This window comes from Ornithodoros turicata, chromosome 1, assembly GCF_037126465.1.
Source record: "Ornithodoros turicata isolate Travis chromosome 1, ASM3712646v1, whole genome shotgun sequence".
In the NCBI taxonomy this organism is placed as follows: Eukaryota; Metazoa; Arthropoda; class Arachnida; order Ixodida; family Argasidae; genus Ornithodoros; species Ornithodoros turicata.
Genome location: NC_088201.1, coordinates 228,597,049 through 228,669,137, shown reverse-complemented (window position 1 = coordinate 228,669,137; position 72,089 = coordinate 228,597,049). Strand labels below are relative to the sequence as shown.

Below are 72,089 nucleotides of genomic sequence, written 5' to 3'. Positions count from 1 at the left end.
CTTCTTACCGGACGCCTTGTGACACTCCTTGCTTCCCGCCAATGGACAACCGACATTCTCTCCCCCCCGTCTATGTTGAGCAGAGTAGATCCAACACTCGCTTTGCGCATGCCACGGAAAACCTCTCGTCAAGATGCTGCATTAATCCACCTAATGCGCCTCGATGTGGCCTTTACAGCTCAGTGGCGTAACCGATTGAGACAAGTTGATTCTCCCACCTGCTGTCACTGTGGTGCTCTTGAGGATCTGGAGCACATTCTTCTTCATTGCCCCCACTACCAACCTTCCCGAACCGCACTCTTCGAGTCTCCTCGTGAGGTGGACTCTCGCAACTTCTCCCCATCGAAATTGCTCGGTCCCTGGCCCAATCCAGCCCCGCAACGATCTGCGCTCAAAGCTCCTTTGACATTTCTGGACACCATCGGACATCGATCGTTATTGTGAAGGGGCTCATTATTTCATTCCCCACATCCCCACCAGCAATGGGGTAGAGTATAGCCTCTGGCAGTTGTTGTTCTTACCGGACCATGCGGTGCAGTTAAAACAAACAAACAAAAAAAACGGAACTTCAAGACAAAATGTCTTATACTCATATAGCTTCTGGAGCAGGAGAATAACACTCTTCTACCTCTTTCCAGGTCTGACATGGGAGGGCGGAATATGCAATAGCGGCAAAAAAGTCGTTATAGTTCATGACATTGTGGATCATTTCTATGCTTTGCCGAATGCCGGGTTTCAGCTGGCACGCCTGTGAGTAAACACTTACAACATAGCATACATGTGAAGCTCTAAAGCCCGAATCCCATAACAAGCGACACGCGACAGATACACTCGAGAAGCGACAAAGTCGACATCACTGCCGCCACACGAGCGTCAAAAAAGCTTTGTCGCGGCTCAATATTTCTGCATCTACTTCCAGTAGATATTTGTAGCATGTCGCTGAATTCGTTGCCTGTTTTTTGACAAAAGCAGCTAGATTTGGCGGCGTGAAACAAGAACTGAACGCGTGGGCAAGGGAAAGGGTTAGAGGGCAACCAACAAAAGTAGCACACGAAGAAGTGGGCGGGGCGTTGGGAACTTCAACCGCGTTACGGCGAATATTACGTAGGACCTTCATTACAAGCTCTCCTCGTTTTGACGTATGAAATACTATTGATGGCAATTTACAACTTAGCTCGAAAAAAATAAGCATTGCTTCTCCAAAAACGTCATTTCTCGGCGACGAAATGTCGCTTCGCAAAAGGACCAGGAAGTCGCACCATGACCAGACGCGACAGCGACAAATTCTGCAACGCGTCGCGTGTCGCTTGTTATGGGATGCGCGTAATGAATACGGATACTTTGGTACACATAGGTCTACGATAACATGTCGCATGCAGCTAAGACCACTGTTGCCTCGAATAATCCGTGATCTCTCACTCCGCTATTTCCACAGTTATATATATTTTTTAAATTCCGTGTTAGCGCCGCGAGGCGACTGTGGCTATGAGCGGCGTACAGAGCTCAACCACAGTCTGTGTTTCAGCTCCTTTCCGCCATATGGCGAAGCTGTCGAGTGCGACGTTGCAGACGACATCGAACATGTAGAACTGAATGCAGAATAGTTCTCCGCGACGCCGCATTCGACCGTGTCGCTATCTGAGGAAAGTAGCTGGAACACAGGTATAGCCGATTAGGCAGCGGCGGTTTTTTTAATTTTCACGATTTATCCGCAGAGTAACAGACTAGGTGGCATTATGGACATAAAATTTGGGGGCATAATACGTCCTCTAACGTCAACTTTAGCCTTCCGACACGGTTCTTATTTGTTTAATCGTCGTTACAAACCCCGAAGTTTATCTTGGCGAACCCTGTATTATCGCAACTATTACTACTTTGATCTACTGATCACTCTTGATCTATGATTACTGATGATAGCGTTTCATATGTCTTGACCGGAAGCCCGCGGCCAGCTAAGAAGTCGTTCGCCGAAACCTACGCTAGGTCTGCAGGGATCGTAGTAGATCTCGATTTGGGGCGCAGTCTGGGCTTCGTCCGTTGAGCATTTATGAAGAAGAGCATGCAGTCCCCCAAAGGGGGTGCGGATGTGTTCCAAGCTTTAGCGGCGTTCCCCGACGAGTCAGACTGAGGGGAAGAGGGATATCAGCTAGGAAAGTTTGTCCCTGAACACTTTAAAACTGCTCAAGGAACACTGGTTTATGCGATGATATCAGCTTGTTGCGTTCTATGAAATTGTGCAACTGACATTCGTGTCCCTTGGGCAGAACACTTGCAGCAATGTGTGTGTGGGAGGGGGGGGCATATGTTTATTATGGAAAAGGAGGGAAAAGGTTAGCCTGCGCTGCTGCAGCTTGGTATTCCCAGCTCAAAAAATAAGAAAGGAATGAAAGAGAGAAGAGGAAAAAAGAAACACGGAATTCGTCACAGTTCACCCAGAAGGCCACATACCTGCAGGTACCGGAGAAGGCCACATACCTGCAGGTACCTGAAGTACCTTGCTCACCTCACGATACTGTGTGGGGCATAAAGCAGCGTAGCTAGGGAAAAGTGTTAGATCCTGAGGCGAGCGATACGCGACCGCTGGAGAAGACGGTGTTGACGGTAACGGGTGCAGTGGAGCAGCAGGTGCGGAATGTTTCTTTCAACATGAAAGGTTGGGCAGTTGGGAGATGAAAGGTAGCCCATCATGAAGAAGGACATAGAGTCCACGCCACGTTCACTCGGCACCTGTGGAGCAAGGACTCGTCCTCCATGGGGCAGCGACGTACCAGAGTGTAGGCCATCTTCCCGTCAATTCGAGCGCAAAAAATAGTTCGTCCTGACGGTGTCTTGGAAAAAGGCCATAAAAAAACTATTCGGAGTATCTGCAAATGGCTAGCCAGTAGACAGACGGGGTACGCGGGACGGAAGTGACAGACACAGTTGCACGGGCACACGTGACCGTAGAATCCGTGAGGGCATTCACCGAGATACCAACGTGGCCCGGAATTCACTGGAACCACACACTGTGGCCGTGGGACGAGAGCATGGTGTGCAGGCAAAGGATATCCGTGCAGATGTCGTTGATTACTTTGGGCCAACACGATTCCAGGGCCTCGAAGTCTGACTTACTGTCCCAAAGAACAGACCACGCTCTTGGTGTCAACGAAGACGTGTACCGCAGAACAGATAGTATATCAAAGGCTTCTGTTTCTGTAGGTGACGGCGCGGGCAGGAGTTTGAAACCGCGCTCATATGCCTCCTTAGGAACATAAGAAGCCAATGATGATCCATCGGAGGACAGCGAGCCGTCAGTGAAGCTTCAGTTCGATTCGACTACAGGGAGTAGAGATGTTACAGCGGAAGTTCGCACGCCGCGACAGCTGGGACGTTCCTCTTTGAACACGAGAGAACTGATGTTCCGAGGCTGGAACAACACAGAAGGGACAATCACATACAAGGCCTGTCCAAGGATTGTCCCTTCTATGTTGTTTCCAGCCTCAGAACATCAGTTCTCTCATGTTCAACATTGGCCGCTTGCGTCGACCCCTGTCGTATGAATGTGTGTATCAGTGTGCAAAAATGTAAGAGTGAGAGGAGGATGAATGAGACAGAGAGTGACTGGTTTGTCCCTTCAGATGACGCACCCTTGGAAGTCGCTGCGAGAAGGCGTGTTAACGTAGCTCAATTGGTAGAGCCCTGGATCGGTAATCCAGAAGACGTGGGTTCTAGTCCTACAGCTGGCTAACCTTTTCAGTGACGTTCATATTTCAACGTTCCTCTTTGTAGACCACGAACGGATGTGTGCACGGGGGGCAGACATAAGGTCCACATTGGCTCCGTATAGGAGACCAACGTTATGCGATGGTGGGATGTGGCCCTGTAGGCGCAGAACAGCTTGGCCGTACGCAGAAGCAGGGCAACGCCCCGTAACATCACGACAGTGGTGACATGGGTGCCGTACAAGACAGCGTGTGTTAGTTTGGAGGGTTGCCGTGTCCCGGAGGTCAAGCACGGAAGGAACTCGCGCTTCGGTGATAGCAGAGAAGGTTCCCGTGCAGGCTACGAGCTTGAACGTTAAGCAGGTGCCGCTCCTTGGAGGGGCAAATACCGCGCAACACAGGCAAGCAACGTGGCAGCGCAGTGCATGTGTCCTGCGTCGCTTCTTCTAGAGTTTTGTATGAATTGTCAACAGAAGAACAGAACTCAAACAGCATTGTTGGCGGTCCAATCATCGAGGTTGCTTTTTTGCCAGTGAGGCGGTGAAAACGGCGGGAGGGAGAGAACGTCTGAGGTGTTGCTGATCTTCACCAGGTTGTTCAGTCACACTATCAGGTCAGTGACTGGAAGCCCATAGGTGGCATCAACCTCTTGGACACAACCCACCAATTCAGTCCAGGTGGGTGTAACGCTGACAGCGAACAGGGGCCCATTCGCGAGAAGTGTCCAGTTGCGATAATTGAGATAGGTTTTCGACGGGTTAAGGAGAACGTTGGTGCTTTCTGGGTGACCATTTGTACTCCGTTTTGTGGGGAAGACTACACCGCAGGAAGGAGGATCTGAGGTACCACCAGTTAAGGCGGGATCCCATAACAAGCGACAAGCGGCGGCGACACGCTACAAGCGACAAAATCGACGTGTGCGCCCCCTGTCCAGCGGCAAGAAAGCTCTGTCGCGGCTTCAAAATTTTGCATCTACTTCCAGTAGATGTTTGTCCCGTGTCGCCAGAATCTGTTGCCCGTCTTTTGCTGAAATCCGCCAGATCTGACGGCAGATGGAAAGGGCGTGGGCGGAGGGGAGGAGGACCGCGAGGGGGAACTATTTACGCGGGAGAACTGAAATTGAAGTTGCTTTCTTCTCAAAAGCATTATCTGCCGGATAATGCATTAATATAAATATATATATATATATATATAAATATAAATGGATAAAGCATTATCTGTGGAACCGTTTCACGGACAACGCGCGCACTTTCGCCATTGCGGAGCAGACGACAGGAGAACCGCGCAAACTGCAGCGCCACCATCTGTGAGAAATCGGTGAAACATGAAATTATACAGATGCGTTTATATGAGTATGGGAGCCGTAATTCGTTCCCATTTACTTTTGTGATGTTCATAAACAAAAACTTCTCGACTTTTGCATGTTTTATACTTGAGAATATATATTTGTATTCCGAAACAATCTTTCGGCGCACGTCCCTGTCACCTCTCAAATGAGTCGGGGGAATAGCAGACCCAGCATCCGCGACAGCGGCAAAATCTGTAGCTTGTCGCTTGTTATGGGGCCCCGCCTTTATTCTTGAAAGATGCAGAGACCAAACTGAACCAACAGGAGAAGAGGGGAGTGTGTTTATGGTCATCTTCATACGCCAAGGACCAGATCTTGTTGATGAGACGTACAATATATTGACGTTGCAGCAGGCAGGTGTTTCCGGTAGCTCGCACAGCTCTTTGCAGGACACGGTAAGAAAGGCTGGAAAAGCGGGCCAAATAACACAGTGTCAGCGAGCCTGTTGTTACGAAATTGTTGAGAGCGAGGTGGGCGTCAAGATGTGCCAAAATTTGTGCTAGGTAACACAGGCCAGACAGATCTTGTTGATGAAGGTACGTGGAAGACAAGTTGAGGGATGGAACACCGGTTGCTGAAGGATATAACGATGAACAGATTAGAAGGGAGCAAGCAAGCCGGTGGAAGTTAGGCAAGGGTAGTGTTTGCTTGAGCCTGAGGAGAACACAGAACAACATAACGGACCAGACAGCACGAAACTCAAGCCAGCAAATGAGCTAGATTCCAGGTCTCTACAAAAACGTTCAACAAAGGTAGGACAAGGACAGAAGGGGTCTGTTCTGTGTTGTTCTGTGTTCTTCTTAGGCTCAGGGAAATCCTACTCTTCTCAGCGTAATCTGATAGAAATAAACAATCCAGTCCTGGTTGTTGATTTATTAGAAGAAGGCTGACACGGCACCAAGATCTATTGCTAATCACATCCTGCTTGCAGACGATTTATTTATTTTACGATTTATTTTCTTAGTAGTGTCACTGACTACATCCTGAATACTTTCAAAAGGTAGGGCCATTATCTCTCATCAGCGAAAACAGTGCGTGATGGCCAGACGGCGTCCCAGACGAGCAACGGGGACTGTAATTTTATTCGTTATCAGCGGCATGTGCTTCACACACATGCACACATACGAAATGTATCTAGCACACGGCACTCTGTAAAGCGTACACGCTTTACTCTATGGGCCTCAGGGCATAACCCAAGGAATTGGATCTACACCTATCGTTGATGCTGTGCATAAGCTTCTTCCAGACTTCTTCCAGAGCAGCCACAATGGTGAAGGAGAGGTGCAGGGATCAGCGTTCATCCATATACGTTGTGCCCCGTGTGTTCGGCGTTTGTGCAATGCACGCTCGCGCTGGACAAGCATCACTCCTGAAAGCGATTTAATTTTCGAATAAAGGTATTTGTTCGTGATATTTATCCACAGCGTAGCTTCCTGCGGTTGTTAACATATCGTAGAGGAGGGGAACCACCCCGACGAGTAGGCCGAAAGCCCGAATCCCATAACAAGCGACACGCGGCAGATACACGCTAGAAGCGACAAAATCGATGTCACTGCCGCCACACGAGCGTCAAAAAAGCTTTGTCGCGGCTGAATATTTCTGCATCTACTCCCTATAGATATTTGTAGCATGTCGCTGAGTTCGTTGCCTGTTGTTTGACAAAACCAGCTAGATTTGGCGGCGTGAAACAAGAACTGAACGCGTGGGCAAGGGAAAGGGTGTGGAGAGCAACCAACAAAAGTAGCAGACGAAGAAGTGGGCGGGGCGTTGGGAACTTCAACCGCAGCGCCACTGCGTTACGGCGAATATTACATGGCACCTTCATTACAAGTTCTCCTCATTTTGACGAATAAAATACTATTTTTGGTATATTTATGGCAATTTACAACTTAGCTCGAATAAAATAAGCATTGCTTCTTCAAAAACATCATTTCTCGGTGACGAAATGTCGCTGCTCAAATGGACCAGGAAGTCGCGCCATGACCAGAAGCGACAGCGACAAATTCTGCAGCGCGTCGCGTGTCGCTTGTTATGGTGTCCGCGCTTTAATATGCTTTGCATGTACCGCATGTGAGGACGCATGTATACCTCTTAAACTTAAGAGGTAATCTTTTTCTTAAAGAAATGTACCTCTTGGCCAAGCGGTACTTCACCGTTACATATGCGTTATCTGGTTTAGAGTGTAGGTTCGAATCCTATACCTCTGGCTGTGCTGTCCGAGGTTTTCCCTGAGCTTTCCGGATGACTCTCCAGACGAGTGTCGGCACAGGTTCGTCTAAAGTACGCCCAGGAAGCACCCCCCCCCCCTCCGTGTGCCTCAACTTTCACCTGTCCTCTCGAGATCTGTCCACGCCCGTACGTCGTTCATAGTCACAGCTGCTTCGCGGCGAGGAAAACGTTCGCTTGCAGGACGTTGAACTTCGGCTGTGTGTTCAGTAACATCTGTCCTGTTGAGCAAAAACACGAAGAAAATTGCTCCACGGCCCCTTTAGGTCAAATTACATCTGGCTAATCGGAAACGGGTAGCATGTGTAATCGGTTCATGGTACAGAGGTTGAGCTTTCCCAAAGTATTCATTCTTCATGAACAAGGCAGAATAAAAGCGCTAAAAAGACGAGGACAACGGACACACAGTTAGCGCTCCTGTGTGTCCGTTGTCCGTAGTCCGTTGTCCTCGTCTTTTTAGCGCTTTTATTCTGCCATGCCTTACCAACAGGCCCAGTCTGAAGTTTTAAGTACCTTCATGAACAACCTTTTAGGGTGTAACGCTAAATTTGAATGTGTTTGACTGCATTTCAGGCTCGGTGCACCAACATCGTGCACACCAAGTTTTTCCGCACTGGAAGGTCACACTACCCTCTTCCACCTATCAGATTGTGCTATGAATAGCATCAGAACGTTTCTCAAGTGAGTACGACATTGGTTTTTGTACATACGAGTGTAAAATTTGATCTCAGTGGATTCTACATAATTGTAGTGGTTCCCTGGTCTTATGACAGCTAGTATAGGAGTAGCTGTCACTTTCATGACATATGTAGCTACGAGGGACCTCAACAAGTACTGCATCACTTTTTCCCCTTTGTCAGTTGCTGTTGCAATTGCAGACAATTGCAATATGCAATTGCTGTTGCAATTGCGTGAATCCCGCACTATTCGTGCGCCACCATCGTCGTCTGCTTGGCGGCAACGATGATCTTTTAAAATGACTGTTGCGGTCATTCCCAAAGTATAGGGAAACTTCGGCACTCATCCAGCCGGTAACTGTAGTACAGGGACCATCCAACAAAGGACACTCAGGAGTACTCACATCTTTTCCGTGGCGACTAGTTCTCGTGGACTTCCTAAGTCCCAGAGCAGGAGGGACTTCACGCAACTTCCTCTCCTCTGCCGTCATCACCTCTTCCCTCCCTCTTTTCCCCTTCCCTCTTCTTCCTCTTGGGTGCACCGAACCGCCACCCCCCAAGCAGGCTCCCCACACTGTAGCAGGCCGTGGACAACGATGAAGATGCCCACGCGCCTGGAGCATCGCCCTCAGTTCCACCGGCGTGGCCGTGGAGATAGGCCACCGTCATCGCCTCTCCGTGGCATATACCATCATCGCCGGTCGGGACTCATGTAGGGGAACACCACCCCCTCTACATTTGGTGACCCGAACGATGCCTGCCGGTTTCGGCAGTCGCGGCAGCCGACGCCACGGCACGCATCAGCCGGCGTCTCGACAGTCCTCATGGCTACGCAGCCTCACTTCATGGGATCCTACGAGCTCTCGCTCCCGTGCCGGTTGCAGCACCTCAGACCACGACTCCAACGCCCGACCACGACTTCGACGACGTCAACGTTCATCTCTGTGAAACCTCATCTCGGCAGCTCCCGCCCCACTCATCGACCTCGGCCTAAAACGTGTGCTGTGCCGCCCATGGATATGTCCAGCAGTGCGCGTCATCCACGGTTACTCTTGCTCTCTCCCTCCGGTATAGACGTGGCTCATCGTTCTTCTTTCTCGCCGCTCCGCGTCTGAGGGGGGAGCACTGTAGCAGGCCATGGACAACGATGAAGATGGCCACGCGCCTGGAGCACCGGCCTCAGTTCCACCGGCGCGGCCATGGAGATAGGCCACCGTCATCGCCTCTTCGTGGCATATACCATCACCGCCGGTCGGTACTTATGTAGGGGAACACCCCACTTTCTCTACAACACCTTTCCCCAACATCCCTCCATTTCCACAGCTGTAGTTTGCTACCACCTGGTGTTCGCCCATCGCGTAGTCGTACAGGCCCCGTCTCAGTAGTCGTACAGTCGTCTTCAGTAGTCGTACAGGTCCCGACAACAGTTTACGGAACAGTGGAGTGGTGTATGTAGTCACCTGAGCGACACGGTTGCTGCAAACAGGAGCAGGTAGACTTACAAACAGGCGAGCGGGTAGTAGACGCACCTCTGAGTAAGTGTGTCCACTCCCGTTCGCCGCTAGTGTGTCGCTGAGATCAAGAAATACGTCGCTCTGGTGTTCCGTAAACTTTTGTCGGGATATCTGTACTAACGGGGCACCGCGTTAGAAAACTTTGTTTCATATCATGGAGACATAGCTTGAGTCTGTCATTGAAACTTTGGTGAAATATTTGCGTGACTAAAGACACCTGCTAGACATCACAGGAATGCCCAGAAGACTGATATCATTTCATGCAATGGAAGTTGGTATTGCATTATTCAGCCATGAAGAGCACGCAGACATGAGCATACATCGCGAAGGAAGGGAGTTGCCTCAGGACAGAAGCCGCCGATATTTCGAACAGAGAGTGTTCTTCTTCTGGGAAGAAGAAGAACAGTCTCTGTTCGAAATATCGGCGGGTTCTGTCCTGAGGCAACTCCCTTTCTACATCTCTACCGGTTCGCTGGATTTCAACCCATCAGTAGAAGAAGCCTTGTTGTGCTTGATCCTCCGGAGTCCCCGACGATGTTGACGCTCGTCCGAGTTGGTCGTCCCTTTCGTCGTTCCCGGGCCCGGATATGTTGTTCCTGCTGCCTGTCACTGACTGGGGCCCAGACTAGGTTGCCGTGATATGCGAGGGTTCATTTACAAGTTATCATACACACTGTTATTTACATGTTGGTCAAAACTCGGCTGGGGAAAAATGGAGATGTGGACTGATAGAGTCCCCGCTGCCCGAGTCTCCCTCTCTCTTGCTGCCGTATCCTTATAAAGGCCGCGCCCAACGTCGCGGTTCCTTTACTGGGTTAACAATACCGTTGTTGTGACTCGAGCGTCCTTGGCTGAAGTGGGATTAGCGCTCGGCCGCGGGCGGACGGGGAATGTCCCGATTGTCTGTCCGCTACGGCGTGCAAACCGTGACTGATTGCACGGCGAGACCCGTAGCTTTGGCAGCGCTAAACCATGGCGCCGTCGTCGTCTGGACTTTGCACTGGGGTTCCTTGTTTTTCCCCCGGGTCACGTTTCCCTCGTGTTTCCCCTCTGTTCAGTAACCCTTTTCCGAGGATGCACTCAGAAATGTCCTTGCAGTGTCGGCCGCGTCATTCGGCCATTAGCTACGACCTTCACACCATCTACGTGAGTAGTATAGAGATAGACTGTATAATTTTGGAGCGGCATAAGAACCGAGCGGCATAAGAACCGAGCGGCACAAGAACCGAGCGCTATAACGGCCTCTTTTTCTAATCCAAGATGGCCGATTCTAAGCCAACACAATCCAGTTCTAAGCCAACACAAGCCAAATCCAAAGCCATCTGATTGGCCGCCATTAGCTCCGCCCACTTCACACGTTGATTGGCTCATGCTAAGCCTACTGATCTTTGATTGGTTGACCGTAGCTCCTTCATGCTAATTAATTGGCTCCGCCCCCACTTCACACGCTGATTGGCTCATGCTAAGCCTTGACTGAGCATTGATTGGTTTACCGTAGCTCCACCCCTTCATGCTAATTACTTGGCTCCGCGCGCGCGCGCCACCGCTACTGATCGCGCGTTGATTGGTTCACCATAGCTCCGCCCCCCGCCCGTTTATGTTCATTACTTGACTCCACCCCGCCCCCCGGCTTCACGCTGATTGGTGCAGGCGCGGCGACAGCGACCCCAGCTGCGGCTTTATCTCAGATGTCCAAACTTACCCATCTGATTGGTCCATTCTAAGCCGGTCCGCGCACTCTCCCAGCCCCCCCCCATCTGATTGGCCGCCGCCACTGCCTTCACCGGCACCCACCAGACGGCCCGTTGCGGCCCTATCTCAGATGTTCAAACTTATACCGATTGGCCCGCCACCAGACGGTGCGCGGCGGCGGCGGCGGCTTCAGATGGTTCTAACCCAATGTCTCTATCTCATACAACCAAACTTACCTCGTGCCACCAGATGGCGCGACTCAGGTGCATCAACTCCACGCGGTTCCACTTTGAGGCGTCACACGAGCGAGAGAACTTCGTCGAGATGTGCTGCCACATATTGCGCTCCCGTATCACCGCAAGCAAGTTGCGGGAAATCATACGCGAAATCTTGGACGAGTACCTGTCGGCTTACAGGGAGCAATCACTGCGCGAGCTTCAGGAACTATGTCAGGAAGAAATAAGAGTCCTGGAGACGATCATCAATCGCTCTAGGAGCTATGGATGAAAATAAAGATGCATCACACCTCGGTACACAGTCTGCTCGAGTTATTCCACGATGCGCATGCAGTTCCAGCACCCTGCTCGAATTCTCATCTCCGGCGCGTCCATGTGTGGCAAGACGGTGCTCACGCAGAATATAATGAGACACCCCGAATTATTTAGCGTTCCACCGCAGAAGATACTCTACGTGCGAAAGTATGCAGCCGGCTGGGAAAAGGATTTCGACGGTGTGGAGTTTATGGACAGGATACCCGCAGATTGGGATGAGCGATATCCCACTCTCATAGTTATTGACGATCAAATCACGGAAAAGGGGGTTCTATCGGAGGTAGAGTCGTTGTTTGTACGTGGTAGCCATCATAAGAATGCGTCCGTGATCCTGATCACACAAGCCTTGTTCTATCACAATGCCGCTTTTCGAACGATATCGCTGAACGCCAGTTATATCGTATTGTTCCGGAACGCTCGGTCCGTACAACAGATCGAAACCTTCGGACGTCAGGTATTCGGGAAACAGGGGCTCTCCTATTTTCTCGACGCATATAACCAGGCGACGGAGAAGGCGCACGGTTATTTAGTTGTGGATCTGCACGCGCAAACACCTCCCTCTCGTAGCCTGCGAACGGGTATTTTACCGCACGACCGGCAGTTCCTGTTTACGCCCGCGAAATGACGGCCGATCTTAGAAGACATCTCACGCTCCTCAAAGTATTGGCCGCCAGCAAACCGACGCACCGCGCAGAGTTACTTAAAGAGCTCAGCTGCGACGACATTCGAATCCTTTCGGAAATCTGTCTGAATATTCTACGCGGAAATATCCCACTTTCGACGGAACTTCATAAAAACCTGAAGAAACACAAAAAAATCCTCCGCTTCCTCGCCTACAAGTCACTTCATAAGTGCCCTCGGCAGTTGAAGAAATATATTAGGGGACAACGAGGTGGTCTCATTCCCATACTTCCACTGCTCCTCTCAGGGCTATCAAGTCTCGTGGCGGGAGTCGCCGGGCGAGCGATATCCAAAGCCATCGGTCATGGCTCATAGAATAGAAATAGGTGAAGTTCTGAAATCTAACGATTCGGACGATGTAAAAGTGGGCAAAATACTGGAAGCCCTCTATTACTTGCTGAAGCGAGCTCACTATCATCCTCCTCCTCCTCCTCCTCCTCCTCCTCCTCTGGAACCTGTCCATTCGGAGCCCGAACCAGAACCCAATCCATTCGATTTTAATCTTCTACCCTCCGGCGTTGATAAAGCACGCGCGAAATCTGTGCTAAAAGAATTGAAGAAAGTATTCACCTGGCAGGCAGATAATGTGCTAGTATATAGAGGGAAGCGAATCAATCGCTCAAACATTGTGGCTCTCGTGAGCTACTTAGCACGTCGTAGCGCGCTCATCAAGAAACCCCGCTGGTACAAAAAAGTATCGAAAATTATAAGCGCTCTGAAAATACACCGCATTGCTCGCTGGAGCAAATATGGGGCCCTATAGAAAGATCAAGGAGAAAGGGTTAGGTGGAGTGGATCGGTACCGACGTTATCACAAGCTCACGCGCGCAGAAGCCGTGGAACAGCTGAAAAAAGAAGATGCTTACACCCTTCACAAGCCAGTGAAGAAAAAATTTAAGCGGCGCTCCATCATCGCAACTCACGTGCGGGATTTATATCAGGCAGACCTTCTGGATATGCGTAAATATCAGAAATTTAACAAGGGCTTCAGGTACATCCTAACGGTCATAGATACGCTATCGAGGTACCTGTACATGGTCCCCATTCGCACAAAGCGCCCGCAAGACGTAAAGAAAGCCTTCCAACGAGTTTTCCGTCACGGAATTCCGAAGAATTTGCTCACGGATCGCGGGAGCGAATTTTGGGGTTCCCCCGTTCGTCAGTACTTTCAGTCGCTGCTAAATCACTATAGCACACAAAGCGGAATGAAAGCGGCCTCCTGTGAACGCGTGCAGAGAACAATTAGGGAAAGAATAGCCAGGCATTTCACTAGTACGGGGAAGTTTAATTATATCAACGCGCTGCCGAAGATAGTGGCCGACTATAACGACTCGGTACACTCTGTCACGGGCGAAAAGCCGAAAAACGTGAACGCCGGAAATGAAGTAGCTCTGTTCAACAGATTGAATCGTAAGACGACCCCGCGCGAGAGCAAGTATAAATCAGGGGACCAGGTGAGGCTCGCGTTAGATCGCGGCGTGTTCGCCAAAGGCTACGATCAAAGGTGGACGGCCGAAGTGTTCGAGGTGTCGCGAACGAGAAAGACCGATCCGCCCGTAGTGTACGTGAAAGATTCGACGGGAAAAGAAATACTGGGATCATTCTACGAGCAGGAGCTGCAGCCCGTCCACCATCTTTCCTCGTACGATAAGCGACTCATATCCGCGGTGATTAGAAAGAAGAAAATTAACGGAGTATTGCACTACTTGGTTCGTTGGTTCGGATACGCCAAAGATCACGATTCTTGGGTGCCCGCCAGCGATGTCAGAAAATGAATTTTACGTGTATCTGCTCTCGAACGCTAGCATGGACCTGTACCCGTCCAACACGCTGAATGACTTCACGATCGCGTTAGATAAGCCGCTACACCTGGATGATTCGTACGTCGTCGGTCTAGAGGGATTTTCCATTCCCAACAGCTTCCTGAACGTGAACCAAGCGCCTGATAACCTGATAACGCTATCAACGGAGACGTGGCAAACAAAACAGCTCACGTTCGAAGACACGGACACGCTATTGAATAAAATATTCCCCGAATATGGGATAGAGTGGACTTACGAGGAAGATCACTACGTGTTTAAGCTACCGTCGCGCGTGCGCTCGACGAAACTAATCGACAGACCGCTGCATCTCGCCTTTGGAATCGTCGACATCGATGGAGATCACCGGGAGGGCGGTAAAGTACGCGCCGTCCCAAACGTGTTACCGCTCGCGGAGGAAAGAGCCGTTATGATGCGAGTTCGCCGGGTGATAGTGATCAATAACGATCTAATTTTAGAACCCCGATCGCTCATTACCGACACATTCAACGAATTCTTCAGAGCGACGAACGATACAGAATCGCGGGTGGAATACAAAGACAACACTTACTCGCTTTCTCTCCCGACGAATTTCAACTTGTCGACCGAGTTCCTGGACCTCATTCAGGTGAAGCACATCCATGTTGAAGGATCCCGAAAGCACATCACGTGTAATCCCATAGTGAAGACGTACCGCATCCACATAAACACTCGAGAGACGGAAAGTCGGCGCATTTCACTTCCACCGAATTACTACGAAACACCCGAAGCTCTCGTGAGCGCCATCCATGAGCGTCTGCAGCCGGAGGCTTCCCTCACGTACGATGCATGGGCAAGGAAGTGTTCGTTGAGCTTGCGGGGAAAACGTGTCGCTTACATTATCCGATTACTTTGCGTACCTACTGGGTTTCGGCGCGAAAACCGTATTTACGGAAAACGATACGGGCGTCGACGAAGTGACCATAGATCTTCCCATTAACTGTATTATGATATACACGGATCTCGTCACGCCCTCCGTAGTGGGAAACGGGCGGCATCCGATACTGAAATTAATTCCATTCGTATACGATAGAACGAAAGAACAACTGAGTTTCAGCTTTCTACCCGTTCAGTATTTTAAGTTAGTGCAGCGCGAAATTTCCTCAATCACCGTCTCTATACGCGACGACACGGGTCGCAAGCTACCGCTACAAAATCGCGGTAGATCGACGCTGACGCTGCACTTTAAGCATGTACACTAAAGCGGTACCAATCTACGGATTTGGCGTTCCGACGGTATACAGGTCGCACCTGTACCAGAGGGGAGGCAATTTCTTTTCTCAGCTCGGGCGTTTCGCTATTCCACTCTTTAAACGCGTATCGCCATACTTAAAAAAGACGGCTGTTGCGGCCGCTAAGCGCGTGGCCAAAAATCTGTCGGAGGGAGACTCTTTCCGAAGTGCGCTTAAAGATCGGCGAAAGATACGGGCCGTGAAATTCTCCGCGACCTCGGAGGGGCTGGCGGGCAAAGAAAGAGGAGAAAACCGGACGTCTTCGACGGCATAAATCACGCTGGTTGCGCGGCCACAATTTAGTTGCGAGATGGACACGATTAACGTCGTACATCCCGACACTCCTCTGTTGGATAAGTCGGAAACACAGTTATTTTCCGTGCCGGGAACGCAGTGGCATATACTGAAGGGGGAATATGAGGTATTCTACCCGGTCGCTGACATATCCTCCGTCATAGAGTTCCAGCTTTCGAATTTGGGGCACCACTATCTCGATTTGAACTCCGCGTACATAGTGACGAAAGTCCGCATCGTACGTGACGATGGTTCGCTACCGGAAACACAGGCTGGCGATCGGACGACCTACGACGAGGTCTACCCCGTCAACGCGTTCGCCAGCTCGCTTTTCAAGAACGTAGCCGTCTTCTTGAATCAGACCATGATTACGAATAATGATTTGTATAGCTATAGAAGCTACTTGGATATTTTGCTTCACGCCAGCACCACGGAGCAAAATACCGTGCATAAAGCAGGTCTGTACACGCAAGAAGAAGCGCGTCAAACGGAAAACAACATTCGCGCTCGTGACCGGCCGAACGATACAACCTCACACGTGGCGGCAAGACCATCGACCTGGTTTCCAAGATCAACTCGGACATTTTCCTGCAGCCTAAGCTACTCATATCGGGAGTGGAAATTAGGCTTGTTTTTTATCAAGGCTCCGACGCGTTCCGCATTATGAAGACCGACCAGGAGCAGCACACGCATAGAGTGGAAATCATGAGTGCCACTTTGTACATAAAGAAAATCACCGTGTCTCCCAGCCTATTCCTCGGACACGAAACGGAATTGCAGAAGCGCAAGGCTCTCTACACACTGGCCGGAAGTGAATCGCGTATTCGTTCGCTACCAGTTGGCAACCTGGATGCATGCCTGGAAGATTTATTTCCTGAGAAGATACCGTCTAAGGTGGTGGTCGCATTCGTGCCCACCCTAGCCTACCAGGGAGCATTCAATCGGGACCCGTACCGATTCGTGAACTGCGACATTGAGTCGGCGACGCTCACCGTGAACGGGACGCAGCGAATAGACACGTTCGACTTCAACAATAACCTGAACCACCGAAGCTACTTCAACCTCCTGGAGCAGCTGTGTGAGAAGCACGTCTCCTACGAATACGACCACTACGTTGGAAACAAGTTCCTACTGTACTACGACCTGGATCCCGATCAATCCTCCGTCCACCTGTCACCGATCAGGCGTGGAAACGTTCGTCTGCAACTCAAGTTCCGACGTGCCTTGGCCGAACCCACGACCGTATTGATACTGTCCGAGAGTGTGCGAATTATGTCCATCGATAAGAACAGGAACGTCACACTGGATTAGCGATGTTCGAGCAAGATATCGAGAGACTCCTGAAGTACAACGATTACACTTCGGCACTCTTCCGCGGTGTATACGCTCGAGACGATCGTCTGCCCGCACTGGATAGACCGGGTATGATCGTGGTGAACACCGATCGGCGACAGCAAGCTGGGGAGCACTGGATTTTGTACGCGAAAATGAAGGATGACCTCATCTACTTTGATTCCTTCGGATTGCCGCCCATCGAACCCGAGCTGAAACGCCTCACCGTCGACGAATATAATGATGTCTGTATCCAAAGCCTGTATTCTCCAATGTGTGGTGTGTACTGTTGTATTGTGGCGACATTGTTGGCGAAAGGGAAATCACTGAAGAGCATTGTATCCCTGTTTTCCGATAATCTCGCCGCTAATGACCTAAAATCAATAAAGCTGCTAGAAAAGTTGTTTGTCGCTTAAAAACGCTGGTGTCCTTTATTCTCCCCCACGCGAACGCATAGAACACACTGTTTTTACCGTCGTGTTTTATTAACTTTTTGTTTACATGGCGCGTCGCTGGCCTCGACCAGCGACGGCAAATGGTTGCTGTTGGTCGTTCGTTTGCGGCGTGATAGACAGCAACCCACGTCCGCGACCCCCTTCCGCGCTGCTCTTCAAAATAGCTAGGTGGAGGCGGTTGTGGTTCACTATAGGGAGGTGGTAATGGAGCCTCCTGGCCTCCCACCACAAGAACGCGGATATGCGACCCTTCCGGCAAACGGTGACCACAGGTTGGGCATTGCATCTGAAATATGCACGCAAGTCTATAGCTATTGGAGTGAAAATAAGTTGGTACTCACTGTTGCTCTTTCAGTGGTGAGACTGCGGCGGGTAACGCGAACCACCCCCACCGAGTATAAAGGTTTACAACTTCGCGAGGGGAATTTTCTTTTTTCTTCTTTTTCTTCCGGATAAAGCGCGTCGTTTCACTTAGCGTGAACCCCTCCTCAACAGACAACTACGATTTATAGGCATTGGCTGGAAGCGTTTATTAAGCGGTAGATGATAGCGCGACAGAAAAAAAAAAAAAACATACATGGCTTCGAAGCGGTGCTCCTCATATGCGGCGTGAGCAAAGCTGTTGGCTGTGATGGCACTCAGTAGAACAAAGAGGAAGGCGTAGAAGCGATGTTATGACCGGTCTATAGTCCAGCTATGGTTGAGCACTGAAGAAGAAGGTAGCACGTGCACTTGATGGCTCAGCTGTCAGGCGGTGTTGGTGGCAGCATCGGCGAGAGCGCATTCAAATCAATGCATATATATTCCGGCTCCGGCGAGGGCTGCAGTGGTGGCTGTGGTGGTGGTGATGTTGCGTCCCGTACCTTATGTCCGATGACCAAAACGCGGAAGTGCGATCCTTCCGGTAAAGGCCGAGAGCAGGTTGACAGTTCATCTGAAACACGTGAAAAAAAGCTATACCCATTGAATGACGTGTAATCTATTCAGTACTTACGATTTCAGTCTGGGGTGGTTGCAATCGGGTGAGCAGTGGATGAGGTCTGGGCTCACGAGATCGTTTTTGTAGGCAACCCCTCCTTTCCACGCTCGCGCAACCTTGTTTCGTCTGAATGCGCAAACTTGTTTGAACACGCTGAACGCACAAAGTTCGTGATGGTTGTTTATGTGGTTGCCGTGATATAAAAATGTGGATCGTCTGCCGGCCTTCTAGGTTTTGAAACCGAAATCTGTTTACACCGTCTTGACAACATTTTCTGCAACTGAGCTCGCCACGGAGTTTGGTCGTGAAGTTCGTTTTGATATTGGACAGGTGGCCCCATGGCGACCCAGTTCCTCGGAGAAACCTAAACATTTTTTTTTTTCGCTTGGGTCCGATGCGCGCGCGCGAAGGACATTGGAAACTGCATAAGCGAACCCTTTGTTTTTGGTGCTTGTTTCGGCAATGAGCGGGTGGGCTCGTAGGGATATTTTCCTTCAGATAGACTTGTCTCATCAAGCACAACAGTTTACTTTTGGTTTTAATACGTGTGGCCTCGGAAAACATGATTTACGAGGTGACCCAGTTTCTCGCCTATTTACATCACCTTGACGCAACATTTTTTTTCGCTAGGGCCCGCCAGGATGGGTGGAAGTGCGTTTTTGATATTAAACAGATGGCACCGTCGTGTTGGGGCTTGTCTCAAGGTGACCCATTTTCTCGTTACATTACCTTGACGCAACTTCCCGAGAATAAAACAAAGCTCACCATTCTATAGTATAAACTCATTTCGGCCATGAAGCGCATTTTGATATAAAACAGGCGACCCCAACGTGTTGGAACATGCAACCGACTCAAGGTGACACAATTTCTCGGAGAAGACCTATTTACATTACCTTGACGCAACATTTTCTTCGACGGTGAATGCTCACCATTGCGGCCGCGCGCGCGTTCTGATATTAAACAGATGGCCCCCAACGCGGCCTCATCCTCGAGGGTGCCACATGATTTACGACCGCGTGGAAACAAGCGAGCCCCGACGTGTTGGCGCATGTAGCGTGGATGCCTGTTTATAAGCCGCGTGATCGCCTCAGGGGGGGAACAGTCTGCTTTCACTCGCTTCACAAGTAAGTTATTCCCTCCTTTACTTGTTGCACGTTTCTTACTGATGCGCGTTTATTTTCAGTGCCTCGGTGTGTGTTCTGCTTTTTTGATCCTCACGATATCGAGGATGAATCGGACGACGACGACGATTCTCGGGACGGCGCACCTCCTACACTGTCTGCTCACGTGATGCGATCGCACCCCGACGTGGATACATCCTTCCTGCCCTTCTTCCAGACTGACGCCGCATTTAGAGGTATCGTCAAAAGATTCACGCTATTGGCATCTGTTCACGATCAGGGAGTAGAGGATTTGCGACAATATTTAATGAGTCACTTTCACGATATGCTCGCCATATTGAGAGCGCAAAGAATACCCTTTAGGTTTTGCATTTGTTCCGATGTTTTAATGGTGAGGGAAACTCGGGGGGAGATAACCGCGCACATAGCCCACTTTATGGCGTTTGCTCGCGAAGTCCACAGCGACGGAGCCGTCGCGAATACCCTAATGGACGCGATTCAGGAGTCCACGGGACGCGTAGAAAATTATCAGCGGGAAGGGAGCGGGTTCGTGTCCACCGACGTCCAAAAGGTTCAAATATGCATTTCCGCGGTGAAAACTAAAAAATTCGGATGCAAAGGGGCACTTCCCGATCATTTGGCTAAACGCAGGAACGTGCTGACGAATATTCATTTACCGGCACATAAGGAGGGTGAGTGTTTTAAATACAATACGCTTGCCCTCCTGCACCCGCAGGAAAGTAATTCGTGGAAAAAATGTGAAAACTATGCCGTGGAGTACTGGTGGCCTAGTCGCTTCCCCGTTTCCTACTCTGATCTGGACGAATTCGAAGATAAAAACAAGATATCCGTGTACGTATACGAGTACGTCGATCAGGGAGTGCACGTGTCGCGATCCCCAAAACTCGAGTATGAAAAGAAAATTCACTTATTGGCTGTAGATGAACATTTTTTCGGAATCAAGTCTCTCGAGCGCTTACTGATGAGAGACAACAGGCGTTTCGTATGCGAGCGTTGCACGCGCTCTTTTAACAAGGAAGAGAGCATGGCGAAACATCGTCGCCTGTGCGCGGACGTAAACGAAATCATATTGGAATTTTGCGAACCGGGCAAAAACTTTGTAGAGTTTACTAAAATACAGTACAAGCAGCAGTACAACTACGTCGTCGCGTTGGACACGGAGAGCGTGCTCGCGCCCAGCGGTGTTGGCATGCAGCGTCACGTCACCTCGAGCTTTTGTGCCGTGCTCGTACGCACCCACGACTCGAAGGTGATGCGCATCAGGACGCACCACGGTGAAGATTCTGCGAGGCAGTGCGTCAGAGCTTTGATGGAAATGCGGGACGAGATGATCGCCCTGAACGCCTGCCCCGCGGAAATTGGTGCTGAATGATGAGCAACGAGCGCGGCACAGAGCTGCCACCCACTGCGCGTACTGCGGGCGGGAGTTCGCGCAAGATGTATCCCGTGTCCGGCACCACGACCATTCCAAGCGTTGTACCGCTGGCGAGACAAATTACATCGCAACGCTGTGCAACCCCTGTAACGTAGCGTGCACGACGCGGGAAAAAACTGCCCATCATGGTGCACAATCTGGCCTACGATTTGGCCGGACTACTGCGGGAATTTCACCTTCTCGGGTGGAAGCGAGCTCCCTTCATCGTGGCCAGTTCCATGGAAAAAATCCGATCGTTCGAAATTGGCACCTTCCTATTCAGAGATACCATGCAGTGCCTAAATTCGTCGCTGGGAGAGCTCGTGGAAACCGTCAAATCCATGGGGGGCGCAGAGGCGTTCCAATGCCTGAAGCAGGTATTTGGAGACGACTACGAAATTTTGCTTCGTAAAGGTGTATTCCCGTACAGCCACGTTAGCTCGTTCGCGGTCTACGACGAATTGGCTCTGCCGGCAAAATCCGCCTTCCGAAACGATCTGACGGGGGAGGATATAAGCGACGAAGACTATCAGTACGCGCTGCACGTATTTGAACGTTTTGGATGCTCGAATCTGAGGGATTATAATGCATTGTACCTGAAAACGGATGCCCTGTTACATGCTGACGTAATGCAGCACTTCCGGCGCCTGTGCTACGACGCGCGCGGATTGGAATTGCTTCATTGTGTTTCGCTGGCATCCTATTCGCGGCAATGCGCTCTAAATTACACGCGGGCAAAATTGGAGCTGATCATCGCCGAGGACATGTACCGGACCATCGAATCGGGTGTTAGAGGTGGACTCTGTCAGGCGAGCAGGCGTCATTTACGGGCTAACAACCCGCTGTGCAGTGGCTACGATCCCGATAAAGAGGAGGTGTACATATCGTACATAGATTGCAACAATCTTTACGGATTCAGTATGATAAAGCACCTCCCAGTCGGCGATTTCGAATGGGTCGAGGATTTTAGCTCCGTGGATTTTATGCGTCATCCCACAGATTCGGACGTGGGATACGTGTACGTGTGCGATTTGGAGTATCCAAAATCTATCCACGCGCTGACGCGGTACTTCCCCCTGGCTCCCGAGAAGGCTGTCGTTCCGAAGGAATGGCTCTCACCATTCCAGCGAGGGCTCCTCGAAGAGTTAATGTATCAGCCGGCGAACAGCAAAAAGCTGCTGCTCACGTGCAAGGACAAGGTCGAGTACGTCGTTCATTACGCGCTGCTCGCGCTCTATTGTAGACTGGGCATGCGGGTGACGAAAATTCACAGAATTCTAAAATTTCGTCAGGCACCATTCCTGCGTCCCTACATTGAGGACAATGTTGCCAGACGCGTCGCCTCGAGCACGACGTTCGAGAAAAATTTCTATAAAATCTCAAATAATGCGGTCTTCGGGCGTACGTTGCTAAATAAATTTAATATGCGAGACATTCGAGTAGCCTTCGATGAGGAGACGGCGAGTCGCCTCGGGAGTCAGGCGGAATGCGCGCGAATGGAAATTTTGTCCCCCGATTGTGTCATGTACGAAATGCGCAAGAGAAAAGTGCGATGCGATTTCCCCCTGCAGATTGGCTTCACGATTTTAGAACTGAGTAAGTTAACCACGTACTCGTTCTATTATGAAACCCTGCTGAGCAAGCTCACTTGTCCGGTGATTACCTGCTACTTTGACACGGATTCTCTGATCCTCGGTCTATTCTGCAAGGACTACGAAGATCAGTTACGCGCGATCGCCGACGACCATTTAGACTTGTCTTCCTTCGATCGTGATCATCCACTGTACAGCGAGAGGAATCGCGGTAGACTTGGCGCGTTCAAAAGTGAAACGGGTAGCGTACCCATCGAGGAAGTAATATGCCTGAAAGCCAAAATGTATTCCATCAAATTAGCCGGGGGAAAACAAATTGCAAGAGCTAAAGGGGTCAAAAAGAACATTGTGCGCAAACACCTCCTCCATGACACGTACCGCGATACCCTATTCGAGCACGCCAGCGTATCGCACGAACAGGTGTCAATAGTGGGAAAGAAACAGTGCATGTACACCATCAGAAACGTGAAAAGAAGTCTGATGGCGTACGACGACAAACGATATCTCTACAATGACGTGGACTCCTACCCGTACGGAAGCTGCGAATATGGCAAGCTCGAGTGGATGACGTAGATAGCGAGATTTCACCTGGCGTTCTTTCCCCCGCCGCCGCACAGATAATGCGGTGGATGAGTAGGAGTAGCGTCATTTGACCTGCGTCACTGGAAGGATGTGGTACCTCGTTCTCTTCTCGCTCGTCTCGTGCGCACTGGCGTTGGACGCCGGCAACTGTACGGCGAGCATCAAGCTGGAGAAGGATAAGCACACGTACGCGCACGAATGCCCCGGCGACATCTTGGCCATCAGAGAGTGGCACGTGGTACCTATGCGGTCCGGCATTAACCTGGACAGGAACGCTACTGGATCGTTGCGTACGTGCCTTCACTCGCTGGACGTGAGTGACAGCTACGAAGATATCCAGTGCACGCGGAAGTGCCAACTCACTGAGGACGAAATTTTTCTCAGCCGCTGTCCCGGAGACGTCTACATGATCCGTCACTTCCGTGGAACCATGCCCAGCATCAAGGGAATCAACCTCTCCAAAACTGCCATGCTTTTCCTCAAACATGTACTCAATAAACGTTGAAAGGTATTTTTTTCCCTGTCTGTTCGATCTCATAGAGCTATCTGAGATAGGTTAGAACCATCTGAAGCCGCCGCCGCCGCCGCCGCGCACCGTCTGGTGGCGGGCCAATCGGTATAAGTTTGAACATCTGAGATAGGGCCGCAACGGGCCGTCTGGTGGGTGCCGGTGAAGGCAGTGGCGGAGGCCAATCAGATGGGGGGGGCTGGGAGAGTGCGCGGACCGGCTTAGAATGGACCAATCAGATGGGTAAGTTTGGACATCTGAGATAAAGCCGCAGCTGGGGTCGCTGTCGCCGCGCCTGCACCAATCAGCGTGAAGCCGGGGGGCGGGGTGGAGTCAAGTAATGAACATAAACGGGCGGGGGGCGGAGCTATGGTGAACCAATCAACGCGCGATCAGTAGCGGTGGCGGGCGCGCGCGGAGCCAAGTAATTAGCATGAAGGGGTGGAGCTACGGTAAACCAATCAATGCTCAGTCAAGGCTTAGCATGAGCCAATCAGCGTGTGAAGTGGGGGCGGAGCCAATTAATTAGCATGAAGGAGCTACGGTCAACCAATCAAAGATCAGTAGGCTTAGCATGGGCCAATCAACGTGTGAAGTGGGCGGAGCTAATGGCGGCCAATCAGATGGCTTTGGATTTGGCTTGTGTTGGCTTAGAACTGGATTGTGTTGGCTTAGAATCGGCCATCTTGGATTAGAAAAAAGAGGCCGTTATAGCGCTCGGTTCTTGTGCCGCTCGGTTCTTATGCCGCTCGGTTCTTATGCCGCTCCAAAATTATACAGTCTATCTCTATACTACTTACGTGAGCATACATCAGTACTGACCATGGGCGTTCCCAGGATGTTTTTCAATGGGGGCAAAGCGCTTCTAGGTGGAGGGGCAATAGTGCAAACCGCCACCGCCTACCACATCTTTTTTCTGGAGGCGGAAGTTGCACACTGCGTAGGTGATCAGAGTTTCCTATTATGACATCTGCGAAAAAGCATTCCGACACATGATTAAAGAGTGCACGATTTTCACGCCGACCTTGGAGTTTCAAAAGGGCCCACTGCCCCCCTTGCTCTCCTCTCGGTATGCCCATGGTCTGTACACGATTATTGCTTTCATTATGTTTCGTCTGTGTGCTTTAATGCTGTAAAACCTTCTATTGACTTTTCTGGCAACTAAAGTGAGTTCCAACGAAAGCATCCCCGTGAGGCAGGAGAGTGTTTCTACCGGAGGTACCAAAGCAGAAACACAGTGAGCTCCGTCTACGAAGGCGTCCTCCCACACAGGATCGCCAACGAGAGCAACTTTTGCAAGATGCTTGGAGCATTGAGGCGGGAACAACCACGCAGGGGCCTCTGCAGTGTGAGTTAAGCATTACACAGATGAATACTTATTGAATACCGTGGTACGCGTTACCGTTTCCGGGATCGTTGCCGTATCTAATTTTGGTAATATACCATGTCTGATTTCGTAACCATTTCTTTTTTTTCTACCCCTGACTTAAAGGTCTGATGAAAGTCAGACAAACTAGATTTAAATCAAATAAATACGATTTGACCCAAAATTAACCAGTTTCCTTTGACTTCAAAAATATTTTTTGCAACCCTGTTCTTGACTTATTGTGTGCCAGAGTGTGTCTTGTCTCCGAAATAAGTTCAGTCTAACCTGGATGTATGCATGGAAACATATGCAGAAAGCAAGACATAGCTAATGACACGTGGGGGCCCCGGCCTTCAACTTTCACATAGCTATCGTTATCGTTATATTTAAAGTTCACACTCTCCAAAGCCGCTGTGGTAGGCTCGCGCAAGAACTGGTGGCGAATCACGGGCCAGCGGATTCCCTGGCTCAGTAGTTAGCGCACTGGCCATGCCATGTCGAGACTGGGAGGTACCCGGGTTCAAATCCCGGTGCCGGCAATGCTGGCTGGAGTTTTTCCTAGGTTTTCCTCAGGCGCTTTCGGACATATGTCGGCACAGTTCCCTTAGAAGTCGGCCCAGGGCGTCAGTCGTGGCGTTGCCCACCTCTGTGATGCCGAGAACTGCGAGCCCTTTCATCATCGTCATCACCACGGGCCCATGTGATGCATTTAACGCGCGTTATGGAATAACGACAACGGGATAACGGGCATCTACTCTGTTAAAACAGGACTTCACCACATAGCACGCTCATAGCCAACCATCATTTCGAACGATATCATTCTGTGTCAGGATTTGTTCAAAACAGGGGGGAGGCGCCAATCTGGGACATGATAATCTGTCCCAGATAGGCGCCTCCTCCTGTTGTAGCCAATATATGTTGCCAACAGAGGGGAGGAAATAAAGATGGCGAACCCGTAACTGGCGGGAGTCCGCGAGGTCTATCAAAACCATGTAAAAACACTACATTTGGCGACGAGGACGGGACGACAACTCGCAATGGCACGTAGCATAGACCTTCCAAGCATCGAGAAGTTCGTCGTCTCAGGTACGAACGTCGCTCAGCGATGGCAACAGTGGAGGAAGCGTTTTGACTACTACCACAAAGCTGCCGCCATCACCGATGATGAACAGAAAAGAAATTTACTGCTTCATCTCGCCGGCTCTGAAGTTTAAGACATTTTCGAAACTCTCCGGGATACAGGGACAACAACTGAGCAAGCAATCGCCAAGCTCGACGCGTACTTCATCCCAAAGACCAACATTCCGTACGAACGCCATGTGTTTCGAGAATGCAGTTTCGAAAACGGTGGGTCAGTCGACTCCTTTGTCACTCGACTACGGAAACTCGCAAGTTCGTGCGAATTTGGCACGCTCAAAGATCAAATGATCAGGGATCAAGCTATTGAAAAATGCGATTTGAAGTTACCTCAGCGTCTGCTGCAGGAAAGTAACCTGACACTTGATTCCCTTCTGACGATCGCGCGCGCATACGAAGCAACCAAAAAGCAAGCATTAGACATGACTAGCGCCGACAAGGGAGAGGATATCCTATACGCGCGTCATGGCAAAAACATGTTGGAGAACAATGGAAAAAAAGAGCCAACAAAGAATAACAGAGCTCCCACCTGTCAAAGATGTGGAGCCAGAGGGCATAAATCTCATGAATGCCGGAGAACCAAAGGAGTTACCTGCAACAAATGTGGAAAACAAAACCACTTTGCAAAAAATGTGCAGAACCAGAACAGAACGAGCAACCTCAAAGACCGAGCAGGCAAGACTTGTCAATGTCCAAGAGGAAACAGACATTTCGTTCCATCTCTCCAGTCAGTCAAAAACTGAGAAAATCACGTTGGAAGTCAATGGTGTCCTAGTCCCATTTATCATAGACTCTGGAGCGACCATAAATACTCTCAACGAGACAATCTGGCAGAAGATCAAGTCAGTATCTGAAGCATGTGTCAGACCAACAAAGAAACAAATATTTCCCTGTGCTTCGCGCACCCCAGTGAAGGCAAAAGGGGAACTTCTGGGAACCTTCAAGCTGGATCACAGGGAGCACACTGCAGTGTTCATCATTGTCCCAGGTGAACATCCCCCACTTCTTGGTCGTCGCACTGCTGAAGAACTTGGAATACTCCAGATATGTCACCCAGAAAAAGCAACCTACAACCTCCTCCTAGGTAATACGCTGCGGAACATCCTACACAAGTACAGACATTACTTTGAAGGGCTTAGTAAACTTGTAAAGTTCCAAGCGAAACTACAGATCAACGAGTCAGTACGGCCAATTGCGCAGCCTACACGAAGAATAACATTCCATCTACGAAGCCAAGTAGATGCTGAAATCCAGAAGTTGCTTCTGATGGATGTAATTGAACCGGTGCAAAGTCCCACACCATGGGTATCACCAGTGGTAGCAGTCCCCAAAGGACAAGGCAAGGGCATCAGATTATGTGTCGACATGAGACACGCCAACACTGCCATAGAAAGGCAGAGACACCCAACGCCCACCATTGAAGACATCCTCGAAGAAATGAATGAGACAAAGATCATCTCAAAAATGGACTTGACCGTGGGATACCACCAACTTGAACTCGAAGAGTCATCACGTTCCATAACAACGTTTAGCACTCACCAGGGACTGTTTCGATACAAGCGCTTGCTGTTTGGTGTTAATTCAGCAGCTGAACTCTACCAATGCACTATACAGCAAGTACTCCATGGCTGTGAAGGAACAAGGAAGTTGTCGGACGACATTATTGTCTATGGACGGGATGAGGACGAGCACAACAGACGCTTAGATGCTGTTTTGCACCGTCTCTCAGAGGCTGGACTTAAACTCAACAAGAAAAAGTGTAGCTTTGGGATGACCAAAATAAAACTCTTTGGCCACGTCCTCTCAGCAGATGGACTCAGTCCAGATCAGGACAAAGTACAAGCCATTCAACAAGCTAGGGCCCCTGAAAACACATCAGAGCTGAAGGGCTTCCTAGGGCTCGTCAACTTCTGCGGCAAGTTCATCCCACATTTGGCTACCATCAGCAGTCCACTTCATGACCTCCTCAAGAAGTCAAAGCAATGGTGCTGGACCAGCAAACACCAGGAAGCATTTAACCTGATCAAGAAGGCAATGGGAAAAACCAAAACTCTGGCGTACTTCAACAAAGAAGCAAAAACAAGACTGGTGATGGATGCCAGCTCAGTTGGTGTTGGTGCAGTGTTACTGCAACAGCAACGTAACAGTAATTTCCAGCCAGTGTCCTACGCAAGCCGCATACTCACCGATGTGGAGAGACGGTACTCCCAGACGGAACGAGAGGCCTTAGCTGTGGTCTGGGGATGTGAGAGATACCACCTCTATCTCCTAGGGACAACCTTTGAGTTAATTACAGACCACAAGCCACTTGAAGTGCTGTATCGATCAACAACGCGTCCCTCAGCAAGGGTTGAGAGATGGGCCCTACGACTGTAACCTTACGACTTCAAGATAATGTACAGACCGGGATCTGAAAATATTGCGGATCCACTTTCCCGTCTGCTACTACCTACAGCATGCACTACAGAGAAGTACAACTGTGCGGATGAATATGTGAGATTCATCTCAGACAATGCAGTACCATCCTCAATGACCAAAGAGGACCTAGTGAGACATACAAACAAGGATGAAGTCTTGCAGAAGGTGACAGAGGCATGCAAGAACAACCAGTGGCATGACTGCGACCCAAACTACAGAAATATCAAAGATGAAATCACAACATCTGGCGGACTACTACTATGAGGCCGAAACATCATCATGCCCAACACACTACAGAAGCAGGCTCTTGACCTAGCACATCGAGGCCACTTGGGGCTGACCAAGACGAAGCAAAGGCTCCGAGACAAAGTATGGTGGCCAGAGATAAACTAGGATGTAGAGAAGCTACTGCAGAACTGCATACCCTGTCAACTGACACAGCAGAAACCAAAACCGGAACCTTTGCGCACCATCTAGATGCCACACCATCCGTGGGTTAAAGTAGCGATTGACATCTGTGGACCCTTCCCTACGGGAGACTTTATCATCGCACTTGTTGACTACCACTCAAGATGGCTAGAAATCAAAGTGACAAAACAAGCCACTACATCAACAATAATTAAATGGCTCGAAACAGTCTTTGCAAGATTTGGTTACCTGAAGAAATAACCTCAGATAATGGACCGCAGTTTTCCTCCAGGGATTACCAAGACTTCATGAAGAAAAAGGGAATCAAACCAAAGTATACAACACCTTACTGGCCACAAGCCAATGGGTTGGTGGAGCGAATCAACCGCACTCTGCTGAAGATCATAAGAGCAGCACAAGCAGACAACAAGGTCTGGAAGGAAGAACTCCCAACACTCTTGGAGGTGTACAGGACGACGCCACACAGGATGACTGGAAAGAGCCCTTCGGAACTAATGTTCGGAAGGAAAGTCAAATCCACCATACCCTCCGTGGACGAATACCACACCGTGAAAGGGACTTTTGCAAGAGAAACAGATAAGACAAACAAAGAGAACGTGAAAGCGTTTGCAGACAAGCAACGGAAAGCCAAACCAAGTAACATCATGCCTGGAGACAGAGTAATTCTGATTCAGGAAAAGGCAAACAAGTTATCAACAAGGTACAGCCCAAAGACACTCACAGCGATATGGAAGAAGGGAAACCAAGTTATGGCAAAAGACTCGGAAGGCAGAGAAGTGAAGAGAAATGCATCGTTCTTTCGTGAGGCAAACCAAGAACAGAGAGGAAGAGCCGTAGAGGAGGATACTGATGAATACCCCTTCCTGGAAGAGATTCCAAGAGAACCACCACCTGAAAGAGAAGAAGCACGAGGAAGACACTCAGAAAGAGAAAAACGAACACCTACATATCTAAAGGACTATATTTGTGTGTTATGCCATTAAGACAACTCATACCATGTATAACTTCTATTTTCCTCAAAGAAAAAGAGGGATGTTGTAGCCAATGCATGTTGGCAACAGAGGGGAGGAAATAAAGATGGCGAACCCGTAACTGGCAGGAGTCCGCGAGGTCTATCAAAGCCGTGTAAAAACACTACACCTCCCATTTTCGACAAATCAATACAAGCGTGGGCAAATCAATACAACGTTCGTAAGCGTGGCCATTAGCATGTTTTCCGTATCACCTTCTCTGCGAGCAAAGCAAGAACAATATCAAAGTCAACTGTGTTATTCGTAAGGCATAACAGTCCCAGACGGCAGGCCGCGAGAATAAATTTTGATAATCTCGATCTGGACTTCTCGAGATAACATTTCAAATAAAAACATGGAGTGTGTGTGTGCGTGCGCGCCCTGTAGTGTATTTCTGAATTGTTGAATGGTAAAAACGGATATGTATCTTATTGCTTAATATGTGTTTCGTTATAGCGAATGAAAGCACTTGTATTCTGGATATATGCGAATCCCAACATACAAAATTTGATCAATTCAAAAAACACACCGTGCGTCTTCGACTGCTGCAGTATCAGGGGTACCGGGCAAGACAGATATTACAATTTTCATAGCCATAAGGCTTTTGATGGTACGCCTTGTGGAAATGATCAAGTAAGTACTGTTCCTACTCTGCCGACAGATCTTTTATTTTAGTCATGCTCCCCTGAAAACGTTGTCAATTGCTCTCATTTTATAACTTCGTTTAAACACCACGAAGTAACTATGACTATAGCTATGACAATCACAAGGCACCCTAGAAGCACTTCACAAATAAAGTATGCTTTTCCCTTCTAACCCCATTATCATATGTTATGTTGTGCATGGCCACTGCCTTTTGCTTTCTATATTGCATGCCACAACTTTGCATTACAAATATTAAAAACAAGAAACATTGCTTGGTCTGGAATTTTCCCCACGTAACCACCAACCTCCTTATCTTTCAATGTTATGTTTTTTCCTGTAACCGGTCTGGAGCCAAGATCACTCCATTCACATAGTCCCCTCCACACTCTAACACACTTAGTTGCACTCTAAGAGGAAAAAAAGGAGTAAAACGGGGTGTAATTGCAGCTTCTACTCCCCTAGTCTGCAAATACTCCCCATTTTAGTCCCATAACCGTGACATTTAGTCCCGACATTTACTCCCCAGGACTGCAAATTGTCACTGAACTTCACCAATGGTCTCCCGAATGCGACAGTCTACGTAAATATGTACCCTTGGTCAATTTGAACGGCGTAAGGCTGTATAACTCAGCCAGCGTAGCAACTTTCCAGCCACACAGAGTAAAAAACAGCGCAACTTTCTTCGCAAATTGTGCGCTATGTATCGCGAAAGATTTTATATCACTCGATATATCACGATTGAAGATTTGCTTTAAAGTATTGTCATGCATGTACACGAACTATGTACCTGGTACTCTCACAACAGCGCTTGAAATGCAATGCAGTCTCTACTCTGTGATTTACTCCCGAAAGGGACTATTTTTGTGGCAATGCATTTAGTCCCCAAAAGGAGTAAGAGTACTCCTTTTTTTCTTAGAGTGTGGGAGGAAAATACACGACCGTACTGCAGTTGCGAGGAAAGATGAACGCTTCATTTTTAGACATTATGGAATACGCTGTGTCAACATGAGCAACCTGTTGCACTAACATTATCTTGCAGGAAAGAATCTGCGTTGTCGGCAAATGCGTATCCAAGAATCGCATCTCGTGACAAAAGACGGTATTGACCAAAAGGCCCCGGACAGAAAAGCTGGCAGTTCCATTTCCGTACTCAAAAGCTGAACATTTAAAACCACTGCCATGGTATCACGACAAACGTTTGCAATGAACAGAATAAAAGTGAAATAAAATTTTGAAGTAGTGCATCCACCTTGTCCTATATTACGTGCAGATTAAAAGCCAGGATTTGGAAGTGGACCACATGTTGAAGAAGTGATCCCTTAACGATTTCACATAATCGCTGACTATAGTCTTTTTCTGGCCTCGGTGGCTCAGTCGGTAGCGTGTTCGCCTTCTGATCCCGAGATCGCGGGTTCGAACCCGGCCGAGGACGCCAACAACTTGGTGGCAGGGTACAAGTTGCTTAGACACGCCGTCTTCCGCGAGGGACGTTAAATACGGGGTGCCGTGTGATGAGCTTTCATCCCACGTTAAAAACCCTCAGCTGGACAAAAACAATCCACAGACCGACCGCTGTGGCGTCGCTAATGATCTCAGTTGTCTCGCGACGTAAACCCCCAATTATTATTATTGTAGTATTTTTCTACTACCCGAGACTATTGCCAGACTACCCGAGAATTATATGACTCAGCGCTCCTTGCGATTGATCTTAGCAATCTTTGCGAACGCAGTGCGGCCATCAACGGCAAGCCGGTCACGTCACCACCAGCAAAATCACATAATCAACTATTATTTAATTTTAGTAGGGTATAGTGCGAGCAGACAGAGTAGCAAGCACGCTCTGGTCCCACGGAAGTCCGTCTATCTTTCGAGCCCGTTCGAGACATGTTATCCGTCAGTCCGTGAGCATCAAGCGCTCCACATGTTCGATGTTGTCAGGAAGACGTCTCACGATGCATTTCACGAGGCCTTGGATGCCAGCAGCGTAGAAATCCTTACCGGTGCGCAGCAGCCATGATCGGACCGCATTCTTGACCTCGTCGTCGCAGCTGAAGTGGCGGCCCCCAAGGAACGCCTTCAGTGGCCGAAGAGATGGAAATCGCTGGGGGTGAGGTCTGGACTGTAAGGGGGATGTGGCAGCAACTCCCAGCCAAGTTCCTGTAAGGTGCGTGTCGTGAGATGCGCGGTACGATGGCGTGCATTCTCCTGTAGAAGGATGACTCCTTTGGTGATGAGGAACGGCCGCTTTTGCTTCAGCGCCGTATGCACATCCCTGAGAACCTTGAACTAATATGCACTATTGATGGTGGTGCCACTGGGCTGAAAATCAACAACGCCAGCCTTGTCCCAGAAATCAGGCGCTCAGAGGATCAAGCGCTCCACAAGTTGGATGTTCTCAGGAACTCTGACACTGGCCTCTGAGCTGGCCCGGCCGGGATCGTCCTGCACTGATGTACGGTCGTCTCGGAACCATTTGCACCACTCAAACGCTTTGCTGCGGCTAAGTGTATCGTGACCATACTGAGCCTGAGATCTTCTTTGAATTTCAGATGACTTTGCGCCTTCATTCACGAGAAATTTCATAACGATTCGCTGTTCGATGTGCGTGCTCATCTCGTTGTCGGCCATCTTGTTCAGCACGTGTCTTCTGTTTTGGACAAACTTTGGACCACCACGTGGTGAACGCGGAGGCCTGTCGCTTGTGAAAGTGACGAAGAAGAAGTAGCGCTAGCCATTTGTACACTCAGGAGACAGAAAGTCCCGGTTTGACTTGAACGCCCCACGTATTTTCCCGGAGTCATGATCACCGCCGTAGCCAGGTACATTGTCAATGCAAGCGGCGAAATATAACTGATGAGTGATCCAGTGACCTGAGGAGTCTGGATCAGTGAACAGATCAGTGAAGTGATGAAATATAACGTCTCTCACAATTCCAGCGATCCTAGTAGTTCGTAAAATCTGTGTGTGTTTACCCGTGCTACCCATTGTGAGGCTCATCATGAAGGTGCCTGAACAATGGTCAGAAGACTTGTGTCTTCTTTGTCTTCTGCCCGTTGCTCAGGCGCATTCATTACAAAATTCGTCCTGCACCTAGCGTTTATCGAACTTATTGTATCTTGACACTGTCGACTAATCTGAACTGACAAAGGCAGCATTAATGTGCAAAGCAGACCAGGCCGAATTTCCCCAAATTTTGCTCGCTATGCGGCGCTCTGTGTTTAATTTGCTCAGAGTTGTTTATGAAGAGAGTTCGGTCATTAGGAAGAGCCTAACTTGAACTGCGTCATGCGGCGTCGCTGCCGAACGACTTCCATTGCCGTGCTCTATATTGTTGTCCAGTCTACAACCGGTCGCCGACCATAAGCCGGCCATTCTGGTAGATTACATTGAGCGCGACAAAAGTACCTGTTGACCAGCCGGCGGACTGGATCAAAATGGCGCCTACCTGCTGGCTGATACACTGATTACGCATGGATTAAGGCTCTTTGGGCGGCGCAAGAGCGACTTTGACGTCAAAATAGGCTTCGTCCGCGCAGCGGCAAAAGATCGAAAGGTCACATTACTCTCTGTATATAAGGCTCTGGGTTTACGAATGACGTCAACTGTGGAGCGACGGCGACGAAGTGTACCCCACATCCGACGAACTCACTCACAGAGTTATGGTGTGAACTGAAAACCGGAACTGGAAATCGAAAAAAAAAAGTTATATTTACCTGAACGGCAACAGATACCGTAAAAAAGTGAAACTACAATGACTACAGTGAACCGCCGTTATTATGACCATGGTCATTCCCGAAATTTTGGTCATAATGCGGAATTAACGGGGTCATATTAACGGGGGAGATTTGCAGAGGTTTCGCCGTATTGTTCCCCAGGAGTATGGTGATAAAACGCGTATGTCAGATTATCGGGGGTCATATTAAAGAGGGTTGTACTACTTGGACTCCAGAGCCCGTGCTGCAAGAGCTCAAGCGCGCAGTCCATGAGATCCATCGGTGCTTATAGGTAAGAAATTCCAGAAAGGGGGCAGGCAACACGAGCGTTGCTCTTGAACGCGCCTACGGCATCTTTTTTGTGGGTCGACGGTATCGTGTATACGATAAGTGAGTCTCAAGTGGACTCGCTGTTGGGCACGTTGGTGACTAGACATGAAGATAAAAAACAAAGCGCTAAAAAGACACTACGGAAGAAGAGAAGACTGGACAGGCGCTGGCTCCAACGAACAGTTTAATGACACATAAAACCAGCGCACCAACCGCAGTACGCAGGATAAGTGAGTTTGTGAGTTGTGAGAGGTTGGGCCTCTGCGAATCCTAGACACGGTATTGACTGTTCTCTGCAGACCATTTCGACGTTGATCGGTGCAGAAGAATTCCACGTACATTGTCCCAAGTAGGCACGATGCGTTCCCGAACCGCAAGTCAGTGCGACACGAGCATATTCCATACTGAAATTCATTCCCTCGCCTCAAAGATTCCGTCTTTTTTTCCCACCAATACTTGGCCACTTGCTGTTATTTACATCAGCTACATCGTAGTCATTTGTGTACGAATCTCACATAACAACAATGTGCCAGAGCGCAAGACGGGCTCTTTATTTTTCTCTAAGGCACCCGGTACGGGGGGGTTCCCGATATCCACCATTAAGAATAAACCGCTTACGAATAAAACATTCAAGAATAAACCGCTTAAAAAATACACGGTTAAAAATATATCTCCTAAAATAAACCGCTTACTCTCCCCGCTTAGAGATCACCGTTTAATAATCCACCATTAAAAATAAACTGTTTCAAAATCCCCTTACCCTCTAGCACGGAGGCGGATTCATTGGAATTAGCCCCGGGTTAGGTCAGGGTATGTTAGGTTAGTTTTGCTTGGTTTCGGTTAGTTCGGGATAGTTTAGTCTAGTTTGGTCCTATGAGGTTAGTTTAACCCCCCTTGCTTGCAGTTCACCTTGATTTTGGCCATACGACATGACTCTGGCAACTCTAGGGTGGATTTCGGAGGATTCTGAAACGATTTCTTTTTAACGATATATTCTTATCCATTGATTCCTTAGCGTTTTTATTTAAACGGGGATATTTCGGCGATAATTTTTGTGCGTTGATTTTAAGCGTACATTCTGGAAGATATATTTTTAACAGGGGCTGTACATACGCGTTTATTTTTGAAAGGTTTTGAAAGGCTCTTTATTTTTCTCTAAGCCACTTGGTACGACCTCGACTTTTTTTTCTCTCTCCTCTGTTTTACATCCGGGAGAGAATAAACAGGGTTACTTTGCCTGCAGTGAATTCTCCTAACACGGTGTGAAATTACAAACACACACATTCGTCACATTTTTGAACGTGTAGAGGACGATAGTCTTCCTCTGCATGAGTCCCGACCGACCATGGCGGTATGCCACGGAGAGGCGATGACGGTGGCCTATTTCCATGGCCGCGCAGGTGGAACTCAAGCATGTAGAGGAGGTGGTGTCCCTCTACATGAGTCCTGACCGGCGATGATGGAATGTCCCAGCGGGCAGATGGTCGTGGCCTCACGCTAGGACGGTGCCGGTAGAACTGCCGTGCCAGCGCCGTAGCGCGTGGCAGCAGAGGCACGTCTTCGTCATCACACACGGGCCGCCACATCACTCCCCCCCTCAGACGCGGAGCGGTGTAGAGCTGGCGGTTGAGATTCCGCGTCGATACAGGAAGAGGAGGAAGACGGGCGACACGCAGTACAGGGACGGCTGGTCTTGCGTCTTGTGATGAGTGGGCAGAAGTGGCGGGCTGAACGGTGCGGACAAGAGCTGGCCGGTAGGGTTCCAGGGGCGGGCCAAAGCGGAGAGCATGCATGTAGGCCGAAGTGATAAGAGAGTGGGGCGACAGAACCGCGACCGGTTCGTGAGCGTTGAGCTCGTAGTGTTGTCGCCACGGAGAGTGCCGGGGAGGACCATCGTGAAGCACGTGGAGACCGGGAGTAAACTCACTGTGGCCTCCGTGCGTGACCCCGGTGGAACGTTGGTCCCGGTGCCCCTTGACCGCAATTGGATGGACTGGACTGCCACTATGTTGCACAAAAGCCAGGTGGGAAGGCGAGGCGGGCAGGGTTCCTTGACCGCTGGCGTAGCAGATGCGGGTGGCGCGGTCGACAGCGGCGTACCGCGACCGGTACAGGAGCGTGATGCTCGGGAAGGTGCCGCTGGTGGTAGCCCGAGGAGTGCCATCGTGAAGCGTGTGGCGACGTGACGCAGAGTGCGAGACCATGGCGACGTGATCTGGGTAGATGGGTAAGGTGGGTAGGACCATGGTGTGGCGCGGTCGGGCGTTGCGATGAGTGGAGCCGCGGTGAATTGACGTCGTCGCCTAGCGGTTCCTCGGTAGAACGTTGCACCGTACCTTCGGAGGTGGGCTTGCAGTAATTTGGGATGGTACTGGGCCGAATTATGCCGAATATGGTGTTCGTTGTTCGGGTCACCAAATGTAGAGGAGGTGGTGTCCCTCTACATGAGTCCTGACCGGCGATGATGGAATGTCCCAGCGGGCAGATGGTCGTGGCCTCACGCTAGGACGGTGCCGGTAGAACTGCCGTGCCAGCGCCGTAGCGCGTGGCAGCAGAGGCACGTCTTCGTCATCACACACGGGCCGCCACAAGCAGGTGCTCCATGCGCGTGGCCATCTTTGTCATTGTCCACGGCACGCTACAAACGAATATCCAACAACTTGACTGCTTGTTCTGTATATTCGTGTATTTTCTGTTGGCCATGCTGAGGATATTGCTTCACCACTGACTCAAAAAATATGTAGGCTTCGACATAACCTGTAGATCTGTAGCTGTTGCCGATGTGTTGCCGCTGCAGATCTCCACACAACTCGGTAGGTGTGGCGACACCGTTCTGTCCTCCAAAACTGCAGCAGGGAACCAGTTCGCAAAAAGTGGCTGTGAACTTGAAAGAACGCATTTGAAGATCCTGCTTAAGGTTAACCCGTAGGCAACTAACCTGGGCGTTTGAAATGTGACGCAGTGACCCTAAGAATGAACGTTACTGGAACGAACATGTCCGAAATAGTTGTTAGGCTGGAACAAAAGTATACACGCGAACTCGGAACCATAACTTTGCAGCCAGTAACTCAAGAGGTACACGTCTTACTGCGTCGTTGTTGAAGCATCAGAACTTGTGATGTCACCAACCCCGCAAGGTTCGAGTTCGCAAAAATTCGAAACTTTTGGAACTATTCTCAGAAAAAGTTCGAAGTTCGCAAAAGTCCGACTTCACTGCGCTTGCGCTGGCGTGACCTGCCCGGAAACGTAAACAGTCCAACGTACGCCACTCAAGGCTTAATTAGGCTTAATGGTATCTGACAATATGGCCTAATGAACGGTATGTTCGATAAATCAGTTAGCTCTCCTTCGATTTGTACTTTTCTAGCAACAGAAACTTATACTTGCGCCTACTACGGCACCACCTAGCATTCTTATACGTATATACCTTGGCACAGTAAACAGACAGTCGGTAAGAAAAACAAAGCACGTAAGGAGAACGACGCAAAACTGTTAGCAGTTAAATGTTAAATGCACAAACTTCGTTTACCGCGAAGCCAGAACCCTAGTGGGCTCTGGTTTTGGGAGGACTTTCTTCGCTTACCTGTCATCCAAGGCCCCACGAAAAAAATCCGCTAAATTCAGCTCCGAACTTTTGAGAAACTGACAAGAAATTCGAAGGTTCGTCGAACCCTGCGAACCAGTAGGTTGGCAGTCGAACCGCGGGTTTGCAAAAAGTTCGTGACATCACTAATCAGAATACACAGAGTACGTGTTAATGCCAAGCATTGTTCCATTCCTGGAAGAAAACAGTGCAACGCAGAAACGGTCATACTGTGAGCAAGAAGCCTTTCATTTGCATATGCGCGTTAATTAAACATTAATTTACGCTTTAAAGTTCAAAGAAAAGTTTGCACAGTTATATCGTACTAATTAATCCAACTGTACACCATTGTTCCATTGTCTGAAAGAAATTGAAACATGTTAACCCGTGGCATATCTGGTGTTTGCTGAAATCTGCTGTACTCTATTGTTACTGAAATGTCATATCATGTCAGGGTACGGCCATGTCTGGGTATTGAGCGTGAAGCTGTCGAGCGGAGCTCGAACACAGCCGTCCAGAAAATGAAGACTTGCCTCGTTATATTTTGCGCTCTCTCTCTTGCTGTTGGAAATCCGAACTCAGGTATGTCTGAAGTTTTCGTTACGGAAATTAAATTCCAGGAACTATAGAAGTGCCGAACTTGACATCCTTTAGTTGCGTAGAAGGAGGTAACCACCTCTCGTGGTGATGGCTCCTTTTGGACTTCCATTTCGCGATCTTGTGTCTTAGTTTCCGCTGGTTATAGCCCTAGCCAAACTGTGCTGTATGGCTTGCTGTGTCATTGTTCAGAGCGGATACATTGCGTGAGACGAACGCATACTCATCCTTCCTGTCCCCCACTCCTTCCTGCTGTCCTCTCTCCAGCTGTTCACATCTGTACGCCGATCATAAGCGCGGGCCACGTAACAGGCGACAAGCGATAGCGACCCGCTACAAGCGACAAAATCGATGGCGGCGCCGCCACGCGAGCGACAAAAAAGTATCACTCTTCATGCGACAGAGGAAACATTCGTTTTACAGATCCACTCAGCAGGTAATCATAGTATAGATCAGGAAAAGATCTTCCCGGAACAGCACCGCAAGCGGTACTGCCCCGACGACCTTGTTATCGGCCGCGCGTTCAAAGACACGGCCCACCCAGGGGCGGACCGCGTTATCAAGGGGCCCTTCTCCAAATATGAAGGACCGGCTCCCTTTCGCCTCCCTCCACCGCGAAAGACCCTGGCCCAAAGGCGAAAGATCAATACGCGTATCAATCGTAGTATAGAGACGATAACCTGAATTAAAAACACAGTGCTTGACACGAAGGCGTATCTGGAATGCTCTTGGGTATACTTTGACTCGATGCAGATGCATGGGAGTCGCGAAGACCCATCCTCTTCACCGTTACAGACGGTTTGCACTCTACCGCACTTAACTCGTAAACTTAATTTGTAGTTCAGCATGTGCTTTATTCAGTTCGGAAGTGGACGTTACTGCTGCTTCCCCCAGCGCCCAAGGCAACATCTTCAAGCATAGTGCAAGGTACGGCACATATGTTGGTCACACAGTGTTATACTGTACTCTGATGAACCTTGCACTGCCACAAAGACCGCTATAAAATGACAAAAGCATTTTCACATATCTCACGAGAAGGTGTGGCATGGCACTGGATTACAGTGTAACATCTCTGAAGGAACGCAACTATATTAACTAAACTCAAGGATTTGAGAACATCCTGTGAATATCCAAATATCCCAAAGATAAATCGCTGAGACGTTCGTGGGATGTGAAAAAAAGTGGGACAAACCATATTTTCCAGGACGTACATGCGACGTCTACGGGCTCTCTACAATGATCCGACCATCCAGTTTGGGATATCTACAGGACATTCCTTAGACGTCTATGGCTTGCGGGGTATAACGACGACCGATGATCGTCACCGACGACGATGATCGTAGGTGACGCCCCAGTGCGCAAATACCGAACCCACAAAGCAGTGATGGCCCGTAACTACTTCGCGATGGAGTGGGTCAACTAGTAGTTCAACTACCTGTCAGGGGAGGTAGTTAAAGCTGCTTTAACTACCGCAACGTATTTTAACTACATCTCTAACTACTTTACGTTGTGGATCAACACCAATCCCATTCTACAGGGTGTCTCGCTTTAGGCGATACAGATTTTCATGAATAGCTGTAAGGGATATAGACATGCTGTTTTCACTTCTATCATCTCTGGGCCGTACGTTCTTGGCCATATCTTGCTCGCCCGTCAAATGACTAATTACCTAAAAATCGTTAATTACCTTTTTAATTATAACAGATACGAAGTTGTCCCAACACATCCCAGATTGTCCCAGAACATACGTTGCTTTCGGTGGCCTGATATCGTAGCCGTTTTCAGAACGAAAATCCGTTCGGTAGATCGTCCGCATAAAAATCGTGAAGGAACACCATTTTTGTCTTTATTTCGTTCAATGCGCATCTTCGGAGACCCGTCTTTCCTTCACCCCAATGTGAGAGAGGGAAAGAGCAGACTGGTCGCCTCTTGCGTCCTGGAAAAAGATTAACAGAAAATGCAGCCCAAGATAAGGGCAGTTCCGATAGCGTTGCCCGATACAGGTGTTTTTCTTTTTTTTCTTTTTTTCAGCAAGTGAAAGCTCATCTTCGACGCATGAGGCAGCACTGTAGCGGCATCTTCGACGCATGAGGCTCCTTCACCATCTCTCGTTGGGGGTGAAGGAAAGACGCGTCTCGGAAGATGCGCAATGAAGAAAATAATGAAAAAATAGGACTTCCTTCACGATTTTTTGGCGGACGATCTACCTAACGGATTTTTGTTCTGAAAACGGCTACGATATCAGGCCACCGAAAGGAACAGATGTTCGCATTGGGACAACTTTGTAGCTTTTATAATTAAAAAGTTAATTAACGATTTTTAGGTGATTAGTGATTCGACGGTCGAGTAACAGGTGGCCAAGGACGTCCGCCGGTCCAGAGATGGTAAAAGTGAAAACAGCGTGTCTATAACCCTGATAGTTTTTTTAAATGAAAAATCTGTATCGCCTAAAAAAAAGACACCTTGTATAGTGGACACCTAAATATGAATCACAAGCAGCGATAAAAGTGAAGATTTAGTACACATGCACGACACAATTGCTCTGCACCTCCGTTCTCATCAAACAAGTAGCTTAAGGTAAAAGTGGGAAGCACAATCGTGCCGTAACGCTCGCGGCAAAATATGAAGTAGTTGGCGCCTGCAATAACCTAACTACTGTAGTTAACTACTCGGAAGCAGTAGTTTAACTAGTAGTTTGCACACTACATTTCTGCAAGTAGTTGATAACAACTTTAAACTAAAATCAGGTAGTTTAAGTAGTAGTTTAACTACATGTAGTTAAATACTGGCCATCACTGACATAAATATCCCTCCGTTGCCACGTGGGCGAAAAGAAATAATAGGGTATTATAAAGAAAGCTTCAGAGATTGCCAGTAAACCACGGAACACAAGCTATCTAGGAATGATATCTTTAGAACAGAATTTATTCTCCTTGCGCTCTCATGCGGCTTCACCGTTGAGTCAATAGAACGCAATGTGTTTTTTCTTCTTTTTTTTTCACTTGCATGATAGCAATCACCATGGCCATTGGAGAGCCAAATCATCACATTACTACGTAAACCACATATGTCCTTTAGACATCCAGAGGAAGGTTCAGCTGGCAAGTTTAGTACGTCCGGTGGATATCCAGATGTATCCAGAAGAAGAAACTTTCATCGACGCTCGGTGGGAGCCAGAATTTTTCGAATTTCCAAAGTCGTTTTTATGACTCTACCTTCGTCTTTAAGTGAGAGTGTTGAGTTTGTGCTAAAATGACTGTGGGAATGCGGCAAGCTTGAAATCTATTTCGTTCCCATGACTCCCTTTAAAGACATCCGGTTGTTCTTGGCCTCTGGGCGTCTTCTTGTGCGTCCCATCATTGACACAGTACGCCAGGATGAAATAGCGTGTCTCCCTGAAACACGTAGACGAAATGGTGGAAATTCCGATGAATTTGCCACGGACGAAGCATTCAAGCAAAATTAAAGAGCGAATAAACCAACATACTTGGAATAACATGGACACATTCTCCCGCCATCTGTGTTGAGCAGAGTTGATCCAACGCTCGCTTTCCGCATGCCACGAAACACCTCTCGTCAATATGCTGCATTAATCCACCGAATGCGACTCGATGTGGCCTTTACAGCTCAGTGGCGTTACCGCTTGAGACAAGTTGACCCTCCCACCTGCTGCCACTGTGGTGCTCTAGAGGATCTGGAGCACATTCTTCTTCATTGCCCTCATCTACCAACCTTCCCGAACCGCACTCTCCGAGTCTCTTAGTCAGCTGGACTCTCGCCTCTTCTCCCTCTCGAAATTGCTTGGTCCCTGGCCCAATCCAGCCCAGCAACGATCCGCGCTCAAAGCTCTTTTGACATTTCTGAACACCATCGAACTTCGATCGTTATTGTGAAGGGGCTCCTTATTTTATTCCCCACATCCCCACCAGCAATTGGGTAGAGTATCGCCTGTGGCGATGAACCTCCCCACTCTCCAAAGTCAAAATAAAGTCGTTTTGGACACAGTGCGTGATAAATCAGAAGGCACTTTGCTATTATGCGTGCCGTAGGGGTCTTGAATCATCTACGTGAACAAAAAAAGAACAAAAAAACAGGAAGAAAAAGAAGGAAAACGGAGGGTCACGGCCGCATGGAGTTTGTAGAGGGGTACCGAAGTCCGGCCCTGCAGGGAACAGCTATTTTCTACCATCACATTACTGCGTAGATCGCGTAGGTCAGGCATAGAACATCTGAGTTATCCTTTCTGCTTTCATGCTTTCACAGGTGGAAAGGGTGGACTCCCACAGCAAATAACATTTCAAGTATTCGTCGCCTATGACGACATCTTCCAGGCTGATTTCAGTAACCAAACCTTAAGAAGGCGGTATGTCGCTGTGTTCTTCAATGCGGTAAGCACCCGAACGCCACAGAATCATATATGTATCAATTGTATGTACGTATCAGTCATACTGCATTATTCACACGGTGGGTACGTACCCAGAAAGTAATCTAATTTATTACTTAGTACTGTCTTCAATAAGGGTGTTATGCCGAGGGCAACAAAAGCACAATGGTTAAAATAGCAGGCATAATCTTGATTCGTATTACCTATAATACACTGCATGCACCGCAATAAGAATTACATGGTCACCGCACAATACAAAACATAAAAGTGTCCACCAGCATAGCGACGAAGATGAAGGTATTACGGTGAGGCCAAGAGAAGTCCTGCGTCTGCAGTGAAAAAAAAAGATATTTAGGGTGTAATAAGGAAGCAAAGTAATTGATACACCTCAAATACACCCTAATTACACCTAAAAAGAGTTTTATTTTTTAGAGTGTTAAGAATCGCTGCAGTGGCATAACGGCCATAGCAACAGCATTTTGTGGTTTTGAGCTCTAACATGCTCATCCTTAGGGACATGTTGTAACACAAGTACAGCATGCCACACATGGAAACAAGATAACTGATTTGTTCATGGTGTAACTTTATCAAGCCATGTCCAGTAAGCTGATAAATGCGATCTGCGTAGTATCCTAATAGTTGGGATGTAAGCTCGAATGAAGGCTATCGGATTGGATTGGATATAGCAGAAAAATATGGGTAGGTTAGTCCCGGCCTACTCTGGACTGGCTACTTCAAAACGCGTTTGTGGGTGGAACAATACGATCTGTGATAAACTATGGTCAAGTATGCGTACTGATGTAATTTCTTTTGTTTTGCAAAGTGGATAAATAGATAAACGTCTTTGGCAGCGATGGCCAGTAGTTACCTACATGTGGTTAAACTACAAGTTAAACTACCTGATTGTAGTAGTTATCAAGAACTTGCAGAAATGTTGTGTGCAACTACTAGTTAAACTACTATTTCAAGAAGTTAACTACAGTAGTTAGGTTACTGCAGGCGCCAACTACATCCGATTTTGATACAAGCTTTACGGCACGATTGTGCTTCCGACATTTACCTTGAGCTACTTGTTTCATGAGAACGAAGGTGTAGAAGAATTGTGCCGTGCATGCGAACTAAATCTTCACCTTTATCGCTGCTTGCGATTCATATTTAGGTGTCCAATAACACTATAGAATGGGATTGGTGTTGATGGACAACATTAAGTAGTTATAGATGTAGTTAAAATACATTGCAGTAGTTATAGATGTAGTTAAAATACATTGCAGTAGTTATAGATGTAGTTAAAATACATTGCAGTAGTTAAAGAAGTTGTTTGATCTACCTCCCCTGAAAAGTAGTTGAACTACTAGCTAAACCACCTCATCGCAAAGTAGTGTGTAGTTATAGTTAAACTACTGTAGAAGTAATTAGTGGCCATCACTGGTCTTCGGTAACTGCTCCTGAGCGATTCTCCTGTCGTTGGTTTGAAAATGTTGGTGGCGTCTTATCTGTGACCCAACACAGAAATCAAGTAACCTGTAAGGCTGACACACCTTACTTGTAGATAGGATTCCAATTACCAGTTGAGTGCTTGTCTGTGTCATTCGAGTCTTTTGATCATGTGCGTCTCTTTCTGCACTCCAGCTTGGTACACGTAAACGTCGCTTAACATACTTTAATTGCTTAATGGAGAGTTATTAACTTGACGTCCTATCTGCCACACTGTAAACTGAAAAACACCGTTATGGGTGTAAATGGCTTGTCCTATAAGCGACACCTCTTTTTACACCATATGGTCTAGAACATACTTTTTAGACGGTGTATTCTGCGTGAAACACCCATCTGAAAGGGTGCTTTTTGCACCCTTTCATTTGCACTCTGGTGCATTTGCACTTGCATTTGCACTTGCATTGCATTTGCACATTTGCACTCTTTTTACACCCTCTTAGGAGGGTGTTTAACAATTTTACACCCTCCTAAAAGGGTGTTCAAAGGGTGCAAAAGAAGGCATTTTTAAGAAAAAGCACCCTTGTCAAAGGGTGTTTTACGCAGAATGCACCCTCTAAAAAGGGTGTTCCAGATCATATGGTGTAAAAAGAGGTGTCAGTTATAGGACAAGCCATTTACACCCATAAGGGTGTTTTCCCGTTTACAGCGCAGATTCTAATATACGTTCTTGTCATTATTTGAAATTTCAGATCAATCTCATTTTTGCACGCATCACCAATCCGAGGATCAGGTTCGAGGTTGCCAGGTTGTACAATAAGGTAAGAACGTACAGAGCGAAAGCCAAGGAGCAAACTGGCAGAACACACCCACACAGGAGAAGCGTGTGTTCCGTCCGAGTGTTCCTTGCCCTTTCGTCCAGTATGTTTAGTTTTAACTAGGAACGTGCCGGAATTAACCGGAGCCGGAGTCCTCCGAAAGCCTCATTGAAAGACGGGTGTTTTCTTGTTTGTTTGCTTATATTGCTCTAGACCGGAAGATTTCATCGCAGAACTGCCACATTACAAAATTAGAAGTAACGTGGTTTTGTTTCTAATACTTGCTTAGTTTATTTATGGAAATAATTCATTCTCAAAAACTTGCGTATTTCTTGTATGGTCGTTGAACGACACGTTAAAAAGGTTACGTTTAAAGTTACGTTACGTAAAGTTACGTAAGTTAAAGTTACGTAAAAGTTACGTAAAGTTACGTTACGTTACGTAAAGGTTACGTAAAGTTTAAAGTTAAGGTTACGTTAAAAAAGGTTACGTTTAAGAACAACTATACGGGTATGGTTCCTCCTGAAACTGCACTATTATTTATACCTCTGTCACACAGGATGATTTAGTGTCATTTTCGTGTAGTACACTCTAATCAGCGAATGTCACTTTCACTACGTGCTTGCTACACGGCTTAAGTAAGTGTCACTTATGGCAGCGATGGGCAATTACGATAGACAAGAATAAACGGCAGCGAAATATTTCGGCGCGCTCCACAATACCTTCCTCAAAATGTTTATTTCTTTAATTTAGAAACACCTCCTGTTAATCTTCTTCCAACATTAAACAAATTGGCCTCAAACATGTTCCACAACAAAAATGGCCGCCGCCGGATGGCGAAGACCGCGAAGTTGTCATAGGCTGTTAACGAGAGTAATGACATGTTTTTTGGCACCATCTCGTACTGTACTTAAATAAAATAAACACGCTGTTGAAAATACTCGTTTAAAAATATTGTGGTGTCGGGACCCCTCACTTTTTCTCAATATTTTTACCTATGCCACAAAACCTGCCGTCGAGGCTACACACTTTGTCAGCCGAAGGGAAGTGAAGTGTGTTTGGGGAACTCACTAAATCGTTAGTGCACTTTCTGCCGAGTGTCACTAAAAGATGTCGTGTGACAGCACACGAATGACACTAAGTGCAAGTGTCACTCGCGGAAAGTGGCACTAAATTAGTCCGTCTGACAGGGGTATTAGTTTGTTTCTCATTACACAAACTTTCCATGCTCTGCTTCAAGATACTTTTCGGCAGAATTTTTTTTTTCTGGCTTTTTCGGCTCTTTTCAATGAAAGGATTCGATAGATTCGACATTTGTAAGATCAGTGGATTCGCAGAACCTTTATTGGATCCGGATCCGGATTCGAATTCGGATCCGGATTCGGATTCGTAAAATTCTCGATTGGATTCATGCCTAGTTTTAACCAACGCGCTCTCTTCGTTTTGTATTTTACAGGTAAGAACGGGTGATGATAGGTTGATAGACTCAGGGAAGTATTTTTAATAGTTATCGTTCTTTAAGAAGCATACGGTTCCGCAGCGTCAGTTGCGTCCGATAAACGGTAACGCAGTCTCTGTGATTACCGCACATGCTCATTATGAAGGGTTATTTCAAGAGCTTTGAGAGAGTGTGGGGTGCAGTTTGGGTCTAGCGACAACATGACGTAGACACGGCCTCAGATCAGTTGACAAATTGAAAGACGGTGGGGGTGAGACCAGACCGAGCCTTCCAATGGCCCTGGTGACACTACAACGAACGCAGCGCCATCTAGTGCCAACTTTTACAGACCAGCATTTTCCAACGCTGTGATGAGAATCAGCGCGTCCCCCCCACCCCGCTTGCCCGCCCGCTTTCGACGCTTACGGATGATGCGGTAGCTAGCACGGTACAGTAAGGGTACTGGATGTGATCGCGTGTGTTTCATTGACGTAGGCGTCCTGCTCCATCAACTGGTATGGTTTGACCGGAGTAGACGACATGTTCGTTCTTCAGGCTGCAGCTAGTTCTCTGCAAGAACGGTTTCTGTTTAAAAAGGGATTTTCGCACTATTCCTCAGGCGGCGTACCTTGTGTCGGACGAGGGTACATCCAGCATGCATGTCCTGTTTAGGGCAGGGGAAGGAACTCAAATGCACCGGATGTGCACTCTAAGAAAAAAAAAAGAGTATTTTTACTCGTTTTGGGGACTTCATCCGTTGCAACAAAAAAATAGTCCCTTTCGGGAGTAAATCCATGGGAGTAAATGAAGGTCACAGAGTGGAGACTGCATTGTTTCAATGGTCACTGAGGACTGCCCGTGTGACAGGGTTGCCTACTTTGCCCTACCAATTTCTCGCTTTATAGGCTCCGTGCGCTAGTGTTTCGAGGGGGCGACGACAGCGCTCCAAGCCAGGCCTCCACAGCTCCCCGCATTTGCGACAGTAGAAAAATAAAATCACGTCACAGTGATTACACAGTGGTATTACATCGTCAGGCACCATGACGGATACCCATTGGCCAAAGGAGGATGCGCGCTCCGGGATTGGTTGATAAAGTTACGAAATATCTGACAGCTCACTTTTCACGGGCAGTCTCGGCAGTTGGCCAGGCGGGCAGCTCCAAGCAAGGTCGCTCTGTCTCAGCGGCTCACCGATGTCGGTTGACCACAACGACCAAAGAGGAAGTGTACGCGCGGGTTTGTTCGTGAGCTATAGTGACTCTGGCCATGTACTGATCTCCAATAAAGTGTCAACCTACGGACATTCTTGCCGGGTCGGAACTGGAATGCTTGGTGAGCTGACGCCTGAGGAACACTTTCGAGCGCTGTCGCATTTTCAAATATAGTGACTAAGAAGAGAGGGTTCGTAAGGACACAAGTATTTCCCGTGACTGTGTGACCTACGGTGCATCGCCAGAATGAGAAGAAGATGCTCATCTGTGAAACGCACGCACTCGTGGACTTCGCTCGCCTCTAGAAGTAGACTGTATGTGTGCTTTGCAAGTTCGAACTTGGTTTGGTTGCTGTCTATTCAAGGAACGAAACGTCCTGTACGCACGGTGAATATATGAGTCAAACATTTGAGTTTATACGTTGCATCAATAAATATGTATTTCGCCTATCAAAAATGTCTTAGTTATTTTGGAATAACGGGCGCCAGGTATGAAAACCAGTAGAAGTCAATGGCAGCCAGGGCCGGCCGAAAGCCGAGCCAAACTGAGAGGTTACTGATTGGTTGGCTGCTAGGCATCACGACGCATTTTCATTGGTCGTATGTCCAGTGTTGCCTGAATTATCTCAAACTATGGGCTCTATGGGGAGCTGTGGGCGCCTGTCCAAGCCATCCAAGCGCTGAGGAGGTGCGAAACCGCACTGAAGGCGAATCCGCTCTCACCTTCCTGCCGAACGCAGCTGCTGTTGATTTGTTTCGACTTTTGCAATGACCAGTACGTTTCGGGTATACCCCAGGCCCGCATGGCTCATGTTGCTGCGTCCTTGGCAGCTCCGAGAACCAAGGGAAGCATGAGGTTTTACCGTTTCCCTGCCCGGCTGTACAAGCGCGGCGCCGGGCAACGCTGGATACAAGTCATTTGGCGCGACAACGAAGTATCATCTATCCTGCAAATTCTACTCATGTGATAGATGCGTCCTGTTTTGCAGTAAACGTGAACGTCTTCATTTCTGCAATCTGCATATCATTTGTTTTACTACTTTGTATCAAAAGAGAAACTGATGTTCTGAGGCTGGAACAAACATGGAAGGGACAGATACAAACAAAGCCTGTCCCTTCTGTCCCTTCCATGTTTGTTCCAGCCTCAGAACAACAGTTTCTCTCTTGTTCAACAGGTGCCGCTTGCGTCGATTTCCGTCGTATGAATGTGTGTATGAGTGAGCAAAAAATGTAAGAGTGAAAGGAGGGTGAGTGAGAGTGAGCGGCTGGTTTGTCGTCCCTTCAGATGACGCACCCCGAAAGTCGCTGGAGAGGCGTGTTAGCTTAGCTCAATTGGTAGAGCCCTGGACCGGTAATCCAGAAGATGTGGGTTCGATCCCTACAGCTGGCTAACCTTTTCAGTGACTTTCATCTTTCATCATTTGTACCAAAAGCATCGAGGTTAAAACTTCTGTGCACACGTCATCTGCTGTGCAAAAAGTTTGCACACAAGTTTCATCGTAGCAGAAGATAACTGATGAAAACAATAAGCCTTCTCTTAGTCTTCCCTTCCTTTCGAAATTGGGATCTATCCCCGGCACTGCGGCAAATTGGTGACAGACGCAAATTCGTGCCGATTGAGGAATATCCCCAGTGCCGCACCGTGTTTACATTTGCCGGCCGCTCCCGCTCTACACTCGCAGTGTCCTTTCATTATACGTGGGGAGTTTGTAGTTTTCGGCATTTACTTTCAAGGAAATTAGGGGGGTGTTTATCGACATTTATATGGATTAGTAAAAGTTGGATTCTTTCTGCAGCTATGTTCCGTCGGGACGGACGGGATGTCCGAATGCGGGCGTCTATTTAATTACACGCAAAGCAATGCCTATTTTGTAAGTGAGGGAAACAACCAACCAGCAAAAGTGAAATATACCAAGTGAACAGTGGCGTTTATCGTCAGCACAAAACAGGGAAACAAGGAAAAGCCATCTTTTGCTGTATAATAAATGCAAGCGTATATACCATACTCATATCCGCATAGCTGTCCGCTTTTTTGGAATATGCCGAATTAAAAAAAAAAATCATTCGGGGAGTGTTCTTCGACATTTTTCGGAAAATGTTGTTGCAAGTTGAGAAAAGGCATGTTGTTATCACCGCGCTGTACCCTCCCAGGTGTTCGAAGACATCTTCCACTTCAGAAACGTGTCCGGACTCATAAAGACTCCTTAAAGACCGGACTCCTTGATCTAAAGTTGTACAGTTGTACGTCAAAAAGAGAAAGATCCTGTTTCTTTAGGAGGTCGGAAGCCGCATCTGAGTTTGATGCTAGCTGCCGCGTTCGCAATTGCGCAACACACGACAGCAGTCAGCGGCCAGATCGGTCATACCGATTTTCTCCGCAAGTGGCGCGCGTGTCAGATTTTCGCCGTGCCCTCTGGTTAGCGTACGGAGCCTGTAGATCGAATTTGTATGCAACATAACCGCGCGCGCTTTCTTTTCTTTCTGTTTTTTCGGAATGTATCATTTGCTGGTGTAGTCCAATATCCATGCTAGGCGTGTACATATTACGGTTCGGAGGAACCTTTACTGGGACTTGGAGCTTGATCATCAGTAGGGTTCCGCATTTTCGGTTTTAATCGAAAAACACCGAAAAACATACGCCGGGTAAATTCTGCCTCATTCGGTTTTAATCGAAAGACACCGAATACAGAGGGAGGTTTCGGAACACGACAGAGATACATGGTCGCACGTGCCCAGCAAGCTCTTGATGCAGATCCGAAAACCATACAGGTATACGATGGTTGTGGAAAATGTCCGTTTACAATCAATCAATCAATCAATCAATCCGTTTACTTTTTCGTTAGCCGTAAAACGCCACCGCAGCGAACAACGCCATGTTGATTGACCGTCGTGCGGAAATTACATTGTGATTCCTATTCGCCGATAGCTGTCGGGTAAACCATGTACACGCCAGGAAAAACACCGATCGAAAACGCCGATTTCGTGAAAGTCAATAAACATCGAAAAACATACGCCGATTTCGCCCAAACATAAAAACCGAAAACGCCACATTTTTTAAAGGTACCGTAAAGCAGTAGACAAGCAGGATATGCTGGCGACATGGCTTGAGACTTTGTTGCTTGTAAATCCCATATGCGGAACCATACGACGACAACGTTCTCTAAATATTTTTAATTTATCATGAAAAATCCGGCGTAGTGCAGAGGCACGACGCCTGGTGTCGAACAACCCTCTGTGGAGCGGGCAACACTGTGGAATATGTATTATGTATGCATCACTATTTTGTCGCGTTTTGTTCTTTTGGCGGCTATATTATTTCGTATCATATTTCCATATGAGTGCAGACACCCCTGTTTAGTGTGTTTTTTTGCGAAATGAAATGAAAAAGAAACGCAGCGCTGTTCGGCTGTCGGGTCCAGTGTTATACGCATGCAACGTGGTTGCCCCAGTACGCGGTTGTGAGTACGGATCCCTTCCTAATACTAATACAGTGTTGCCCGTAATCTTTAATTTTGATTTTCTAATTAACTGCACCACCGATTGGAATGAAATTTCCGCAGTTTTTGTACTGATGGCTTGGACTATCGTATAGCCACGCTAAATGAAATTCGGCCTCTGCTGCTTTACAGTACCTTGAAGTGTCAGATATTTTCTCGTTGTTGTGAACATGGTGCATCGTCTGTATTTCCTATAGGAGAATGGATTTACACCTGCGCTTACTTTGGTTGACGACAAGGTGGACGCCCATGCAAGTCTCCTTTCGATCGTGAAATTCATCAGCACACGACCGCAGTTTAATTCGTCAGACATCGTGTTTGTCTTTTGCGGGTGAGTATTATCCGGTACTTTCTAGTTGAGTACTGTAATAAATATCAGCTATTTGTCCCATATTGCAGACGGAAGGTACTCACAAAAAGCCGTGGCCGCCAAGGATTGTACAATCCTCAAGGTACGACACCAGCAGCGTTATCTGTCTATTGAGGTGTCGATACACACTGCACGAAGGCATTGCCAGACATCGCCATTAATGCTGATAGAAATGTAATATTTGTGGATTATGATTATTACCATTCAAGACACATGTACACTCTAAGAAAAAAAAGGGAGTAAAACGGGGAGTAATTGCAGCTTCTACTCCCCTAGTCTGCCATTACTGCCCATTTTAGTCCCCTAACCCGGCATTTAGCCCCGACATTTAGTCCCCAGGACTGCAAATTGTCACTAAACTTCGCGCATGCTCTTCCGAATGCAACAGTCTACGTAAATATGTGCCCTTGATTAATTTCAGCGCCATAAGGCTGTAAAACTCAGACAACGTAGCATTGCATTTCAATGCATTTCACGCGCTGTTGTAAGAGTGCCATGTGCATAATTCGTGTGCATGCATGAAAATACTTTGAAGCAAACCGCCACCCGTGATATATCGAGTGATATAAAATCTTGCGACATACATGGGGAACAATTTGCGAAGAATGAAGCGTTAACTGTTTCCTACTCGGTGTGACTGGAAAATTGCTGCGTTGGCTGAGTTATATACAGCCTTATGCCATCAAATTGACTTAGGGCACATATTTACGTAGACTGTTGCATTCAGGAGACCATTCGCGAAGTTCAGTGACAATTTGCAGTCCTGGGGAGTAAATGTGGGGACTAAATGTCGGGTTAGGGGACTAAAATGGGGAGTAATTAAACTCTAGGGGAGTAAAAGCTGCAATTACTCCACGTTTTTCTTCTTAGAGTGTGAGATGTTCCTCAAGTTTCCCAGCAATCTTGGCGCTAGATGGCGCCCACGTGCAGGATAGTTGTCGCTGAACTTCGCTCGCTATATGAACCTCAACCCGTTTCACCCAGTCACTCTGGCTGCCCTCACCGTAAATGGAAAAACACCCTTATGGGTGTAAATGGCTTGCCCTATACCTCACACCACTTTTTACACAGTATGGTCTGGAACACCCCGTTTTAGAAGGTGTATTCCTGTAAAGCACCCTTTGAAGCGGTGCTTTTCCTTGAAAACGCCGTCTTTTGCACCTTTATACACCCTTTGAGGAGGATTTTTATCAATCTTACACCCTCCTGAAAGGGTGTTTAATAGGTGCAAAAGAAGGCAATTTCAAGGAAAAGCACCCTTTCAAAGGGTGTTTGACATAGCATACACCCTCTAAAAAGGGTGTTCCAGAGCATACGGTGTAGAAAGTGGCGTGAATTATAGAACAAGCCATTTACACCCATAAGAGTGTTTTTCAGTTTACAGTGAGCTATCTTTATGTGTCCGTATCTGCATGCCGTTCCTGCACATACTTGTCTTCACCTGTCTTCACAGGAGTGCTCGCGTCAGTATCTTGACTGCGTGCAAAGTCTATATCCCTCAGTTCTGTAGATGCTACTCTTCAATGTCAAATGTGAGATGCAGTAGCAAGCTATTAGCCCCATTGTTTCTCAGTGATGGCCAGTAGTTATAGCTGCATGTAGTTAAACTACTAGTTAAACTACCTGATTGTAGTTAAAAAGTAGTTATCAACTACTTGCAGAAATGTGGTGGCAACTACTAGTTAAACTACTACTTCTTGTACTTGACTACAGTAGTTAGGTTACTGCAGGCGTCAAGTACTTCCGATCTTGCCGCAAGCTTTACGGCACGATTGTGCTTCCGACTTTTCCCTTGAGCTACTTGCTTGATGAGAACGGAGGTGCAGAGCAATTGTGCCGTGCATGTGTACTAAATCTTCACTTTTATCGCTGCTTGTGATTCATATTTAAGTGCCCTCGGGCACCTATATATGAATGAATGAATGAATGAATCGCGAATGAATGAATGAATGAACGAATCGCGAATCGCGAATGAATGAATCGGGAAAGTTCTCCTGAATGCAACAGTCTGCGTAAATATGTGCCCTTGGTAAATTTGATGGCATAAAGCTGTATACCTCAGCCAACGTAGCAATTTCCCAGCCGCACAGAGTAAGAAACTGTTAGCGCATCTTTCCTCGCAAATTGTGCCCTATGTATGGCGCAAGATTTTATATCACTCCATATATCACGGTTGACGGATTGCTTCAAAGTATTTTCATGCATGCACACGAATTATGTACTTGGGACTCTTACAACAGCGCTTGAAATGCAGTCTCCACTCTGTGACATTCATTTACTCCCGTGCATTTACTCCCGAAAGGGACTATTTTTTGTGGCAATGCATTTAGTCCCCAAAAGGAGTAAAAGTACTCCTTTTTTTTCTTAGAGTATAGAAGGACGCGCCGTTGTCGTTCTCACAGATGTTGCAAAGTCAGAAATGCTGCTAACCCACGTGTAAAGTCAGTCACCCAATAGCGAGGGTTCTTTTTTCTTCCTCTCTTTCTTTGTGCGGTTGTATTTCGCGAAGCCTGTATCGGTCTCAGATTGGTCGCTTTCGCTAACAGATACATCTCGGTAGCTAATAAACGGTGTCATTTTCCAGCAGGATAATTTTTATAATAGCGAACCACGGCCACGATTATTAAATTTCTAATTGTCAGTCAAAACGTGGAAGAATATGATGAGATGGCAACAACCTTGGGGCAACATAGACTGCGGCGCTGTCTTGATTGGCAGCGCCACAATTCTACGTTGCTGCAAGGTTGTTTCCATCTCATCGCTGATTGACGGCTCTAATCGCAATGTTGTTCCCCTGCCGTAATCAAACCAGGCCGATTTGGAGTTGGTGTAATTATAGCTGCGACTGCTTAATAGACTGGTGCAGCTGGAACAAATTTCGTACTCGTCGAGAGCAGACTGTGGCGCAGCTCTGCAAGATGATCACTACACTTTCTGTCTGTGCATTACAGGGGTAAAGTTTGGAGAAACCAGGTGAAAAGGCGCCTCTTAAAGGCCAGCTCTGCCGATATCCCAAATAGTCGAAACGGTTGTGATGTTCTGAAAGCCCACATCCAGCTCTCCCCAAAATGCACCTTCATTCTCCCAGTTCGGTACAGTACCATGTCAAAAAAGCAGATAATTCATTCCGAAACACACATGGGCGCAGCCATTTTTATGACGCAGATGCACCCGAACGGGCATTGTGACGTATACGCGCCTTCGTACTTGTCAGTGGATTCCAGCTACGGCTTTTCGTGGCTTCACGTATCTGTGCTTGAAGATGGCGAACAGCCGGGTTCCGCTAGTTCCGCGATAAGTAAACAATGCAGCAGCTGAGCATCTGCGAACTCATTCGTGACCAAGCTCTGTGCGATGTGACTAGAATTCGTCGTTTGTGTTTTGTGAGCACGTAGAATTTGTATCAAGTCGCGCCTGCGTTAGCCCCTTTACAGCACTTGCATATTGTAGGGTCAATTATCTTAGGAAATTGACTGACGTTTCGACAGCCGTTTTAGCAAGAAAATACCGACAGTGTGTTATTTTAGCAGGAAAAAATCGTGCAATGTATTTGAGAAACCGCATACTGCAATGGACCAGGTTTTACGTGCGATTTACGAATGTGCAACACCGTCCACGATGTTATGGAACGACGAGCGACGTAAAACGAAATACAAATCACGTTTTAAACTTTTTATGGGATTCTGTGCATTTTCCAGAAGCTTTCTTTGTGAGGCAAGATAGACCAAGGGAAAGGGGTGAAGAAAGGTGTTAACGCTGGTGATGAACCCGATGTCCCTGGCTATCTGCCAAACTCAAAATAAGATTCAGGAATACGGCATTTGGATAACACACAGACAGTTTACTAACACTCTGGTATGATACATACAATGAAATACAATAAAGATATACCTAGCAATTTGGGTGATGAAGGGCCGAATGAGCTAATGCGAGGATCCAACAGACTAACGACGTATGGTGATGAACGTCGTACAATGAAAGAACTCAGAACAGCACGTGGCGCGCGCTTATAAGCATGTAGCGGCGCCACTGCTGGCTTATGACGATGACGGTGAGGCCGAATTGAACAGTTTGGCTCTCACATCTTTGAATCACACACTCCCATGTCATGCTGCGTCGTGTGGCACGCTACAAACTACTGCATTTCATGTCTAGCATCTGGATATGCTTTGTAATGAGCACCGTAGCACAAAAACATGCACACGAAAGCTATGAATTTAGTCCCCAAAAGGAGTAAAAGTACTAGGAGTGTAAGGCGCATCGCGTCCTGTCATGTAAACCGTCCCAAGTCGATCTTTGCGGCCAGTCGACTGTTGCTTTCAGTCGACGTGCGTGCCCATGTAAACGCGCCTGCAGACACCGCTATCCTAAGGCGCATATCAGCTTTGAAGCCGAGGTTGTACAGACGCGCATGGGGCTTCACTTCGCGGAATACAACACCGGCACATGAACACTTTGTTGTTGTCCTTTATTTGATGCCAATGTGTCCTGCGGCGTACCAGTTTTTTCTTTCCCTTTTCCGCTGTCTTACAGTGATATTGCTTTTGGAGCGAGAGAATAACACTCTTCTATCTATTTTCAGGTATCACGTGGGAGGGCGGAATATGTAACGACGAAAAAAAGGTGGTTCTCGTCAACGACATTGCGAATATTTTTTACGCCTTGCCGAACGCTATGTTCCAGCTCGCACGCCTGTGAGTAAACAGCCGCATTGTCGTCTGCAACCTACCGTCCACGTTGAAGCTCTGTGCTGATGAATACCGTTGTTTTCCTGCACGTTAAGTCAATGGCAAGATGAAGTGATTGGCAGTATTTGAAGTCTTCGGTATTTAAATGGTATTTAAAGCAATCTGGGGGTACTCTTACCGCCGTGAAGGTACTGCGGCTATGAGCGACGTACAGATGTGGCGAGATGAAGAGAGGACAGCTGGAAAGGGGTGGGGGTTCGTGTGCGTCCCTGGCCGACTTCAGGGGGAACTGTGTCGACACTCGTCCGGTGAATCTCTGAAAACCCAAGGAAAACCTCATACAGCGCAGCCGGTGGTAAGACCCGAACTCACCACCTCCCTGGTCTTCAGCTACGACATTGGCTAACACCGACAAGCGGGACGACTTAACCCTTTGGGACATGCCGCTGGTATTTTACTTCACGTAATTCTCCCGGGTAATACTTTCTAATTTACTCGAAGCGCATTTTTGCCGAGCTTTTCGTCGAAGCACTTGAAGCATCCTTCTGTGTGCTTCGGCTGTGTGCGCTATAGGTTGTTGAGCGAGAGCGGGCCCTGCATTCGGCCCAGGTCCCCCAAGGTCGCCATTTTCCCATGTATTTGTTCCTATCCCAATGCGTGCAATGCCGGAGGCCGCCCTTAGATACCCCATTGTTACCAGACGTTGGCTTGCGTGGATTGTAGCGCGCTAAAGATCCAGTTGAAGCACAATCCAAGCCAGGCCAAGTCACCGAAGGAGAAATGGACGACTGCAGAGCCTGCGGCGCCTCGTACGACAGGTATGCTATGTGATGCACGCAGCCGTGCACTAGATCCTTCCGATCGCTCAACACGTTTGAAAACGGGACCAAAAAGTGAAACACGACAGAGAAAGTTGTTATACGCGTTTTATTTGGACATATAAAGACTATATTCATTCGCAGAAACAACAAAAACATTTTGCCGCTAAACTTAGCGCGCTGAAGTGATCCGGAACGGCAACAGTGGGGTATCTAGTGGCGGCCTTCTTCGTTGCACGCTTTTCCGAGGTGAGTTTGAGGGACCTGATTCGGCCCGTCACCGTAATGTTCATCGTGGTCATGCAGGAAAGGAAAACATGGCGACCTCCGACGCGACGTCGTGAGCTGGTGCCGGATATAGACGCGCATTTCCTTCATTGGGACAGGAGAGACGTCGAGCCAAAAAAAAAAAAAAAAAAAAGAATGCCATGCCGACCTCTTCCACGACGCCGGCGAGAGATGACGAGAATGATGACCCTGGCGATCAATAAGGTGACACAGAAAGGCCAATGTGATGGGATCATGAAAATCGCGCGCCCTTGACCTGGCTGCCGTAAATGAGCCTCTTCTTTCGCCGCCCGTTCACGACGTCGCGTCAGGAGTCGCCAAGTGAGAGCTGGACCTAAGCGAACTCCAACTGGGGACGAACCAGTGTGATGTGACCCAGGCGTTTAACATAAATAGGGGCGGGTGGGGGGGTGGGGGGAGTTGCTGTTTCAAGTACCTTGCACAGTAGACTTTGTTACTTTGGTGTAATGCATTGGTCCCATGGCGCGCACCTTTTCGGTGAAAAAATAGCTAGGAAGCAAGCGAGCTGATGAAGATGATGCATAATGTAAAAACCCCGAGACTAGGGAACACGAAGGGACTTCGTGTTATGTCTGTCCCTTCGTGTTCCCTAGTGTCGGGGTTTTTACATTAGGCACCTTTTCGGTGCTGCCTTTACAACCGAATCGAGGAAACCATATCTTGTGAGGCGGGAATGAAGAAAAGGATTGTCCTGGGTCGCCAGATGTGGAAGGAAGGTGACCGGGCCGTGGCTCACTCCAAGAACATCTTCATCCGCCAAACTCTTGTAATAAGGATGCGGCAGTCGGAGTAGCAACAAATACAAACGTTTAATGATGATGAGACGTATTTACAGGCATGCATAATAATTTAGGATGGTAAGGTGCCGAATAGGTCGTCGTAGGACGTTCCATGAATGACGACTGACGATTACGACGTGGCGCACCGCCGTTAAATACTACGGTGGCGCCACTAACACACATTGGCCAGAGCCGTATATTAAAAGGGAGTCTGGCCATTAATGGGTCATGCCTATACCTGAAGCTCCACCCACTTTTTCGGCTTTCCGACCAATGAAGTCTTGAAATATGGGGCGCTATCAATCAGCCTATCCTCACTATTTGCCCCCATATCCAACATGGGCAGCGCCATTTTGGGTGGCAAGTGGATTGGATGGGATTGAAATGGATACCTCTCGCAATCTGCAAAAGTAGTGGATTGTTGGTCGCAAATTTGATAAGCGCCACCTAGGGAGCGTAAGGTACGTCGGGAATTGTCGTCTGCTTCCGTCGTTGTACCGCTGCCGGCAGAACCACCTACTGGGACACATTCTGTTGTCGGTATGATTTTTAAACAAATGTACATGAATAGTTGGAATATAAGAGGCAAGAATGTTTATATCCATGAAATCCAGCTGTTAAAAATAAGATTGTACAGCACAGCGCCGTTTTTGTTATGATTTCGTCGTGATCGCCGTGTTCACGAGGCCTAACACCGGCGACAAAACGTATTATTTTCAGTTAGATATCGATGGATCAGCATAAGTTGAAACTGATTTCCGAGAAATTTATATTAGGATGTACATTTGCAGCATAAAATCAGGTTATTCTGTGAAAATTTTTGGTCACGAAATCCCCGCTTCACTGTGCTTGTTTTCGTCGCCATTTTGGGTGGCAGTATGGTGTCATGGCGACCCCCTTGGTAAAAAGCAAACCAATCATAGGAGCGAAACTGTGATTGACAGGTCGAGCCTCTTTTTGTGACTCCTCCCAATGGCCAGACTCCCTTTTAATATACGGCTCTGACATTGGCGATGGGCATGTCAGCTGACGATGACAATGACGCTGACAATCTGGATGACTCGAAAGTGGTAGCATACGTAAACGTTTAAAAAAACTACCAATGTTGAGTTTTTCTCCACTGCCTCATTTTTTAGCATTTACGATGTAAAGCCGAATTTAAATTAATGTTATCATGTTTGTTTGTTTGTTTGTTTGTTTACTCTCAGGCTGGGTGCACCAGCATCGTGCACACCAAATTTTTCGAGACTGGGAGGTCGGAGTCACCCATTCTTTCCCACAAACTGCACTATGAACAGCATTAGAACATTTCTCAGGTGAGTGTTGCGCATCTCCTTTGTACTGAGGAATATACTGTTTGACAGTAACGCTATAACTTAATAGATTCCACATTATAGCACTTACACTTTTGACGATAGCTGTAGTTATGATGTTTATGACAACAGCAGCTATGAGTGGAGGTCGACATGTATGCACGGTCTTGGTCAGCTTGGTGTTGCAAAAAAGAAAACGTCACACAGGCGTAAATCATGTAGCCTCCGCACACTACCATCAGTCTAAGATAAAGGAGTACTTTTGCTCCTTTTGGGGAATAAATACGTTGCCACAAAAACATAGTTCCTTTCGGGAGTAAATGCACGGGAGTAAATTAATGTCACAGAGTCGAGACTGCATTTCACGAGCTGTTGTAAGAGTCCCAAGTACATAACTCGTGTGCATGCATGAAAGTACATTGAAGCAAACCGTCAACCGTGATATATCGAGTGATATAAAATCTTGCGCCATACATTGGGCATAATTTGCGAGGAAAGATGCGCTGACTGCTTCTTACTCTGTGTGGCTGGAAAACTGCGATGTTTGCTGAGTTACATACAGCCTTATGCCGTTCAAATTGACCAAGGGCACATATTTACGTAGACTGTTGCATTTAGGAGACCATGCGCGAAGTTCAGTGACAATTTGCAGTCCTGATGAATAAATGTCGGGACTCAATGTGCAAATGGGGAGTAATTGCAGACTAGGGGAGTAGAAGCTCCAATTGGCTCCGCGTTTTACTCTTTTTTTTTTCTCTTAAAGTGCACTGGTATTGCTTCACCGTCATTCCTTAGGTGGCAACTACGAGCTCTCAAACTGTTTTCTCACGTGATCGATATCATGCCCTCAGCTGGGGTTCGAAAATCACCTGCGTGGCCATATCACTTCTTTAGTCGTAAAAAAATGGGGGCATACCTCGAATAATGTGTGTGACTTTTCAGTTTTCGTTTTGTGTTCTTTCTTTCCTTTCCTTATCTCCTTTGCTTTTCCTTTTATTTTCCTCTTTTCTTTTCCTTTCCCTTTCTTTTTCCTTTTCTTTTTTCCTTTCCTTTTCTTCCCTTTCTACTTCCCTTTTGTCCTTTTTTCTTCTCATTATTCTCTTATTTTTCTTTCCTTTTATCCCTCTTTCCTGTTTCTTCCCCTTTTCTTTCCTTCTTCTCTTCTTTTCCTTTTTTTTGGAATAGCAATCCGAGCTTCCCTCCCCCCCACCTGGCTGACCTTTCTTTTCTTCTTTCTTAATAAACATATCCCCCCCCTCGAAGAATATATTGAGTAAATCTTCGCAACACTTTAAAACCTCTGTATCGTATCATTTAGGTAGAGTTTCTGTCTCTGTTCACGGCTTTGGTGAAATATTTAGGTTATAGGTAAAGAGATGCTATACGTGACTGGGATACTCACGTGACATTACACCATTTCGTGGAAAGGTTGTCGGTACTGCAAACTTGGGTCACGAAAGGCTCTAAACTCTAAGGCAAATGCCACTTTCGTTCAGTCGGACAGCTTGGCCCCGCACGAATCTGTTTATGTAACGCTCGCAACACAACGATGAATTCAGAACCCGTCCACACTTACAATGCAGAATTACTTGAGACAATAGACGTTCTGAGGCTGGAACACATATAGAAAGTTCAAATACGTACAAAGCCTCAAACGCCGAAGAAATTAAAGACGGAAGAAGGAAGTCACTGAAGAGCTTAGCCAGCTGTAGGACTCGAACCCGCATCTTCTGGATTACCTCTCCAGGGCTCTACCATTGAGCTAAACTAACACACTTCCCCCTGGCGACTTCTCAGGTAGCCCTGGTCCGGTAATCCAGAAGATTCGAGTCCTCCAGGTAGCTAACCTCTTTAGTGACATCTAATATTCAGCACAGTTACGGTTTTTATTATATTTAAACTTTGTGTTTTGAACGCTAAAAATTCGTGTCGATTTTTCCGGCAACTGAAGACAGCTGAAACGAAAGAATAGTAGCCAGGCAAGAGAATGTTTCCGCAAAAAGTACAACAGCTCAGTCTCATCGAACTTCTACAACGTCCTGCCAGGCAAGATTGCAAACGAAGACGAGTACTGCAAGAAAGTTGGAGATTTGATGAAGGAACCACGAGACAGGGGCCTCTGCAGTGTGAGTTAACCATTACCAGAGTTGTACACGTTGCTCGAAAAAAGTAGTTGATTACAGTTACTGTTACTACTGCGCGGAAAGTAATTTTTTACCGTCACAAATTACTCCACCAAAAATGTAATGAGTTACCGATTAAAAATGTAACGCGTTACTTTTCCCGTTACTTTTAAATTGCCAGCAAGCCTGCAATGAATGCAACCATGCAGCTCTTCTAGCAAATTATATTATAAGACACCAACACGCATGATAAGTGAAATTAACAAATACATTTGAAAGAAACATACAAAACACGTACGCGCGCTTATCACAGATTTACACACACATTTAAAGCAACATCGAAACAACCGCGTCGAAACATTCCCTTCGTTCTGTTACTACTGTCATGTTCAGCCTGCACAGTTTATCAATACAGTCACCTATTTTACTGTTGCTCAGTAGGTCGCGGTTGTAAGGGACTATCACATTACTGTGGTGTGTATGGAACACGTGTGGACTAAAGACGGCCGTCACAGTGACATCTGCGTCATTGCTTCAGTCGAACTCGTGATGGAACACAAGAACAGATTTGGTTTGCCGAAAAGGGTTGCCATTGGTGACAAAAGGTTAAAAAAGTAATCGATTACTCAGTAATTTATTTATCGATTTTTATTAATATTATTAATAAAAATCGATAAATAATAATATTATTTAGGAATTTATTTATCGATTACTCAGTAATCGATTACCGAAAATTGTAATCATATTACTGGGAAAATTACTTGCTCAGAAAATTAAATTACGTTAAAAATTACTGAAAAGTAATTGATTACTAGTAACGCAATTACTATTAATGCGTTACGTACAACTCTGAGTCCATTACACAGATAGATACTTATGGAATAATGATGTGTCATATTAATATAGACGAAAGAAACGCTGTACGTTCAGAGCCTCATTCTATTTCTTTGCAATAATACGTCATAAGATACGACAGACGATGACTTCCAGTGGTGTGATCGTGTACTTGAAGAATTAGCGCAGGGCGTGCAATGAAGGCATCGAAGGCGACTACTGAAACTCATCAGCACGGTGACGTCACATCAGGCCTTTCTACCACTGAGAAGACAGTGGAAGTGATCACGTGTTTTGAGAAAACTAATGGGAGTGGCGCAGGTTTCCGTCCCTCTTACGTCGGAGCTTTACACCGGGGTTTCTTCAGTGATGGCTGTATTATCAGCTAAGAGACTCGAAAAAAAAAAAAACAAGTATCTTTCCTCGATATTCTTACGCTATACGGACTTGAAAAGTATAATGAGCGACACCGAGAGGGGGAGCCACAATAAAAATATGGGCAGCTGTTTCTCGACGGACGACGTGAGAGCATGAGGGATTCCCTCGTAGATCCGTTTAGCCACACGAGTGCCATCCTCACGGAATATTCTAGTGGAAGAAAACGCGAAAACACTGCTTACAGAGCCCAAGTTCCGTCCCGTCTCGTGTTGAGCATTCACACGGTGCGGAATACTGGGAGTGGCGTATTGCGAATTCAGCAGACGACACTTAGCAGACGCCACCGTCAGCGCGTTTTCCTGTCGTCTGCTAAGGAATATCTTGTGGCTTTGTCGCTGGATATTCTCCATGGTTAGCAGTGGCAGACGACACTTAGCAGACGACACTTAGCAGGCGACACCGTCAGCGCGTTTTTCCTGTCGTCTGCTAAGGAATATCTTGTGGCTGTGTCGCTGGATATTCTCCATGGTTAGCAGTGGCAGACGACACTTAGCAGACGACACCGTCAGCGCGTTTTTCCTGTCGTCTGCTAAGGAATATCCTGTGGCTGTGTCGCTGGATATTCTCCATGGTTAGCAGTGGCAGACGACACTTAGCAGACGACACCGTCAGCGCGTTTTTCCTGTCGTCTCCTAAGGAATATCTTGTGGCTGTGCAGCAGGATATTCCCCACGGTTAGCAGTGTACGTGAAGACACAACATTGAGCGCTCGCGATCACGTGACAGCAGAAAGCTATGACGCTCTTCGCATCTTCCGCTTCTGGGGGAATGTCGCTCGTGTGAATACGCGTGGTACGTAGTCGCAAAACGTAGAAGACGTACGTAAAGAACGTAAAGACGTAAAACGTAAAGAACGTAAAAACGTAAAGACGTATAACACCCTTTGAAAGGGTGCTTTTTCTTGATAATGCCTTCATTTGCACCGTTTAAACACCCTTTTAGGAGGGTATGTATAAACCCCCCTAAAACGCTGTATAAAAGGTGCAAAAGAAGGCATTTTCAAGAAAAATCACCCTTGCAAAGGGTGTTTCACACGGAATCCACCCTCTAAAAAGGGTGTTACAGACCAAACGGTGTAAAAAGTGGTGTGAGTTATAGGACAAGCCATTTACACCCATAAGGGTGTTTTTCAGTTTACAATTATGTACTCTTATCAGCCTCTCTGCGAAAGAATGCGTTCAACAGTGTCATTCGTAAGGCGTAATAGTTCAATAGTGCGAGACCCAATTTTTAGAATCTCTGCCTTTTTGGAGATAAGATTTCAGAAAGATACAAAAACATGGAGTGTGTTTGTTTGCCATGTGGTGTCATTCTGCATAGTTAAACTGTAAAAAAAAACCGGGCACCCAAAATATTTTATTTCCTAATACATGTTTCGTTATAGCGAGAAGCAACACGACGGGTATACGACAGTCCCGAGCTAAAAAATGTAACACACTCAAGAAAGAAACCATGCATCTTCGACTGCTGCAGCATTTCGGATAACCAGAAGCAAGTTACATTTCATACCAATTTGGCTTTCGATGGCAAGCCCTGTGGAGAAAAAGGCGTAAGTACTGCTCGGTCTCTGCCGAAGGACCTTTTTCTTTTAGTCACGTCGTTGCCGATTGCTAGCATTTTGTAGCTTCGTGTTTCCACTACCAGGTGGCTATGACCGTGAGGGTGCGCAAACGTGGCGGTCTGATTAGGGAGATAATAAAAGATAAGGGGTTGGAAAGAGGGAGAGTAGGCCAGTATAACTCCAGGGCCCAACTCAGGGGATATGTGTGCCGATGTCGATCAGCACAGTCGAAATAAAATCCGTGATCCGAACCGGAAGTGAATCCGAGCCGAAAACTGAAATTAAACGTTACTTCCTGTCGGATGCGAAAACAACCCGAACAATGTTTTTTTCTTGTCCTGAACAGAACAGAAACAAACAAACAAAAAAAAGAATGATGCGGTTACTGGTTCGGGAACCAGTTGAGAGGTGAAAAAAACTGTACTACTGACCGTGCTTTTTCGTTTGTTTATTTTTTGTTAATTTTTTGTATGATGCGAGTACAAGATTTTGACTTTTCTTCTCTTTTGACGTCGGCTTTCTTGCCTGGAGCAAAAGAGGTCCTTTTCTTCCCTTCTTCTTTACTTCCCATTTTCTCCCCTTTTCATTACTCCCCATTTTCTCTTTTTTTCTTCTCCTTTTCTATTCTCCTTCCCTTTTCTTTTCTTCTTTTCCTTCCCTTTTCTTTAATCCCCGTTTTCTCCTTTTTCTTCCCATTTTCTTTTCTTCTTTTCCTTTTCTTTTCATCCCCCTTTCCTTTCCTTCTTCCCTTCTTTTCCTTTTTGTTTGGAATAGCAAGCCGACCCTCGTCTGGCTGACCTTTCTTTTCTTTTTCTTAATAAGCATATCTCCCCCTCTCACCGTGCTCTGCTAAAAAGCACTTCGCTCTTCGTTTTCAGCAGACGACGACAGAACAAGACAGTAAAATATCGGATGAATATTAAATGTGTGTATGACTTGTCTAGTGTTTTCACCTGAAACGGTTATCTCACACTTCTCCCTTACAACTGTGTACGATGAGGAAAAGCCCTCTTCGATGTAAAAAAATTACAGGCGACGAACCGGTTAAACCAGGACCGAAAAAGGTAACGGTTCTTCCCGACCGATGGCCGCTCTTTTTTTCTTTTCTTAGGGGAGGGGTTCTCCCTCAGCCGAACACGAAGGGAACCGATATACTAATTTCGGTTCAGCAGAGCTAAACCCGAACCAGAACCAGACATCAAAAAAGAAAGAAGAAAAAAGATACCGGTTCCGGTCTTTGAATGAAACACAACAATAACTTTATTGCAGGATGATGGGTGGGGAGTTTCATCGCCGGGGGCGATACTCTCCCCCATTGCTGGAGGTGAAGCAGGGAATGAAGGAACGTGTCCCGTTACAATGACGATCGCAGTCATGTGGCGTCCAAGAAGGCCACGAGGGCCTTGATGGCAGAGCGTTGGTGTGCTGGATGCAGCCAGGGACCAAGCAATTTTGTGAGGGAGAGGGGACGGGAGTCTAGCTCGTTGAGGGATGAGGAGAGTACGGAGCGGGAAGATTGGTAGTGTGGACAATGGAGAAGAATGTGCTCGACATCTTCAACAGCAACGCAGTTGCTGCAGTGTGGAGAGGTAACTTGTCTCAAGCGGTAGCGTCACTGTGCTGTGAATGCCACGTCGATGCGCATTCGATGGACTGATGGGGCGTCTTCACGAGAGAGTGCGGGCATGCGGAAAGCGAGCGCTGGGTCAACTCTGCTCAGCATGGCGGCGGCGGGGGAGGGGGGGTAGTATGTCGGCGGTCCGTTCGCGGGTAACAAGAGGAGTGACGAGGCTTCAAGGCTTCGAATGAAATACAGTTGAACATGTAACAACGTAAACATGAGTACAACAGCATTTCTTAGTTGGGGTGAAGAGACGCGGCCCTACTGCGGTTACCAGGAAAGGTGAACGCTCCATCGCTATGGTCGCTCCACGCTACGTGCCAGTGTCAGCGTAAATAACCTGGAACATAGTCAGTACAGTTTCAACATAAACAACCTGTGACACTAACATTATCTTTCAGGACGGAAAAATCTGCTTCTACGGCGTGTGCCTATAGCCACTAAACGCACCTCATGACGATGTCTAGCATGCGGTCCTGGGCTGAGAAGCTTGCAGTTGCATTTCCAGACTCGAAGCTGTACATTTGAAATCACTCCGACACTCTAAGGAGAAATGTTTGCAATGAAAATAATAAAGTGAAAGAAAACTCATAAACAGTGCATTAGTGTACTCGCATATTACGTGTAGGTTCAAATCCAGGATTTGATCAATTAATGATTTCAAATAATCGCTGTCCATGCCCTGCTTCCTCCATCACACTGGACTAAGCCAAGAACTATATGACTCAGAGTTCCTTCTAATCAATCTTAGAAGCGACCGGCCTACGTCCTTACTATCGACCCTTCATCTTTTCAGCATCTCGGATCATCTTCTCCCGGCTACAGTCGTAACGTTGCCTACATGAGTGAGGCCAACAACGGCAAACCGGTCGCGTCTCACCCAGCGACATCAAATAATCAACGATTATTTAATTTTATTCGGGTACACTGTGTGCAGAGAGGATAGGGAGCGCGATGTGTTGCACAAATGATGGAGTTTTGCGCTTGCTCCTTTTTTTTTTCGATTTTTGAATATTGTTGCTATCTCGCACGGTTCCCCACACAGGAACTCCGGCATTCCACGCGAAATTTCATGCCAAATGTCATCTGTCTGCGCGAATGTGTATGCCTCATCCTTCTGTATGTGTATGCCTCGTCAAGCGAAGTGGCGTGCGCCACCTGAGGCATGTCTTCGTCGTCGTCCACGGTCCGCCACATCACTCTCGCCCTCAGAGGCGGAGCGGTTCTTGCGGTTGAAGTCCGCGTCGATACCAAGACGGGAAGAATGACGGCAGCACGTAGACGAGGGACGGCTGGGCCTTACGTCCTTGGCTTGTGGTGCTGGATATGTTGCGGACGAGGGCTGGCCGGGATGGTTCCAGGGGCGGGCCTAAGCGGGATGCAGGCAGGTACGCCGAATGGTGTGCAACGATGGGGCGACGGAATCGCTACGGGTTCGTGAGCGCTGAGCTCACAGTGTTCTCAACAAGGAGAGTGCCTGGCAGGACCATCGTTATGCACAGAGAGACCGGAAGTAGAACTCAGTGGCCTCCGTGCGGGCCCCCGGTGGAACGTTGGTCCCGGTGCCACTTGACTGCACTTTGATGGGCTGCCAGCATCCTGTATCAGAGTCTGGTTGGTAGGCGAGGAGGACAGGCCTGGCATGGCAGCGCGGATGTGGCAGTGCAGTCGCCAGCGGCGTACCGCGACCGATATAGGAGCATGATGCTCGGGAAGGTGCCGCTGGTTGAAGTCCGAAGAGCGCCATCACGAAGCGTGTGGCGACTTGACGTGGAGTGTGCGACCATGGCGAACTGAGCTGTGTAGCTGTGATATTGAGCAGCCGGGCTTTGCGATGAGTGAGGCGCGGTGAACTGACGTCGTCTCCTGGCGATTTTTCGGAAGAACGGCGCACCGGACCTTCAGTTATCGCTCCGGATGTGGTCTTGCAGAAATTTGGAATGGGACTGGGCCGAATCATGCCGAACAAGGTGTTCACCTTCGGGTGACGAAATGTAGAGCAGAAGGTGTTCCCCTACATGAGTGATGATGGAACGTCCCAGCTGCAGATGTTCGTGGGCTCAGGCTTGGACGGCGCCGGTAGAACTGGCTGGCAGGCGCGGTGGTGCGCGCCAGCAGAGGCACGTCTTCATCGTCGTCCATGTGGTTCAACCTCATCGCAACGTCATCCATGTAGCTGCTATTGTTGATCTAGAGGTGCCGCTTGACCCCCGCTCCCCCCCCTAGCATTTTATATGTATTTTTTAGTGGATCGTTACGACTTGGAAAGCAACGAAACGTTGGGCTTTTCTAAAAGAAATTGAACTTTACGGGGTGCAGAGCCCCTCAAAGATGCAGTCCTCCTCGAAAACCTATGTCGCTTTTAGCAGATATCATGACGTACGTAAGGCAGTGAGCATGTTAGAAAGCGTTTCATTTGATAGGGGATAGTTCACTTTAAGCAATTTTCACCATCGGATAGGAGTGCTCGACGCTTGTGGCATACACGAAATTTGGAAAGTGTATGCAATTTGCGAATTTTTTCGATATAAAATCTGGAATTTCTTCCTCAATTTTTTTTACAAGTAGCACTCGTACTGTACTTTAAGCGCGCACAATAAAGATCCAGTCCCGCACTAGAGGCGCTGTACACCGCCATAAAAAATCGGGTCGCTTACAAAATGCACAATTTCGAGGGAAAAAATCCGGCGTGAGGAGGTCGGGATAGAAGCGTGATGAAGGTGTCATACGACTCACCGTCTTCCTACCAATACGTAGCAAAAATATCTCAGAGGTACTTTTTTTTTAACTCAAATAATAGTTTTCTGATTGATGGTAATTTCACAAAAGTGTATGAGCGCTGTGGCGCGTCATAGCCAAGCAACAACTGAGTGGATCACTCACAAAACACCAGATGGAAAGAAAACACGAAACAGTCGCATTACCGAACAGCAAATAACGATTGCAAACGCGTGTTTCACTGCCACATCTTTCATCCTCATCTGTGATTGTCCGCGTTAGCAGCTATGTTAAGAAAAATGTCTCCTGTATGGAATACCGTGACGTCACGTTGATTAGTGATAGAGTCAACACAATGGAACAATAATAAACGTGAATGCGCGGCAGTTTTATTCAGTCGAAAAAGATTTTTGCTTAAAGCGTTCCGCAATATTCCGCGTCATGTTGTATCCCATGTTCGCGATTACTTTTAACGTTCTGCCCAGCTTTGTCCCGAAAGGACTTCTGTTGGAGATTAATGGGAAACATGTAGAGTGATAAACATAACACAAGCAAGACAAGTGTATAGCGGCCTTACTTGAAGGAGAGTATGAAACAGGCACTGAGATTGTAGAAGAGGAGAGAGAGAGAAATACATGATGACGATGATATGGGGATGACTTCCGCTCATTGAGCAGAATGCTACCCCATTGCTATTGGGGGAAAATGAGAGGATGGTGATGAGGATGATGCTGACGACGCTGACAGGGTTTTAGAGATTGTAGAAATAATCGGCGAAGGTGTCAGCAATGCTGGATAGAGTGCAGTTAGAGTGCTAGGGCAGCCACTGGTCGCTTGGACGCTGGAGAACTCTGAAGTAATCAGACGCTGTTCCAGACACAAGAGGAGGATGAATGAGCAGAGAGGGAAGCAGTGAAATTATGCCAATGAGCCAATTATGCCAAATTTTTTTTTTATTGGAGATACAGGGGCGTGATATGTTTATTCAGAAAGAAAGAAACGAAAGTTCAGCCCGACGGATGTCTGCTTGCTACTCCAAATGAATACACATAGGAAGTACAGTCATCTGAGGTCCATGTCCGTTACACTGGTCTCACAGCTCTGCTGCGAGAAGCACTTATGGAGAGGAATTTGACGTCCGGATGTGGTTGGATGGAAGAGACGGTGACAGATTTGTTTGAACATGCAGCACCCTGAAGGATTGTTTCAATGATGTTGAAGGAGTTACAGGCAGAGTTGGTGGCCTTTCAGACTGTGTCCCAGTTGCTGATGGAGTATGTACGTCTGGTGGTTATGGATGATGGAGTAGGCGAGATGAAGATGGAAAATGATCACAGGAGCAGGGGTCCAGATTAGCTTTCCGTAGGACAAAAATGTCAGGGGAGACGATGGTTACGTCGATGGCGCTTCTGTAACTGGGAGCTCTGAAGAAAGTGCGGATGCCGTCATTAGGTAGTACGGCTTGGGACAAAAGTTTACGGAACACTGGGGTGTCGCTTTTTTCCCTTGGAGTGATACCCTAGCAGTAACCAAGAGTGGACACACATACTGAGAAATTGATAGCACAGCCGGTCATTCGTTTCTTATTCGACCACCTCCCGATATCTAGCACGGGACCTCTCCGATGAAGAAATACGCATGTGCCGTGTTCCGTAAACTTTTGTCTCAAGCCATACAAGCTTGGTGGAGTTTAGCCAGTGAGCAAAACTGTTGCTATTGTGGCAATTGTTGTCATTGCCCCAGAGACTGTGTTTAGCGTTAAGATCTCCGCCTATGATGATGGGACCAAGGAAGGCCTGAAGAAGATTTGAGAATGTGCTGGCTGAAATGCAGCGGTTTCCGTAGCGGTAGAAAGATATGATAGTGACTCGTTTGCGAGAAACTTGAAGATTACAGGCAACAAATTCGACGGGAGAGGATCAGAGGTGGGAGAGGTGGATATGTGAGTGACTGATATTACGGTGCACGAAGATTGAGGCGCGTGGACGCACGTCGGGCTGGTGAGTGGTGGAGTGATAAGCAAAGTAGGGGGACACACGGAACCTTGCATCTACGAGACTTTCAAAGATAAGTAAAGCATCAAAGTTGCGTTTGGAAATTTCAGCACGAATATCATGGAGCTTTTTGCCCAGGCATCGGGAGTTCCATTGAAGGAGGAGAGGTGACTAGGCTGTACCGCTCATTCTAGGTTGACAATTAAAACTTGGTAGTGAACCGATAAATAGTAGGGGGATGAGGGCAAACACTAGGTGTTTATTGATCATGTATCGCTGATGGGAGAAGACCCAGTATAACTGTCTCGAAAGCCAGGAGCTTCTGGTACTCCAGGTACTTCGTGGATGTTTACAGACTTTGGCAGCGCCTTCACGACAGTGCGTAGAGTAGCGAACAGGAAGGGGTGATGTACAGGAGAGTAGGGTCGGCGCCCTCTTGGCGCGTCTGTGATGGGAGAGGCTTGAGTAGCGTGAATATGGCTGGCTTATCCGGCTGCTTCGCCTTGGGAATGTTGAGGGCCAGTGCATACGAAGGTTTCGTATCGGCGCCAGTGGTGGAATGAGTCTTCAATGAACGTGGCTTTGGCTTTGTAGGGAGGAGAAGGGGGACGCGGGCCCTAGTAGGTGATCACGTGGTAGCAGCCCTACTGAGGCTGCCTGATTTGACCTGCTGCTGAGAACGAGGGGAAGGCGGTTCGCTCTTTATGAGTTCGGGGTTTGGAAGCGCGAAGTGTCAGATATGGTAGAGGTTTTGACTGT

General features: G+C 47.7%; 1 protein-coding gene across 1 annotated transcript; it reads left to right on the top strand.

The window, feature by feature from the left end:
* The first annotated feature begins 38,855 nt into the window (after positions 1 to 38,855).
* LOC135377125 (uncharacterized) lies at positions 38,856 to 67,223 on the top strand. Its single transcript, XM_064609433.1, has 10 exons — positions 38,856 to 38,971; positions 43,250 to 43,374; positions 45,554 to 45,622; positions 51,962 to 52,095; positions 52,164 to 52,216; positions 56,717 to 56,828; positions 59,937 to 60,044; positions 61,993 to 62,167; positions 64,821 to 64,985; positions 67,020 to 67,223. Exons 1-10 carry the CDS (start codon positions 38,911 to 38,913, stop codon positions 67,053 to 67,055), a joined length of 1,038 nt encoding a protein of 345 aa, XP_064465503.1. The 5' UTR covers positions 38,856 to 38,910; the 3' UTR covers positions 67,056 to 67,223.
* The last annotated feature ends 4,866 nt before the right edge of the window (positions 67,224 to 72,089 follow it).

Excerpts from the sequence above, each read along its gene's own strand:
- LOC135377125 (XM_064609433.1), top strand. The coding sequence starts at position 38,911 with ATGAAGACTTGCCTCGTTATATTTTGCGCTCTCTCTCTTGCTGTTGGA. Across the intron at positions 52,096-52,163 it reads ATCGTGTTTGTCTTTTGCGG|ACGGAAGGTACTCACAAAAA; the intron begins GTGAGTATTATC and ends CCCATATTGCAG. Across the intron at positions 56,829-59,936 it reads ATGTTCCAGCTCGCACGCCT|GCTGGGTGCACCAGCATCGT; the intron begins GTGAGTAAACAG and ends GTTTACTCTCAG.